This window comes from Scyliorhinus canicula, chromosome 6, assembly GCF_902713615.1.
Source record: "Scyliorhinus canicula chromosome 6, sScyCan1.1, whole genome shotgun sequence".
In the NCBI taxonomy this organism is placed as follows: domain Eukaryota; kingdom Metazoa; phylum Chordata; class Chondrichthyes; order Carcharhiniformes; family Scyliorhinidae; genus Scyliorhinus; species Scyliorhinus canicula.
In genome coordinates this window covers 203,642,230-203,714,318 of record NC_052151.1, presented here as the reverse complement: position 1 = coordinate 203,714,318, position 72,089 = coordinate 203,642,230, and the positions used below count along the sequence as shown (strand labels likewise).

Genomic DNA, 72,089 nt, shown 5'->3' with positions numbered 1-72,089 from the left:
CAATATAGTTAGCTCATCTTGCCCATGATTGGTCCGATACACCGAAGATTGCCACTCTTGGACACGGCTCCACCCTCACCCCCACAACCTTGGGCATTGCGTGAAAGCAGGTTGTCCAAGCACGACAAGTCTAGGGAAGGCCCAAAACATGTGAAAGTGGTTGACTGAACCTCCACCTAGGGGTAGAACCTGCTCATTCCGGTTATTGACAGGTGTGCTCTGTGCACCACTTGCATGAGAGTTTGCCTTGCGTATGAGGAAGTGGAGTTGACCCTGCACAGTGCTTTGCTCCAGACCCCACATCCTATTTCCATCCCTAGTTCTATCTCCCATTTTCCATAAGAGCCTCTGCAAGTATAATGTGGAAAAATTTGAAGTTATACATTTCGGTTGGAAAACCAGAATGCCAGAATATCATTTAAAGAATGATAGATTGGGAAACGTCCATGTACAAATTAACTTGGGTGTCGTTGTACACTGAAAGCAAGCATGCAGGCGCAGCAAACAGTTAAGACGAAAAATGGAATGCTGGCCTTCAAAGCAACTGCTTAACCCATAGTTGTTCCTGTGGTGTAGGTCCATCCAATGTGATGATCAGCGAGATTGCCCGGATTTTGACTCAGCGGCAGTAATGGAATCGCCCAACACAGTACATTGTGCGGCTAGGAGAGAAATGTGTAGCTGCTGCTTTTCAAATGCATTACCGGTCCTTGGTGATAGAGTTCGTGTGTCTGAAAGCTGATGGCAAACGGGATTTGATGAGTCGTTCCCGTCCATCTTGTATATTGTACACACTGTTGTCACTGTGTACCAGTAAAAGGGGGGGGGGGGGGGTGATTATTCAACCTGTCATGGAAAGGGAGGGTCGAGAAGGTAGAGGGAGGCAGGTGGAAATGCTGTGGCAGTGTCAAGCAAGCGGTTTCTTGATACTGGATGAGTATCAATTTATTGTTATAAATTCTCATTGATTGTCGGAACTGCACTTATCGCATATATCAATGTCATATATCGGCAAGGAATACTGTTGCTTCTGAATGTGAACACGTAAATACGTTTAGAGGAAAGTGTCGAATAATTTTGGAACATTTAAGAAAAGTTAGTTCTGTTCGAAAATGTTAATTTGAACGAAACATCCTCTCTTTAACTCTGAAAAAAGATCCTCGGACTCGAAACTTTAACTTTGTTTCCTCTCCAGTTATGGTGTCAGATCTGTAGCCTTTTTCCAGAATTTTTCGTTTTTATTACATAAACCTTTATCCTGGTGTTTGGCTCTGCCCAGATATTTCCTCGCACTGAGGATGTTTCCAGCATTTTCTGCATCATTAGCATCCAAACTTAACTGCAGTTTGCCTTTTATATTCTGTTCGCTGCATCCCTGCCCTGCTTAATAAAGAAAGAAATTGTAGAGAGTGGGCATTTGTGAAATCAATTCAAATCATACATTTGTGGTTCATGAATACTATATATAACTACCACAGGGACAGCCGGATTGGATTCCTGATCCATACATATTCTATTACAACATTACATTTTCCAATTCAACAAAAACTTGCTCTCTGATAGCGTATTTCACGCAGCTATTGTGGCATCTTGTGTTCAGATTACACGTGGCTCTGAATGTTTGAAAATTTCCGATCAAAGCTGTAACACTTGCAATTTGATATTTTGTGTATCTGCCTGCCATTTCTGAATTTTTAAAAGAAGTTGCGCATCAAATCAGACTGAGCTAAAATTAGGGGGATATGCAGATCCTTGTAACCAACAGGGAGGTCAAACACATTTATATTCAAGTCAAAATCACATAAACTGTGAACTGTTTTTTTTTAAGCGACTGTCAATGTAATCGTGGTCGCGTAGTTCAGGTGATGGACCGGGCATCCGATCGGGTCGAATGCTGCTGCTGGGATTTTCCTACTTATCATTAAGTTTGAGGACTGCACGATCAACATGCTTTAGGCAGAACGGTGTCCCACATGTTTCAACAACAGGAGTTTTAAAGCATTGAAATTAAAGTAAAATATTGAGGATGTGGAAACTCTAAAACTGCCGTTATTCTCTTTTCCCATCTTGAGCTAAAAGTGGCGTTTGAAAAGTGACCTGACGTCGGGGTCTCAGGTCAAAAGTCTGATGCGCTAACCAACAGAGGTACCGGGCGCAATATCGTGGCTTGCCCATAATGGCAGTCTGCCCTGTCTAATAAGAGGATTTCGCATTTCCTTCTTTGATAATCTCCAGCTCATTACTCCCACAGACACACCGGCAGCCTGACTCCTCGCTCCTAACCAGTGATGTGTGATGTGACAACTCTTGTTACCCGGGTATTTGCACAGGGCCTTCAAAGCTTTGAAAATTGTATTTATTTCGGGGACAGATTTAACTTGCAGGAATTGGAGTGGGAAGCGACAAGGACTACCTCCCAAGCAATTGACCCGGTTTTGATTCCCGGATGTTGCAGTTTGTTGATTGTAAAATCACCCAATCAGAAACCTCAAGCTCGCAGCTGGATAGTTATCTCCCTTCTCCCTCCACAGATGCTGGCAGTTCTGCTGAGATTGTCCAGTATTTTCTGTTGCTGTTTGAGAAGATTCCAGAATCCGCAGTAATTTGCTTTTATTGTCGCAGCTGAATTTGATTCGCTTTGGTTAGATTTTGCTCATAAAACGTGGCGGGGAATGAGACAATTCGTGATTGCCAAGAGGTTGCTGACCCTCAAAAGACGCACAATACTGGGGTGGCAAACCGCCAAAGATGGCTATTCGGCACCGTTCTTTAAAGCGGCTTTCCACTATACCAGCGGGTTCGAATCTCAGCGGTGTCGGTATTTATTTGGCCAATCAAGGCCTTAAATGTAAGAACTAAGAGCATCGATAAGATGCGCTTGACTTATCAAGTGCAAGTGCTCAATGTTACCTCTTGAGCTGCATGGCCAACCACTATTTTGAATAAAAAAATAAAATGCTAGGCGATCTCAGATGCTGCCATACCTGCTGAGATTGTCCAGTATTTTTTATTTTTGTTCCAGGTTTCAGCATCCGCCGTAATTTGCTTGCATCACTACCTTGAATAATTGTCCCCAACCTCGAAGGTTCATGCGCCTTATGAGATGAAAAAGATGGAGCTTTTTCAAGAAGCTGTTTGGCTGACGGATCTATTTTCACTCCCACAATCTATGATTTGCAAAACGTTGTTCCCAAAGGCTGGCGTTCCCATTATGACCCACCAAACTGAGCCCATCATTGTGCATTTGTACCGTTTTCAGTTTCTACCTCAGTGTAGCCTCTGACCTTTGAAGCCAGCGGATTGAACTTTGCTGTCAGACTGACTATTCCTGACTCTGTCACCGTTACACAATATATATTGAACTGCAATATATACATTGCAGCACGGTAGCATAGTGGTTAGCACAATTGCTTCACAGCTCCAGAGTCCCAGGTTCGATTCCCTGCTTGGGACACTGACTGTGCGGGGTCTGCACGTTCTACCGTGTGTGCGTGGGTTTCCTCCGGGTGCTCCGGTTTCCTCCCACAGTCCAAAGATGTTCAGGTTAGATGGATTGCTCATGCTAAATTGCCCTTAGTGTCCAAAATTGCCCTTAGTGTTGGCTGGGGTTACTGGGTTATGGGGATAGGTTGGAGGTGTGGGCTTGGGTAGGGTGCTCTTTCAAAGAGCCGTGCAGACTCGATGGGGCGAATGTCCTCCTTCTGCACTGTAAATTCTATAACTCTATATATCTGCAGCAAAATATAAAGAAAAGTGCTCGAAAATTGCCCAACATGTTTAGCAGCATCTGTGGAGGGAGAAAGGGTGTTTGCTTTTCGAGTCCGTGTGATTCTTCCGCAGAGCTGGACATGCACTGCCTATCTTCTACGAATAAAGCATTGGTATTCAAAAATCTGCCTTCAATCTTGCGTGTCTCGAAAATAAAATTAAGCTACTTCCCATCGGGGAATTGAACCCTGCCTCTCCCTGTACCGACGAGGAATGCTTGATTTGGTGCTTCTTCTGGTCATGGGACAATTGAATTGCTGCAATTTATCAAATCAGCCGACGTGCGGGTCGATGACACACAAAAACCCAAAATGGAATTGAAATCCAGGGAACCGCTCAGGGAAGAATACTGCCATCGTTACAGTCTCACTCAGAGATAACTGAAGGTATCCCGCAGCCCCTCCAGTTCCACAGTTCGTGTTTTTCTCTTGAAGAGATGGGTTGTTCCCTCAGCCTGATGAGACGCTGTTAACCACTTCAGTAAACCCCGGATTTCTCTACTCTTTTGATCCATTGTCATTCCGCTTTTGCGTTGGAGTAATATCCCCGCCTGTTAGGTGAGAAACTGGGATTCAAATCCAAATGGAGTGATGTTTTATTATTTTGGAATACATCACACAAAATTGTCGTTAGCATTAGAAATGGGGTAAAATATGGGAGAAAGTAAGTATAGATAAACATTGCATATCTACGATAGGCAGAGTCAGGAACAGTGGTTTTTATTCAAAGATCTCTGGATATGAAATTCCTTGAGAGGAAGGGATCATCACAAGAACAGCCAAGTGACATATACGTGTGTGTGAGCACAGAAACTGTCTAAATCACTAGCTTTTAAAACAGAACAAGCAAGCCAGCAGCACGGTTCGATTCCCGTAACAGCCTCCCCGGACAGGCGCCGGAATGTGGCGACTAGGGGGCTTTTCACAGTAACTTCATTGAAGCCTACTCATGACAATAAGCGATTTTCATTTTCATTCCACCTAAACTGGGCTGAATCGGAATTTCGGGAAAATCAGTGAATTGCTAGCTCAAAACCAGGACATCTTGCTGAAACAAGATACTTTAAAACCGAGAGGAACCTTCCAAACTTTGGTAATGAGTAGCGAGGCAGAGTTCATTAACAATAAACGAGCATTTTGTAAACAGCGACGTTTTCGCAGTAGAGTCACGTAAACTCCAGATTATGTCACCACTTTATCTTATTTCCTGTTTTATACTCTCTCATATTTCCCTTTATGTGTTTTCGGATGGCAGCTGTTCAGCATCCTGCCATTCATCCCCATATTTTGTTTATTTCCTGATCCCATCACGTCTCCCTCTGGCCTTGCAACATTTAAAAAAAACTTTTATCATTGAATCTCTCCTATCCTCAACCCCATCACAGAATATCGCTTTTGTTCTTCTTTCCACCCTCCACCTGAGACACAAGGAACAAAACAGGTAGCTCCTTCTCCCACACAGAGGCTACATTATGATTTACAGAGACACATTGAGACTGACAGCTCATCAGTTCCACAGGCTCAGACGGAAGAATTGTTCTGACCCACTCTGATCCCAGCTCCAGAGACATACCTGTTTAATCTAACATTCAACCAGAGCAGGAGAAGAAGAAGATGAAGAATCTACTTACAACTCAGTCTCTCTGACAGGTTTATACAGATATCCCAGCCCCCAAATCACATCTACGATAAGATTGAAAGGGACCCTGCCAATCACACAATAGGAAACCCATAGAACATAGAACATAGAACATTACAACGCAGTACAGGCCCTTTGGCCCTCGATGTTGCGCCGACCTGTGAAACCACTCTAAATCTACTCTATTCCCTTATCATCCATATGTTTATCCAATGACCATTTAAATGCCCCTAATGTTGGCGAGTCCACACTGTCTCTGAGTAAAGAACCTACTTCTAACATCTGTCCTATATCTATCTCCCCTCAATTTAAATCTATGTCCCCTCGTGCTAGACATCACCATCCTAAGGAAAAAGGAAAACGGCTCTCACTGTCCACCCTATCTAATCCTCTGATCATCTTGTATGCCTCAATTAAGTCACCTCTTAACATTCTCTCTAACGAAAACAGCCTCAAGTCCCTCAGCACACCCTCATAAGATCTTCCCTCCATACCAGGCAACATCCTGGCAAATCTCCTCTGCACCCTTTCCAATGCTTCCATATCCTTTCTATAATGCGGTAACCAGAATTGCACTCAATTCTCCAAATGCAGCCGCACCAGAGTTTTGTACAGCTGCAACATGACCTCATAGCTCCGAAATTCAATCCCTCTACCAATAAAAGCTAACACACCGTACACCTTTTTAACAACCCTCTCAACCTGGGTGGCAACTTTGAGGGATCTATGTACATGGACACGGAGATCTCTCTGCTCATCCACACTACCAAGAATCTTACGATTAGCCCAGTACTCTGTCTTCCTGTTACTCCTTCCAAAATGAATCACCTCACACTTTTCTGCATTAAACTCCATTTCCCACCTCTCAGCCCAGCTCTGCAACTTATCTATGTCCCTCTGTAATATGTAACATCCTTCCGCACTGTCCACAACTCCACCGACTTTAGTGTAATCTACAAATTTACTCACCCATCCTTCTACGCCCTCCTCCAGGTCATTTATAAAAATGACAAACAGCAGGGGCCCCAAAACAGATCCTTGTGGTCCACCACTAGTAACTGGACTCCAGCCTGAACATTTCCCATCAACCACCACCCTTTGTCTTCTTCGAGCTAGCCAATTTCTGATCCAAACTGCTAAATCACCCTGAATCCCATGCCTCCGTATTTTCTGCAATAGTCTACAGTGGGGAACCTTATCAAACATTTTGCTGAAATCCATATACACCACATCAACTGCACCAAGCATCTAATTTTATAGCCGATCAAGAGATACAAATTTAATCCAAATCATGTCACAACAGCTGATTAAAAATTGCAATGTTCTTCACAATCCTGTTCAGTTATATAGATTTACTCGTGGCAAAACAGAATACTGCGGATGCTGGAAGAGACAAGCGAGTTGTAGAGGGAAGAAAATGGAAACATTGGCAAGGTAAAGGAGCACAGAACTGAAATCGAGTGAATAACTGAATGATCCTTTTATTCAACTCCATCATAACGCCCCTGATAAAATGATCTGCAACTGGAGCATGGGCCCTGGTAGAAAGAACCTCCCAATGGCATATCCACCAACCACAACTGTAAATAATTTCTGCTTCAAATGTGCAAGTTTTGTAGAATGTAACCGGAATCTTCAGCGTGAGTAGCACCACCGTGTAACCATATGAGCTAAAGTGCCATCACTTTTCCGAAAATGGCGGAGGAGACTCTCGCGCCGGAAACCCGACTCTCTTGTTCCTACCCTAAGTTCTCCTGAGCCTATATATTCCAATATTGCCCGCAACAATTCAAGCAGACGACTCCTTCAGCGACGAGGAAAGTTTGCCTTCAATGCATTGTCGGTGGCATGAAATGTAAGACTAAGCTTTGGTTTAATGTGTGGTATTGAGGGGCAGACGAGTTCCAAAAGGCAGAAAGATGAAATATTGGTGAGGGGAAAGAGAGTGGAACTGAGATCGAAGTCATGTCCCTTTCTGCAAGGAGCCGCTGATCGGAGCAGCGGGTAGAAAAGAAAAGTGGAACACGAACATACAATTTGTGTAACCACTAAAGGAATCCATACTGCGATGGTCCAATGGCCGAATGAATAAGACGTCTGCCCTCGGTGTGATGTATAACATCAGGCGAAGAACGCAGGTTCACTGCGCTCTGTTTAACGATTATTCAGCCCCAACTGAATGAAGCCAAATGCCGTTTGCTATCAAATATATCCCGACTCTTAATTAAAATTCATGTTCAAACTTTTTTCCTGCGTTTGCTATATAAAGGACTCTGAGGAAAGTAGAAAGGAACTTAAGCATGCAGTCAGGAGGGCCAAAAAGGGTTACGAGAAGTCAATGGCAAACAGGATTATGGAAAGTGCTAATGTATTTCTTATATGTATATAAAGAGCAAGAGAGTAGCCACAGAAAGGGTTTGCCCACTCAAGGACAGAGGAGGGTATCTCTGTGAGTAGCCAAAGGAAATTGGCCAGGTACTAAATGAGTACGTGGCAACTGTTTTCACCAAAAAGAATGACTTGGTGAATGCTGAGTCTGGGGAAGGATGTGTAGATAGACTGGGTCACATTGAAATCAAAAAGGAGGAGGTGTTGAGCGTCTTGAAAACATTAAGGTTGATAAGTCCCCTATGGCCAAATGGGATCTACCCCAGCATACAGAGGGAGGCAAGTGAGGAAATTGCTGGGACTTGACATAAATCTTTCTATCCTCACTAGCTACAGGTGTGGTCTCAGAGGACTGGAGAATACCTAATGTTGTTCCTTTGTTCAAGAAGGGTAGCAAGGATAATTCAGGACATAACAAGCCGGTGAGCCTTCCGGCAGTAGTGGGGAAATTATTGGGGAGGGTTCTTCGAGGCTGGATTTACTCCCAATTGGAAATAGGTGGACGTATTAGCGAGAGGCAACTTGGTTTTGTGAAGGGGAAGTCGTGTGGCACTAACTCAATCTAATTTTTTGAGGAAGTGACAAAGACAAAGTTGAAGGTCGGGCACTGGATGTTGTCTACATGGACTTCTCCAAGGCCTTCAGCAAGGTCCTTCATGGCAGAATGGTACAGAGGGTGATGTCATGCGGGTTTAGAAGTGAGCTGGAAATAGGGATGCAGACCTGGCTCTTAGAAGACAGAGGGTTGCAGCGGAGGCTGCTTTTCTAAACGGAGGGCTGTGACTAGTGATTTTCCGGAGGGATCAGTGCTGGGCCCTTTGCTGTTGTAGTATATATAAATGATTTGGATAAAAATGTAACTGGTCTGATTAGTAAGTTACGGGTAACACAAATGTGGGTTGAATTGCGGACAGTAATGAGGACTGTCAGAGGATACAGCAGGATATAGGTCGGTTAGAGACTTGGGTGGGAGATAGCAGATGGAGTTTAATCCGGACAAATGTGAGGTAATGAACTTTGGAAGGTCCAGTAAAGGGGGGAAATATACAGTGAATGGCAGAATCCTTAAGTGTTTTGTCAGGCAGAGCGATCTGGGTGTACAGGTCCACAGGTCACTGAAAGTGGATGAAGAAGGTAGTCAAGAAGGTATACAGCATGATTGCCTTCATTGGCCGAGGCATTGAGTATACAAATTGGCAAATCATGCTGCAGCTGGTTTAGTTAGGTTACACCTGGAATATAGTGGTCGCCACATTACGAGAACGACGTGGAAGCTTTGGAGAGGGAACATACGAAGTTTGCCAAGGTGTTGAGTTATGTAGGGGATTAGCTATGAGGAGAGTTTGGATAAATTTGGTTTGTTCTCACTGGAATGGCAGAGGTTGGGGGGCGACCTGATAGAAGTCTACAAAATTATGAGGGGCATGGGCAGAGTCAACAGCTTTTTCCCAGTGTGGAAGAGTCAATTACTCGGGAACATCGGTTTATGCCGTGCGAGGTAAAGTTTAGAGGAGATGTGTGAGGGAAGATTTTTACTCAGAGGGGTGTATGCTGGAATTCGCAGTTGGGGGAGGTGGTGGAAGCAGGTACGATAGTGATGTTTAAGGGACGTCTTGACAAATAAATGAACAGCATGGGAATAGAGGATGTAGACACCGAAGTATAGAATGTTTTTGGTTAGATGGCCAGTATTCTTGGGGCAGGCCTGGAGGGTAGAATGACCATTTCTTCTGCTGTAGGTTTTTTTATTCTTTGCTGTATTTTGACATTTTATTTAGTTTCTAACAAATCAACACCATCTTATTGACCTGGATGAATTAGAGGGACTGAGTTCAGCAGGAATAAGAGTTTGCATCAATTTTAGAGCAGTTTGGTGGGACTGCGCAAGGAGTGCTGTGTGTGGTTTTGGTCTTCTTCCCTCAGAAAGGATATTATTTTCAGGGAGTCTAACAAAGGTTCACCAGATTTGTTCCGGAGATGGCGGGACTGACTTATGAAGGGAGATTCGGCAAACTGGGCCTATATTCTCCGTAGTGTCGAGGAATTTGAGGTGATCTCATTGAAACTGACAAAATACTTAAAGGAATAGATAGGTTAGATGCAGGTAAGATGATTTCCCCATAGTTTGGGAGTCTAGAACGACACAATTTCGAAGTAAGGGGAATCCCATTTGGAACTGGGATGAAGGGAAACCTCTTTCCACAGAGGGTTGTGAATCTTTGGAATTCTCGACCCAAACAATCTGTGGAAGTTCAGTAACTGAACAAGTATAAGCTCACGATGGATATATTTTTGATTAACAATAATTTAAAAGGTTATGGGGATAGTGGGTGTAAAAGGCACTGTGTCCAATCAGCCATGATGCTATTGAATTGGATAGCAGACTCGGTGGGCTGAATGGCATGCTCCTGTTCTTATGTTCCTATAAAATATTTGCCTTTCCAAGTATTGTGCCAATTTATTACATTTAATGCATTTCCAAATCCAATCAGGGTGGCTGTGAGGAGTGTCGGCCCATCTAAGTTTAACGGCTCTGGGAAAGTGCTGTTCCATCCAGCTTTCCCTATCAGCATAAAAATTAATTCTCTTTCAATCTATATTGAAACTGAGCACAAATAAACATCCTTCCAGATAGAAAGGTAAAATACTGGGGATGTTAGAAATGCTCAGCAGGTTGGGAAGCATCTGTGGAGAGAAATAGTGAACGGTTCAGGCCAATGACTTTTCCTTAGAACTTAATAAAGTTATAAATAGCACAGGTTTTAAACTAATGGGGTGAGGGATGGGCAGCATGTACAAAAGCCAACCTCTGCGAGGGAGGGGGAAGCAGAAAAAATGTTTTAAAATGCAAATTCGAAAGAGAGTTGCAATGTTGATGGTAAAGATACAAAGGGTGTGTCCAGATGAGGTTTTGCATGGTTGCATAGTAACCGTCCCAATGTAACACAGAGGAATAAAGAAAAAAACGAGACAAAACCAAACCAGCAAGAAACAACATGTACACAGATGTTCTGAAGTTTAAATCGACATAACAAAATCAGAATAAAGCATCTAGATTGATGTCCAATATAAGGAAGTCCGATTGGATCGATATTATCTTTGGCAGCGAATGCTTAAGAAAGCGCTTTGAATTATTGCCGGCGGTATCTGAGCAGAAGGGATGGGATTGGTTGACTTGTGTTACTGCACATTACACGGAAAGAGTGGGAAGGGATAAATGGTGAAGAGTTTTAGTGATGCCAGATGTATTTACAACACATGCACTTTGCGATTCACACAATGTAACTGTTATTCCGAATGAGCTTGCTTGCTTTCAAGGAAATGGCATCACACTTTCTCAAAACATTATTCAATGATTTCGCAATTCGCAATCAATATGTGTCTCTGTATATATTCTCAGTGGAATTTCCACAGCTTAATATCGTCCGAAAATAAACGCAATCTTCAAAACTCTGAAAGCAGACGAATGATCTTAATTTACAGTGTCACACATCCCATGACAAATTAGAAATAATATATTGAAACAAAATGTTGGAAAACAATTCAAAACTTTGGATTACAAGCCGTACCATCAAGTTGGCGCTGTGGCTTAGTTGGTTAAAGCGCCTGTCTAGTAAACAGGAGATCCTGAGTTCGAATCTCAGCGGTGCCTTTATCCATTTAGTTAATGCTTCAAGTCAAAACAATTATGTCAAAAAAAATGTTGCGTTTTCATGTTGAAAATAGGAAATTCGGGGGAAATCTCTGGAGACCCCAAATCGGACAGGATCGAATTTACTCCCGTTGTGAATCTAACTGGTTCCAATGCCGCCCCTCCCCCACAGGACCATCTTAAGTTTTGCTTTCACAGAGAGCAGGTGTTTGTTCTGATATTAACACTTTCTGCTACCTTTATGCTACTACCATCAAGATCTTTAGTCTTTAACAATACCATCAAAATCCCATTGTCTTGTGTTCCATGAAATATTTATCACATCTTTATCAGCTCCAAACTATCGCTGAACACCAATATTCCTCAGCCACTCTAGCCCTTCTTGAACCGTACAAAATCTATCACATTCTCTCTCTTTAGTTCTGAAGCAGTCAGGCAGACTGAAGTGGCAAACTGTGGGGAAATATATGTGCAACTACTAGACAGGGCCTGAACATCACGAGAGGGGACCAGACGGAAGTGGGGGGATGAACTGGGGACAGAAGTGGGTTGGGAACTCTGGAACGGAGCACTGAATACGGCCAACTACACCTCCTCTGCACAAAGTTCAGCCTCATACAGCTCATGCACAGAGCATACTTGACCAGAACCAGACTGAGCAGGTTCTTCCCGGAGGTGGAGGACAAATGGAAATGGTGCCAGAGGCCTGACCAACCGCACCCACATGTTCTGGGTTTGTCCAAAGCTTGTTGGGTTCTGGACAGCCTTTTCAGAGGCAACGCCCAAAGTTGTGGATGTCTCAATGTATCATTCAGCATAGATGTGTGTGTATCTGTGTGTTACTTTTCCATTTGCTTCTGTTTTAGGTGTATTGAAATATAGGAGACATTGCAGGTCTCAGCTAAAACTAGTTAATTAGACAACTCGTTAAACTCAGCTTCAGTGAACCTTAAATTAGGGGAAATAAAAGGAGGGCTCCTTCAGTGCTGCCGTGTTGCATCAGGGTACAGCTGGAATTAGGTGAAACAGGGAGTTAGGTAAAAGAGGGAGGAGGTGCTCACTCCCTTCTTTTCTTCGTTTGGTGAGTAGGATTAGTGAATATTTCTGCTCTTTGGAATAAAAGTAATCTCTTTGGGAATTTGGAGAATGTACTCTTACAGTACAGAGAACTGCAGGTCAGAGAGAGAGAAAATCTGGTGAGTAGCTGAGCAGAGCAGCAGGAAAACTTTAAAAGGAGCAGCCTGGCGTACTGTCACTCAAATTCAGAGACGGAGCTCCTGAGGTGACATCAGCAGTCGAAACTGACATTGGGTAATTGCCAGCTGCTGACTGGGTGAGTACTGATGGTGAGTATTTATACTACTTTTATCGTTTATAGTTTTGTAAAGTATTTAATTTGTGCTTCATAGTTTGTCCGTGCTCTATTCTATATTAACAAGGTCAATGGGTCATTCACCTGAGGAAGGAGCAGTGCTCCGAAAGCCAGTGTTTGAAACAAACATGTTGGACTTTAATCTGGTATTGTAAGACTTCCTACTAAGGTCAATGGAAGAAGATCCCTAAAGTACAATATTATTTGATTTTAACAGTCCTTTAAAGGTTTAATCCAAAGGAGTAATTCATGGCAGGAGAGCTAAAAACTGCGGATTGCTCCTCCTGCTCTATGTGGAAAGTTGGGCACATTTCAAGTGCTCGGGGGCAGCATGTGTACAGAAAGTGTCCCCAGTTACAGGACCTGGAGGCTTGGACAATGGAGCTGCTGTGGTGCATCGAAGGGGCAGAGGGTATCGTGGACAGCACATATAGAGAGGTTGTCACACCGCAGCCCCGGCGTGTACAAGCAGGAAGGGAATGGGTGACCAGCAGGCAGAGCAAGTGGACTAGGCAGGCAGTGCAGGAATCTCCTGTGGCTATTGCCCTGCAAAACAGATATAGAGCATTGAATACTGTTGAGGAGATTGGCGTCTCGAGGAAAGCAGCAGCCAATTTCATTGCACCACGGTTATCTCTGCTGCACAGGGGAGGAACAAAAAGTGCGGGAATGCATTAGTTGTAGGGGATTCAGTTGTAAAGGGTATAGATATGTGTTTCTGTTACCGCAAACGGGAGTCTATGGTGGTTATGTTGCCTCCTTGGTGCAAGGGCCAAGGATCCCTCAGAGCGTCTACATAACATTCTGGAGGAAGTAAGGTGAACAGCCAGTCTCGTGGTACACTTCGGTACAAATAGGTAATTAAAAAAGGGATGAGATCCTCAAACCAGAAGACAGGGAGTTAGGAAGTAAGTTGAAATGTAGAACCTCAGAGGTAGTGATCTCAAGGATTACTGCCAGTGCCCCGGGCTTGTCAGAGTAGAGATTGCAGGAGATATTGGATCAATACATGGTTGGAAAGATGGTGCAAGTGGGAGAGTTTCTGATTCCTGGCACATTGGGACCGGGTCTGCGGGAAGCAGGACCAGTATAAACTGGCAGTATCACACCTGGGCAGGAGCAGGACTGATGATCTTGGGCAAGTGTTTGCGAATACTGTTGGTTGAACTAGACAGGCAGGGGGTGGGACCCAGCAGGATGACAAGGGAAAGAGAAACAATGACAGTATAAAGAACACTAAACTGCAAAAATGGTAGATAGGGTTATTGGTGGCGAGAGGTAATTAGGACCACAATACAAAGAAATGTTCGGATGATTAAAATGGCAAAAAGGCAAGATTGGTGGCTTTAGAACATAGAACAGTACAGCACAGAACAAGCCCTTCGGCCCTCGATGTTGTGCCGAGCAATGATCACCCTACTTAAACCCACGTATCTACCCTATACCCGTAACCCAACAACCCCCCCTTAACTTTACTTTTTAGGACACTACGGGCAATTTAGCATGGCCAATCCACCTCACCCGCACATCTTTGGACGGTGGGAGGAAACCGGAGCACCCGGAGGAAACCCACGCACACACAGGGAGGACGTGCAGACTCCGCACAGACAGTGACCCAGCCGGGAATCGAACCTGGGACCCTGGAGCTGTGAAGCATTTATGCTAACCACCATGCTACCGTGCTGCCCCCTAATGTACTCAGCATACAGAATAAGGTAGATGAACTGACGGTGCAAATCGAGGTAAATGGACATGATTGAATCACCATTACGGAAACAAGTTACAAAGAGGTCAAAAGTGGGAACATAATATTCAGGGATATTTGACCTTTCAGAAGGTTCCGAAGGAGGTAGCACTGTAAATCAGAGATAAAATGAGGACAGTGTGAGTGTTGATCTAGGCTGTTATGAAGTTCATTTGGGTGGAGTTAAAAAATTCAAGGAAAAGAAAACATTGTCGGAGTATTGTATAGGCACCAAAGCGTAGCAACACTGTAGGAAAGGGTATAAATTAAAAAATAGTGGCATGTAAAAAAGGGTAGAGCAATAATCATGGGTGACCTAAATTTTCATGTTGATTGGATTAATCAGAAAAGGTAGCTATGACAACTCAGAGAGTGCATTAGGGATAGTTTCCTGGAGCAAGATGTCATGAAGCCAGCAAGGGAACAGGCCATCTTTGAACTGGTAATGGGCAATGAGGCAGATTTAATAAGACCTCAGAATAAAAGAGCCCCTCGGAGTAGTGATCATAACATGATATAATTTAATATCCAGTTTGATATATAAAAATGAAGAGAGAGGTCAAAGTGAACATAGGGCCCTTAGAAAATGAATCCGGGGAGATGGTTATGGAAAACGAGGAAATGGCAGAGGAGTTCTAAATCAGTGTTTACGGTGCAAGACACTTTGAATATCCCATCAATACTAAATAATATGGGGGAAGAATTAAATCACATCACTAGAGAAGTAGTATTTGACAAACTATTGGGACTAAAGGCAGATAAGTCCCCTGGCCCTGATGGCTTGCATCCTAGGACCCTGAAATAAATAGTTATATAGATAGTGGACACGTTGATTGTACGTTTCCAAAAGCCCTTGGCTTCTGGAGAAATACAGGAAGATTAGAAAACTGCCAATGTGACACCCCTGTTCAAAGCGGGAGGGAGGCAAAAACCTATAGGCTGATTATTCCAACATCTGCTCTTGGAAAAATGTTGGAGACAATTATTAAGGAAGTAATAGCAGCACATTTTGGAAATCATAATCTAAACAAGCAGAGTCTTCATGGCTTCATGAAAGGGAAATCATGTCTGATTAATTTATTAGAGTTTTTCGAAGAAGTCTCAAGCAGCGTGAATGGAGGGAAACCAATAGCTGCATTGTATTTGGATGTAAGAGAGCGTTCGACAAGGTATCACACAAAAGATTACATCATAAGATAAGAGCCCATGGTATTGGAGTAGCATATCGACATGGATTGAGAATTGGCGGGCAGGAAACAGCAAGTGGGGATAAGGGATAATTTTTTTCAGGTTGGCGACCTGTAACGAGTGGGGCTGCACAGGGATCAATGCTGGGACCGCAAGTGTTTACAATATATGTTAATGACTTGGAGGAAATAAACAAATGAACGGTAGCCAAATCTGCAGACGACACAAAAAGAGGTGGATAGGCAAGTTGCAAGACTGATATAAATGGTTTGCAAAGAGATATTGATAGGTTAAGTAAGTGGGCAAAAAGTTGACAAATGCAGTATAATGTGCAAAAACGTGCATTTGTTAATTTTGGAAGGGAAAACAAATGAACAGAATATTTTTTAAATGGAGAAAAGCTGCAGAAAGTTGCAACATAAAAGGACTTGGGGTATTTTTACACGAAACACAAAGCTAGTAAACAGATGCAGCAGGAAATCAGGAAGACCAATGGAATTTTGCCCTTATCTCAAGAGGGTTGGGCTATAAGAGTAGGGAAGTCTTGCTCCAACTGTACTGGAGAGACCATATCTGGAGTAATGTGAGCAGTTTTGGTCTCCTTATTTAAGGCAAGATATTAATTCATTGGAAATGATTCCGAGAAGGTTTGGTAGGATGATCCCCAGTGTGGAAGGATTGTCTTATGAGCAAAGGTTAAACAGGTTGGGGCTACTCATTGGAATTTAGAAGAATGAGAGGTGATCTCATTGAAACTTACAGGATTCCTCATGTTTTTGACAGGGTAAATGCGGGCAGGATGTTTCCCCTCATGGGAGAGTCTAGGACCAGAGGGTGTAGTCTCAGAATAAAGGGCTGCCAATTTAAGACTGAGATGAGTGGGAATTTCTTCTCTCAGTAGGTTGAGTAACTTTCGAACTCATTGCAACGGAGAACTGTGGGGGCAGCGTCCTTGTGTGTATTTAAGGCTGAGATAGATAGATTATTGCTCTTATTCCTATTTCTTATGGTCTTAAATGCATAGGCAGAAAAAACAAAACTTTTTTTGAATGCAATCGGATCCAGCCAAATCAATGAAGGGGGAATAGAGATGCCTTAAAATAAACGTGTAAGCAACAGGGGCATGAACTGAATTTGCATCTATCGCACAAAATGAAAAGGATATTAAATTACTTATTTCCAAGGACAGCATGGTGGCACAATAGCTAGCACTGCCACCTTGCGGTGGCAGAACTCTATATTTGGGGGCGAACTCTATATTGGGGGGCGAACTCTATATTTCTTTCTGTCTTAATTACTTCTTGCCAGTTCAAATATATTTATACTGTTCTCTAATCATTCCATGGTGGTCTACTGATTCGGCACTGAATCCTGACTTTGATTCCCAGTCAGGGGATTACATTTACAATATTTGAGATCAATGACAATTATTAGGTGAAACTTGGAGAAACTGTTTCCGGGTGGGAAGAAAGGGTTTGAATGTTATCGCATTTTTGCTGCTGATCCACAGCTAAAATGCCAGCCGCAATATAATCTAATCCCATTTTCCAGCATTTGAACAATAAAATAATCCCGGAATCGATATTCAAAAAAGGAATGGGGAGAAACAGAGGGAAAAGATTAATGGAGCAGTGTATTTCAATGAATCCCAGTAATTCTGTCTCGGCTCCACATTGTTTTCAGGATAAACAATCATTACCAGCAATAAGCAACAGAGCTGAGTTACATTTTAAATGGAAGAGAAGTGGAGGTTGGAAATATTTTTATTGAATTACCCCTGAGTGTGTCTTCGGAGCAACATTTAACCGAAATGGATCAAATTCAGCTCTGACCTTGGGGTTTCTGATTTTAGAAGTTTAAAAATGGACAAATTGCGATGGCTGGGAATTGAAGCCGGTCACCTGCGTGGTAGGCATCTATGCTCGCCGCGAAACCACTATTGCTGAGAAAGTAGCTTGACTGTGGCAAAATAACCCCGGGCAGTTACCAAGCCCGTTATCATTAAAAACAATACAACATTGATGCTGAGTCACAGAAGAAGACACAAAGTCAGGTGACAAAAGCTTGGTCAAAGAGGTAGGTGGGAAACCGGCCAGGGGAACATTGGAATAGCGAAGTCTAAAGTGAACACAGGCATGGATTGTGGTTTCAGCAGCAGATGAGCTGGCAGGAGATGTTTAGGATGTGGATTACAGTGTATTCATCTCATAACATTGTCAGTCCGCTAATAGGCAGTTCAGTCAGCGATATTGAGAGTGAAATGGTTATGGTATCAGTCATTATTAATATTAGGATTGCTACTGTAGGGCAGCACGGTGGCCTAGTGGTTAGCACAACCGGCGCTGAGGTCCCAGGTTCGATCCCGGCTCTGGGTCACTGTCCGTGTGGAGTTTGCACATGTCTGCGTGGGTTTCGCCCCCACAACCCAAAAATGTGCACATTAGGTGGATTGGCCACGCTAAATTGCCCCTTAATTGGAAAAAATAATTGGGTAATCTAAATTTTAAAAAAAGGATTGCTACTGTATCTGTATCTCTGGAACATTATATTAGTAGGGGATTTTTCACATTTCACTGTGATTAGAAGCGGCACATAATACATCAATAATTCCTAGAATAATATCGTGATTGAGCACAGAAGGGGATCATTTGACCCATCTGATAGCCGCCTCTTCTCTCAATGGAAACAGATTATACTCATTGACGCCAGCATATCAAACAGCTATTGACAATTGTCCAGCTGGGCTTTGATCAGTGATTTAGAAATGTTCAGCATAACTTTCATTGCTCGTTTCTAACTCATACAAGTTCTGAACATTGAAGCCAGCATATTAACCATTCCTATTCAGTTGATGTGCTCAGTGGGTTTCTGACCTTTATGTCGCTGATACACAACCTTTGGACCGGTTTGATTCCCGGCATGTGTCACTATCTGTGCATGTCTGCACATTCTCCTATTGTCTGCGTGGGTTTCCTCCGGATGGTCAGGGTTCCTCCACAAGTCCCAAAAGATGTGCTGTTAGGTGAATTGGTCATTCTGAAATTTCAGTGACTGGAGGATTTTCATAGTCACTTCATTGCAGTGATACTTGTGGCACTAATAAAGATTATTATTTATCTGCACTCATTCTTTCTTGAATCACCGATTTGCAGTTGGAAAGTCTACTTCCCATTCACTCTGCTCTTTTAATGAAAAAGCAGCTTCTGAAGACCGGTCTTCTGCATGGCAGACTGGGATACTAACCATATACTAATGAGGAACGCTTAAGCACTGGCTCGGCCTGATCATCAGGCAAGACAATTTCTGAAACTCAACCAAGCTGACAATTTGTGGATTAATGACTCTAAGAAGGGAACAATAAATATGTTTTAATTACAATTATTAGGGCATACAATATTATAGTCTATTAAAGGATCTTAAGAGAGTTCATTTTTTAAAACGTATATAGTGTTTTACAAATGTTAAGGGAAATTCCATACACAGGATAAATACATCACCCAGCATCATGGTAATGTGGCATAGGACACATACACCTGCAGGACCCATATCAGTAACCTTTTTGGTGATCTCTGCATCTTGTTTTTCAACACCATAAAGTAGCAGACACAGCTAGCATTGAAAAGCCAAGCCAGTTATCAACAAGAGAAGGGATTTGAGAGGAGTCATAGAAGGATAAGGGTGAAAAATATTTTATCTGCCTTATGAACACTGGTAACTTGTTCAATGTAAAATTCTGAACCAGACGATGTTTAAATTTAAATAATGCCTTGCCGACGTGAACTACAATGTATTGCTTGATTTCTCAGTCAGGCCTTTCTCTGAAGTTCTGTTCTCCCAATGTTGGCTAATGAACAGTTGTTCTGCACCTGGGTCTCCTGAAATAAGTTTGTGTAACAATCTTCTCCAGGCCATCAGAAACTCCCGATTACATTGAAACACAGTCAGTTCACTTAGAGAAGGTTTCTTGTCATCCTTCTCCTCTCACTCCGAGATAACTGAAGGAATCCCGCCAATCCTCCATTCCCAAAGTTAGTCGTTAATTCCTGAAAGGATTGGACCATCCCTTCATTTTCAAATGATGATGTTAATATCTGAAGTCAACCTGGGATTTCCCTATCCCTTTTATCAATTCAGATATTACTCGTTAGAGATGATCTCTTGTCATTAAAGAGGGCACACAGATTTGAAATAGTCTGTAGAATTTTAATTTTTAAAATCATAAATATCTTACCTAAACTGATCAGAAACTCATGCACCTCGACGAAATCTTCCATAAGTCTCTTTTACCCTGTTGTAAATTATGGTTGCAGGGAGTACAGACCCAGATCATTCAATCTCTCCTTTGCTCCAGTTGCTCCACTACCTCTTAAACAGTATAAACTTCATCAAAACTTTCCCTCCCTTTAGCTTTGAAGAGTTATTCGGACTCAATGTTCACTCTGTTTCTCTCTCAACAGTTGGTACCAGACCTGCTGAATTGTTCCCACATTTTCTGTTTTAGCTGCTGTTTACTAGACAGATGCTTTCACCCACTAAGACACAGGGCTAAACAACAGTTGAACATCCTAATACAAAGTTTTAGATTGTATCCCATTATTTTAATGCAAACATCATTGTTCATCTGTTCTTAAGCTGTATGACACTGCCAATTGAACAGCTTAATTTCAAAGACAGATTGATGACCGACGCAACTCCTCATACATGAGAGCTGACGGTATCATAACAAGTTGAGAAAAATCTAAACATAGAAATATTTGATTGGTCTTGACAGGGTAGACATTAGAAATATGTTTCCTGAGGCTCGAGATTCTAGCACTACTGGTGAGAATCCAACCAATTTGAGATGTGGGAGAGCTGTGGGTGATCAAGACAGAAAGTGATATCTCCTGGGATTCTATGGGAAACATTAGGATATGGAGATAATTCAGGCAAGTCCAATTGAGGCAGATTAGCCAGGACGTTGTTGAATGTTTGAGAAGCTGTGAAGACCAGAATGTGAGCCACCTGCCAGTATCTCTTGTCTTTTACAGACACTACTCAGAGGATCAACCAAGTTTATACCGAAACAAAAGCAAACATATTGTGGATGATGGAAATCTGAAATAAGAACAGAGAATGCTGCATAAACTTAATAGGTCTGGCAGCATCTGTTCAGAGAGTAACAAAGTTCAAATTCTGAGTCCATATGACCCTTCTACAGAATTATTATATTGACCTTGGAGTGGAAGCAGTATCAAGTCCCCAGTAGGATTATGGAGTTTAATGAGTTATCTTGAAAAGACAAGCTCCATACTCACAGAATCAAAGAGTGGTCACAATACCACTGACATTCATCTCATCCTGTCTGTTCTGGCTCTCTGAAGGGACAATTCACCACTCATCCCTCGGCCATCTCCCCGGTACCCTGCACATTCTTCACTGACTTTTATTTCATAAATGTTTTTCATTGGATTTTTGAATACAGGAGATTTGTCGTTGTGTACACAGGATATGATACATAAATATATAAGTATTCACCTATTTGTGCATATCTTTGAATGTGTCTGGTGCCGATGTTGCCCCTCGCTTGTCTTCTTGTGTGTGCTGCCGCTTCAGCTGGCCCTCCTGTCTTCCGCCTGTATTCTCCTTTTTCTCTGTTCCTGTGGATGTCAAGTTGGTTAACGTTTCCCTGCCTCACCCCCCCCCCCCCCAAAACCAACCTCCCTGGCTCCCCTCTATTGTTCCCTGTCTCTTCCCTCCTCCCCAACTTTATGGTTCACCTTTCCTTCCTCTTAGATTGAGTTTTCCTCCCCCCTCTCCCGGTCTATCTCACCCTCCATGCTTTGGCTTCTTTTACCTGGTTCCTAGCTACCTGGCTATTCTTCTGCTTGTTTGTTAGACGCAAACATGTCCCGGAACAATTGGGTGAATGGCTCCCACGTTCTGTGGAAGCGTTGTCTGACCATCGGATGGCAAATTTAATTTTCTCCATTTGTAGAGATTCCGAGAGATCGGACAACCAGTCTGCAGCTTTAGGTGATGCTGCTGACTGACAGCCGAACAGGATTCTCCGGCGGGCGATCAGGGAGGCAAAGGCAAGGGCATCTGCTCTCTTCCCCAGAAGTAGATCTGGCTGGTCTGAAAGCCCGAATACCGCCACTTTCGGGCATGGCTCCACTCTCACCCACAGCACTTTGGAGATTGGCTCGAAGAAGGCTGTCCAATACTGCACAAGTCTGGGGCAAGACCAGAACATGTGAGCGTGGTTGGCTGGGCCTCCTTGGCACCATTCACGTCTATCCTCCACCTCTGGGAAGAGCCTACTCATACGGATTCTTGTTAAGTGGGCTCTATGTACCACTTTTAGTTGCGTCAGGCTGAGACTTGCACACGTGGAGGTGGAGTTGACCCGATGCAGTGCTTCGCTCCAGAGTCCCCACCCTATCCCAATCCCCAGGTCCTCCTCCCATTTCTTTCTTGTTACGTCCAGTACGGTGTCGGCCCTTTCTATCAGTCGGTCATACATGTCACTACAGTTTCCTTTCTCTAGTGTGCTTACGTCCAGTAACTCTTCCAGTAATGTCTGTCTTGGTGGTCATGGGTAAGTCGTTGTCTCCATTCATAGGAAGTTTGTGAGTTGCAGGTACGTTAGCTCGTTCCCCCTGGCTAGTTGGAATTTCTCCGTCAGCTCATCCAGTGTCGCAACACTGCCATTGATGTATAGGTCCCTGACTGTCAGTGTTCCCTCGACCTGTCTCCACCTTTTGAATGTGGCGTCAGTCAGTGCTGGTGTGAATCTATGGTTGTTATAGATGGGAGCTTTGTCCAGCATTTTAGTCAGGCCACATTGCTGCCATAGTTGGTTCCAGGACTGGAGAGTGGCTATCACCACCAGGCTGCTGGAGTCTTTTTTGGGTGGGGATGGGAGTGCTGCCATGGCGAGGGCCCAGAGGGGAGTTCCCTTACAGGAGGTCTCTTCCGCGTGCACCCACTCGGCTTCTGGCTCCTTGATCCATCCCCTTATTCACTTGGCCATCATCGCCCAGTGGTAGAATTGTAGGTTTACGAGGGCTAGCCCTGCCCTTGATTTTTTTTTTGAAAGACCTCCTTTGGGATCCTAGCATTCTTCCCACCTCTCTCCCCCCCCCCCCCCCCCCCCCCCACCCCGCATACGAACACCATGATTAGTTTGTCTAATGCTTTGAAAAAGGCCTTGGGGATGTAGATCAGGATGGATCAGAATAGGAAGAGGTACCTGGGCAGCACGTTCATTTTTATCGTCTGGACTCCCCCCCCCCCCCCCCCCACCCCCACCACCCCTCCGCAAAGGAGAGGGGGAGTGTGTTCCATCTTTGCAGGTCCTTTTACACTTCCTCCGTCAGACTGGTGAGGTTCCATTTGTGGGCTATTTGGATCCCAGGTCGCGAAATTTGTGTTGGGCTTGTTTAAACGGCAGTCCCGTTAGTGCTGCCCACCTACTTATGGGTGTACCGGGAAGATCTCGCTTTTGCTCCTGTTGAGTTTGTAGCACGAGAAGGCGCCAAACTATTTCAGGAGCACAATGATTCCACCCATCCTGCCTTGTGGGTCCGAGATGCAGAGGAGCAGGTGATCTGTATAGAGTGAAACTGTGCTCTATGCCGTCCCTTCGGATCCCCCTCCAGCTTTTTGCTGCTCTGAGCACAATTGCTAGTGGCTTGATCGCTAGAGTGAACAGCAGCAGGGACAGTGGGCATCCTTGTCTGGTACCCCTCTGGATCTGGAAGTATCGGGAGTTGGTGTTGTTTGTCTGTACGCTCACCATTGGAGCGTTGTATAGGAGTTTTACCCAGGAGGTGAATCCTGTTCCAAGCACAAAGCGCTCCAGTACCTCTATGAGGTATTTCCATTCGACTCTGTCAAAGGCTTTTTCTGCGTCTAGAGAGACGATCGCCTCTGGTGTTCTCTCCCCGGAGGGGGTCATTATCATGTTCAGCAGGCGCCTGATGTTGGAGGTAAGCTGACTTCCTTTGACCCAGCCCATCTGGTCTTCTGTGACCACCTCTGGCACGCAGTCTTCTAGCATTTTGGCTGGAATCTTGGCCAGTATTTTGGCATCTGTGTTCAGCAGTGAGATGGGTCTGTATGACCCACATTCTGTTGGGTCTTTATCTTTCTTAGGTTTCAGCGAGATTGAGGCCTGTGCTAGCGTGGGTGGGATTGTGCTCTTGGCCAGCGAGTCTGTGAACATCTCCCGCAGGTGCGGGCCAGTGATGTCGCAAATGTTTTGTAGACGTCCGCCATGAATCCATCTGGTCCCGGTGCCTTTCCCGCCTGCATGGAGCTAATGCTGTCCATGATCTCTCCCAGTGCTAGTGGTGCTTCCAGGTCCCGTTTCCTGCCCTCTCCCACGACTGGTATGTTCAGTCCATCAAGGAACCGTTTCATCCCGGACTCCCCCATTGAGGGCTCTGAGGTGCACAGTCCTTTGTAAAAGGCCCGGAATGCTTTGTTGATCTTTGCTGGCTCTGTTAGTAATGCGCCTGTAGTAACCCTGATTTGTGAATTTTCTCTGGTGGCTGCCTGCTTTCTCAGCTGGTGTGCCAGCAGGCGGTTGGCTTTGTCTCCGTGTTTGTACAGGGTTCGACGTGCTTGGCGGAGTTGAAGCACTGCTTTCCTAGTGGAGATCAGATCAAAGTTCCTTTCTAACTTTTCCCTCTCCGCCAGGAGCTCTACAGTCAGGGCCTTGCATTTACAGTCTACCTCCATTGTGAAGTCGACCAGCTGCTGCCTGGCCACCCTTTCATCCCTATCTCTTCGCGCTTTGAAAGCGATGATTTCCCCTCTTAATACGGCCTTTAGCGCTTCCCAGAACGTGGAGGGGGAGACCTCCCCTTTCTGATTGTTCTCTGTGTATTCTGCAATGGCCCGCGATACCTTTTCATTGAAAGCCTTGTCAGCTAGTAGGGCAATGTCCAACCTCCATGTTGGCGTTGGGCCCTGCCCATTTTCAGCCTCACATCCATGTAGTGTGGAGCGTGGTCTGATATCACAATTGCGGGGTATTCCATTTTGTCTATCCCCGGAAGGACAGTATTCCCCAACACAAAGAAGTCAATTCTAGTGTATACATTGTGTACTGGTGAGAAGAAGGAAAACTTCTCCCCTGGGTGGGTGAACTTCCAGGGGTCCACCACTCCCATCTGTTCCATAAAGTGACCGAGTTCCCTTGCCATGTTTGAGGTTTTCCCCATTTTGGGGTTTGATCTGTCAACCGTTGGGTCCTGTACACAGTTAAACTCACCCCGCCCTCTCCCCAATAATTAGTGGGTGTGTCACTATGTCAGGGACTTTTGATGAAGCTCGGGTCATCCCAGCTTGGCGCAAACACATAACTAGTACTACCGGTGCCCCATCCAGGGTCCCACAAACCATGGCATTCCATCCCCCTGGGTCCGTAACAATCTTTGTCATCCTAAACATCGTCCATTTTCTGATCAGTATTGCCACACCCCCTGGCCCTCGTCCCGTAACAGGAATGGTAGGTCTGTCCCACTCAGCCCTTTCTTACCCGTAGTCGGTCCTGCTCTCTCAGGTGTGTCTCTTGAAGGAAGACTATGTCTGCCTTCATGTTTCTTAGGTGGTTGACGACACCGGATCTTTTCACTGGGCCGTTGAGTCCCCTTACGTTCCAGGTGGCTATCCTGGTGGCGGGCTTCTGTCCCCTCGCTCCTGTGGGATTAACCATATTCACCTGGTGGACACGCCCCTGCTCTCCGGGGTTCCCCCTTGTTAGGGGGCCATCCACGATGGCCGCTGTCACTGCTCTTTCCATGCGGTCACGCCCCTGCGCTCCGGGGTTTCTCTCCGTCCATGGGGCCCCCACCATGGTCACCCGCTGTGCAGCCACAACGTGGGTAGACCCCTTCACTCTGGGGTCTCCCTTTGCCCAGAGGCCGTACTGGGTGGATGCTTGCAGCGATTCCTGGTTCTGAGCCCTTCGTTGTGGCACACTGTAGCCCTATTTCTGTTCCTTTTCTAGCCTTGTTTGTCCCTCTGTCCCTGTGTTCCGCCCTACCTCCCTGTGCCCCCCACCATCTCTCCCTTTCCTCTCCCTGTATCTGCCTCTCCTGTATATCCCTCTTTCCCCTGCTCCTATCCCCTTTTGCTCTCCCGCCTCTGTTGAGTGAGCCCCGTCTACCTGGCGCCATCCCCCTTGTTGGGAGCACGCTGCGGCCCTGCTTTTTTGCATGTCACCGGTGCTAGCTTTCTTTCTAGTGTGGCGACCCCCCTCTAGGGAGTTACTATCTCGCTTCTCCCCTGCACAGATCAGAATTTTTTGCCCGCTCTTCCCCCGCCCTACCCTGCTTGCTCACCCTTCTCAGCTACTCTCGTGCCCTTGTGCTGGGGCCTGGTTTCCCAGCTATAGCGGTTCATTGGGTAGCGGTTTGCTTTTTGTTCAGGGTGCTCACCATGATGCGGGTTGGGGTGTGGGGGTCCTGGCATCGGCTCACCTCTCCCCCCATCAGCGTGTTGTTGCCCCTTGCCAGGGGCCTCGTGTTTCTATCCTCGCTGTTGGTTTTCCAGCCCATGTTTGTCGATAAATTTGTTTGCATTGGCGGGGGCTGTAAAGAACTACTCTCTTTCTTGGTATGGGACCCAGAGTTTTGCTGGGTACAGCATACCAAAGCACACATTGTTCCTGTGAAGTGCTGCTGTCGCTCTGTTGAATTCGGCCGTCTCCTGGCGAGGTCTGCCCCAATGTCCTTGTACACTCTAATGAGGTGTCCTTCCCATTTGCAGGTTCTAGTTTGCCTGGCCCAGCACAGGATTGTTTCCCTGTCTTTGTACCGGTGCAGTTTGGCTATAACTGCCCTCGGGTGTTCCCCCGCCCTGGGTTTCGGTGCGCTCTCTCCATTTCTGGTGGGTTAGGGAAAGTTCCCCTCCCCACTAAGTTGCCCAGCATCTCGGTCACGTAGGCCGTGGGGTTTATCCCCTCATCCCCTCTGGTAGGCCCACTATCCTGACATTTTGTCTTCTTGAATGGTTTTCCTGGTCGTCCACCCGGCCCTTCAGGCTCCCCTGCGTTGTGCCCAGTCTCGCCATCTCTTTCTCCAGGGCCGTGATCCGGTCACTCATGTCAGCCGCGGCCCACTCCAGCTGCTTAATGGTCACCTTTTGGGTTTCCAGTTTCTCCTCTTGGGCTTCCAGTTTCTTCTCTGCTCTGCCCAGGGCGGGCTGCACCTCTGCCCGGGGCTTGGCCATTGCTGCCTGTACTGCGGTCTCTCTGTCTGCTTTGGTGCCTGCCTTGCTTTCTTGCTGGTGTTCCCTCAGCACCTCGGCAAAGGCTGCCTTCCAGTTCCCCCTGGCCCAGGGGGAAAACGCTCCTGTCTGCCCAGTTCTTTTTGTTGCGGCGATGCTTCTGTTCTGCCACTTCGTCCACTGATTCGCTCGTCTGAATGGGCTTTTAGTACCCTTTTACAGTCTTCTTTTTCTAAGTCTTTCTTTTCTCTCTCCCCCCCCCCTTCCCCCCCCCCCCCACCTCTCCCACACCACCCCCCAAAGAGGGAGTTCCTGTTTTATTTTTCTCCTCCTCACGCACCCTGAGAGAGAGAGAGAGAGAGAAAAGGGACGTCGGGTCGGGAGCCTCCTTTTTTCCGCCGCCTGCCTCATGGTGTTTGCCACTGGGGGATGGGGAGGAGGAAGGGTTGGGCCTCGTTGTAGGCTCGGACCCCACATTGGCTCAGGCCGCCGCTCCTCCTGCCCCGCCTTTCTGTCCCGTGGCCTGCTGCCACGCGTGGGGGTGAGGGGGTGGCTCGGTCCTCGCTCCTGTGCTGCATCTCCTCGGCCGCCCACGTTCTATTGTGTGGGGTGGGGGGGGGGGGGGTAGCTTGGTCGGCACCACAGATTCACACCAAGGGGAGGCCATTCACTTATTCCATGTGGGGGAAGAAATACAGTCATTCATCCTACCTGCAGAGCCAACAGCAAATTCACAAGGGATGAAGCAATTAACCTGGTGTGGGAAGGAATTCACACAGTAATTCCATCTGTGAAGACACCAGCAAGTTTACAAGTGAATTCTGAGGTTGGATTCTGCCTTTCTTGCTGCTGTTACTCAAATCAAGGACTGAAGCATGTTCATCCTGACAGAATTCTGACTTCCTGGACTTGGTGTTTAGTGTCCAAAGCAACACCTTTGTTGTTAATATCCTGAGCCAACTCTTCTTTTTATAAATTTAAAGTACCTAATTATTTTTTCCCCAACTGAGGGGCAATATGGTGCGGCCAATTCACCTACCCTGCACATCTTTGGGTTGTGGGGGGTGAGACCCACGCAGACAAGGAGAATGTGCAAACTTCACATGGACAGTGACCCGGGGCCGGGTTGAACCCAGGTCCTCAGCACCGTGAGGCAGCAGTGCTAACCACTGCGTCACTGTGCCAACTGTTTCATTTATTCAAGGGGAGATCCTTGCTCTCCTGATACTAATTGCTGCATTTTGGGAGTAGAAAGGTGACAAATCCGATGGATCTCACTACTTATATTCCAGGATTCTGGAATAGTTGGCTGACATTAGGTGTACTGATTGTGATTTTCCAAAAGTTACAAGATCTTGAATGGTACAAATGGATTGAAGAGTAAAAGGTATAAAGGCAAGGAGCGGCACGCTGGCGCAGTGGTTAGCATTGCTGCCTCATGGCACCAATGACCCAGGTTTGATCCCGCTTCTGGGTCACTGTCGATGTGGAGTTTGCACATTCTCCCCGTGTCTGCGTGGGTCTCACCCGCACAAACTAAAAAGGTGTGCTGGATAGGTGAATTGGCCATGCTAAATTGCCCTTTAATTGGAAAATTAGTTGGGTACTCTAACTTATTTTTAAAGTGTAAAAGCAGGAGAGAGGAAACAGGACTTCAGTAAGCAAACAGGTCTGACATCAGTCACCGGTAAAGTACTGAATCAATTGTTAAGGACGTGTTAATAATACACTTGGAAAAGCATAATATGATCGGACAAAGTCAGCATAGATTTATTGATGGGAAATTATGTCTGATCAATGCAGTAGAATTTGATGAGGATATTACTTGATAAGGTGCTGAACAAAAGATATTCTCATGCGATTGATAGTAAATATTATCATAGATAAAGAAAGCAGAGTAGTGATAAACATGTCACTTTTGAATTGAAAAGCTTTTATTGCAGAACACTGCAATGTGCAGGACTGGTGTTCAGACATTTCCGAACTACATTCATGACTTGTTTGACGGAAGCAAGTCCCATATATCTAAGGATGCCGATGATAAAAAGTTTGTTTGAAAAGTGAGCTGTGAGCAGGAGACAATGAGTCTCCAAAGGGACATGAACTGAGTTGGCAAGAAGTTTACAGATAGAGTGTAAAATTTTGAAAATGAGGGTATTCACCTTGGTAGGAAGCATAGAACAACTGACTATTGTTCGAATGGCGAGAAAATAAATGTTCAGAGGGATTTGGGATTTCTTGTACATGAAACAAGGCAAGTTAAAATACAAATCAAGCAAGCAATTCGGAATTAGATGATATGTTGATGTTTGTTCCAAGAGCATTGGAATAAAATGAAGTTAATGGAAATAAAGCAGGGCACACATGGACATGAGCAATAGTGTTGTAAATTATGATGATGAATAATGTCAGCCGTACCTGCTGGGTATGGTGCAACACATGAACACGGACATTGGAACAGCAATGGCCAAAGCCAGGGGAATATTAGAATACTGCCGCAAGGGCAGAACGGTAGCACAGTGGTTAGCAGTGTAGAGTCTAAACGTTCTCCTGGTGTCTGCGTGGGTTTCCTCCGCTTGCTCTGGTTTCCCTCCACAGTGCAAGCTGTTGTTGTCTCTGTATAGATTTAAAGTTCAGAGAAAGATTGGATGGGCAAACATGCCATCATCTTTGAGGGTAACATTTTGTTGATTTTTTCACATATTGTGGCCTGATAGGCATAATTACTTCATTCCCAATATCAATCAGATTTATGTCTTCATCCAAGAGAATGAGCAGGTTGATATAGAATTCGGGGAGAGAAACTGAGGTTCTTGAACAAATTGTCATAGGGAGCGACAATTTGTCGTGGACAGCATATTGGTTAGCACAATTGCTTCAGAGCTCCAGGGTACCAGGTTCGATTCCCGGCTTTGGTCACTGTCTGTGTGGAATCTTTATTTTCTCCCCATGTCTGTGTGGGTTTCCTCCAGGTGCTCCGGTTTCCTCCCACAGTCCAAAGATGTGCAGGTTAGGTGGATTGACCATACTAAATTGCCCTTGGAGTCCAAAACTAACTAATGTGGCAGGGGGATGGGAACCAATGCAGGAAGTCAGAATGTAGCAAAACAGGGACAGAAACAAAAGGCAGTAAGGGGGAAAGTGTAAGGCAGAGAAGCAATGGTCAAAAATTAAAAAGAGCGACAGTACAAGGTACAGTGACTGAGTGGAGCTCACTGAATAGGCTCACTGATGGCGCCGGAGCGAGGCGACTCTCTGCAGGCTCTCCCCAACAGATCCACTTTTAACTTTATTTATACTCGTTCTAACCTTTTCTCATGTATTTTCTTGAATTCTGTTCAATTCCCTTTTCTTCCCATGTACTGAATGATCTGTTGAGCTGCTTGCAAAAAAATACTTTTCACTGTACCTCGGTACACGTGACAATAAACAAATCCAATCCAATCCAATCCAATCCAGTAATATTAAAAGGAATAAAACAGGAAGTAAAAACGTAAATGGTAAGCGATGCGGCAGGTAATTACAGAAAGATATGGGTTCAATGACAAGGAAAACTAGGAGAAAGGTTCGAGGAAATATAACTTAGGTTACTGATCGAGGAGTTAAGGTTCAAAACAGAGTTATAAAAGCCAAAATAAGTGTACTTTACCTGAATGCTCGTAGTATTTGGAATAAGGTAAATGACTTGATGCCGCAAATCATCGTGAATGACTATGATTTAGTGGCCATTACTGAAAATGGTTAAAGGATGGTCAAGACTGGGAGGTAAATATACGAGGGTATCAAACTATTCGGAAGGACAGAGTGGATGATAAGGGACGTGGTGTAGCTCAGTTATTTAAGGATGACATCCGGGCAATAGTAAGGGATGACGTTGGTGCTATGGAGGATAAGGTTGAATCTATTTGGGTGGAAATCAGGAATAGTAAGGCGAAAAAGTCACTGATAGGAGTAGTCTATATGTCACCAAATAGTAACATTATGGTGGGGCAGGCAATAAACAAAGAAATAACTGATGCATGTAGAAATAGTACAGCAGTTATCATGGGGGATTTTAATCTACATGTCCATTGGTCTAACCAGGTCGGTCAAGGCAGCCTTGAGGAGGAGTTCATAGAATGTATCCGCAATAGTTTCCTAGAACAGTATGTAATGGAACCTACGAGGGAACAAGCGGTCCTAGATCTGATCCTGTGTAATGAGTCAGGATTGATTAATGATCTCATAGTTAGGGATCCTCGCGGAAGGAGCGATCACAATCTGGTGGAATTTAAAATACAGATTTGAGACGGTAAAACCAAACACTAGTGTTTTGTGCTGACACAAAGGAGATTACAATGGGATGAGAGAAGAGCTAGCTAAGGTAGACTGGGAGCAAAGACTTTCTGGTGAAACAGTTGAGGAACAGTGGAGAACCTGCCAAGCGATTTTGCACAGTGCTCAGCAAAGGATTATTCCAAAATAAAGGATGGACGGTAGAAAGAGGGGAAATTGACCGTGGATATCTAAGGAAATAAGGGAGAGTATCAAATTGAAGGAAAAACATACAAAGTGGCAAAGATTAGTGGGAGACGAGGACTGGGAAATCTTTAGGGGGCAACAGAAAGCTACTAGAAAAGCTATAAAGAAGAGTAAGATAGATTATGAGAGTAAACTTGCTCAGAATATAAAAACAGATAGTAAAAGTTTCTGCAAATATACAAAACAAAAAAGAGTGGCTAAGGTAAATATCGGTCCTTTAGAGGATGAGAAGGGAGATTTAATAATGGGAGATGAGGAAATGGCTGAGGAACTGAACAGGTTTGTTGGGTCGGTCTTCACAGTGGAAGACACAAATAACATGCCAGTGACTGACAGAAATGAGGCTATGACTGGTGAGGACCTTGAGAGGATTGCTATCACTAAGGAGGTAGTGATTGGCATGCTAATGGGGCTAAAGGTAGACAAGTCTCCGGGCCCTGATGGAATGCATCCCAGAATGCTAAAAGAGATGGCTAGGGAAATTGCAAATGCACTAGTGATAATTTATCAAAAGTCACTAGTTTCTGGGATGGTCCCGGCGGATTGGAAATTGGCAAACGTGACACCACTATTTAAAAAAGGAGGTCGGCAGAAAGCGGGTAATTATAGGCAGGTGAGCTTAACTTCGGTAGGGAAGGTGCTGGAATCTATCATCAAGGAAGAAATAGCGAGGCATCTGGATGGAAATTTTCCCATTGGGCAGACACAGCATGGTTCATAAAGGGCAGGTCGTGCCTAACTAATTTAGTGGAATTTTTTTGGGACATTACCAGTGCAGTAGATAATGGGGAATGTGGTATATCTGGATTTCCAGAGAGCCTTTGACAAGGTGCCACACAAAAGGTTGCTGCATAAGATAAAGATGCATGGCATTAAGGGTAAAGTAGTAGCATGGATAGAGGATTGGTTAATTAATAGAAAGTAAAGAGTGGGGATTAATGGGTGTTTCTCTGGTTGGCAATTAGTAGCGTCCCTCAGTGCCCAGAGAGTGCCCAATCAGTGGTGTCCCTCAGGAATCAGTGTTGGGCCCACAATTGTTCACAATTTACATAGATGATTTGGAGTTGGGGACCAAGGGCTATGTGTCCAAGTTTGCAGATGACACGAAGACGAGCGGTTAAGCAAAATGTGCAGAGGGTACCGGATGTCTGCAGAGGGATTTGGATAGGTTGAGTGAATGGGCTAGGGTCTGGCAGATGGAATACAATGTTGACAAATGTGAGTTTATCCATTTTGGTAGGAATAACAGCAAAAGGGGTTATTATTTAAATTATAAAATATTAAAACATGCTGCTGTGCAGAGAGACCTGGGTGTGCTAGTGCAGGAGTCGCAAAAAGTTGGTTTACAGGTGCAACAGGTGATTAAGAAGGCAAATGGAATGTTGTTCTTCATTGCTAGTGGATGGAGTTTAAGACGAGGGAGGTTATGCTGCAATTGTATAAGGTGTTAGTGAGGCCACACCTGGAGTATTGTGTTCAGGTTTGGTCTCCTTACCTGAGAAAGGACATACTGGCGCTGGAGGGTGTGCAGAAGAGATTCACTAGGTTAATCCCAGAGAAGGAGGGGTTGGATTACGAGTAGAGGTTGAGTAGACTGGGACTGTGCGTGTTGGAACTCAGAAGGATGAATGGGGATCTTATAGAAATGTATAAAGTTATGAAGGGAATAGATAGGATAGATGCAGGCAGGTTGTTTCCACTGGCGAGTGAAAGCAGAACCAGGCGGCATAGCCTCAAACTAAGGAGAAGTCGATTTAGGACTGAGTTTAGGAGGGACTTCTTCACCCAAAGGGTTGTGAATCTATGGAATTTCTTGCCCAATAAAGCACTTGAGGCGCCTTCATTACACTTTTTAAGAGAGAGATAGATAGTTTTTGAAGAATAAAGGGATTAAGGGTTATGGTGTTCGGGTGCACATAAGTCCAGAAAAGATCAGCTGTGATCTAATTGAATGGCGGAGCAGGCCGAGGGGCCAGATGATCTACTCCTACTCCTAGTTCTTATGTAAAATTGCCCCTAGTGTTGCGTGGGGTTACTGGGTTATGGGGATCGGGTGGGGGTGTGGGCTTGCGTAGGGTGCTCTTTCCATGAGCCGGTGCAGACTGGATGGGCCGAATGGCCTCCTTCTGCACTGTAAATTCTAAATCAATATCTACAAGGTATTGGAGATGTTGGCGGGCTTAAATGTGGACAAATCTCTAGATGAATTGTGTCACAGGATGCTGTGGGGAGCGAGAGAGGAGATTCCCAGGGCTCTGACCCAAATTTATCATTCCTCTCTGGGCACGGGGGAGGTGCCAGAGGATTGGAGAATAACTAAGTGGTCTCAGTATTTAAGAAAGAATGTAAAGATAAGCCTGGGAACTACAGACCAATGAGTCTCATGTCAGTGATAGGGAAACTATTGGAGAAAATTCTGAAGGAGAGAATCAGCAAGGTTTGATCAGCAATACTCAGCAAGGCTTTGTCAGATGGAGGTCAAGCCTAACAAATTGGATTTAATTTTTTGTGCATGTGACAGGGTGTGTTGATGAGCTCTGTGCATTTGAGGTAATTTACATGGATTTCAGCAAAGCCTTTAATAAGGTCCCACACAAGGGACTTATAATAAATGTAAATGCACGTGGTATACAGGGTAACTTGAAAGGATGGATTCAAAATTGATTAGCTCTGGGAGACATACGGTGATGACAGATGGCTGTTTTAGTGACAGGAAGTCAGTGTCCAACAGTATACCATAGGGATCTGTGCTGGGTCCCCTATTGTTTGTCATTAATATAAACAACATAGATGTCTATGTGAAGGGTAGGATGAATACGGTCTGAGGATGACACAAAGATTGGCCGGTGGTTAACAGTGAGGTTGAGTGTCTTGGGTTATAGAAAAATATGGACGGGATGGTCAAATGAGCAGTAAAGTGGCAGGTGCTGTGAGGTGATAGTTTGGAAGGAGTAATGTGATAAGGAAGTATTTAATGAATGGCCTGACACAGTGAAGTTCCAAAGAATAAAGGGACCTTGGTGTGTTTGTCCGTAGATGTCTGAAGGCAGAAGGGCAGATTAATAGATGATGAAAAAATCATATGGGACACTCGAAGCATAGATTGTAAAAGCAGGTAGGTCTTATTGGAGCTGTATAGAACTTTGGTGAGACCACAGCTGTGGTACTGCGTGTAATTCTGGTCACCACATTGTAGGAAGGATGTGATTGCACTGGAGCGGGTGCAGAGGTGATTCACCAGGATGTTGCCTGGATGGAACATTTAAGTTATGAAGAGAGGTTAGATAGGCTTGAGTTGATTTCGCTGGAGCAGAGAAGAATAAGGGGCAACCTGTTCGAGGTGTACAAGATTATGAGGGCATGAACAGGGTGCATAGGGACCAGCTGTTCCCCTTAGTTGAAGGGTCAGTTACGAGGGGACTCCAGTTCAAGGTGAGTGAGAAGGGGTTTAGCTCTGTTCCCTGTAAGAACACTACTCACGATGCCCTTTGCTCCGCACTGTAACCAATCACTGTTTGTCAGTGTACTATTTGTCAATGTACTCTCTTGATTAGTCTTTCTTAATACTATGTACTTACTGTGTACGTTTCCTTGGCCGCAGAAAACTAATTTTCACTGTACTTTGGTGCATGTGACAATAAATCAAATCCTCATCATTTGAGGATTTTTGTTTTACCCAGGGAGTGGTGACAGTCTGGAATGCACTGCCTGGGAGGGTGATAGAAGCACCTTTAAGAAGTACCTGGATGAGCAGTTGACATGCCTGACAATTCAAGGCTATGGGCCAAACGCTGGAAAATGGGATTAGGTGGGCAGATCAGGTGTGTTTCATGCATTGGTGCAAACTTGATGGGCCGAACAGCCTCTTCTGTGCTGTATTATTCTGTGATTCTGTGGGTGTTGTCCACCCGATATGGCTGAAAGTGTGCTCTGTCTGTCTGGGTGTTGGTGTGGCCATGTGTGTGTACATCTGTTTGTATGGGTGTATATATGTGTGTGAGGATGGCTGTCTGTGTGCAAGACAGAGTTTGTTCGTGTGCATCTATGTGTGGATGTCTGTATGCTGTTTCCCATTAGCTACACCACAAACCTTCATCTCCAATTAAATGATCGAATGTTACAATTGGGACATTCTTCAATCAGGGTGATATCACCGGCTCACTGTGTGCTGTGCAAAACTTGACAACTACAAAACCTGTCTCACTTCTCCTGGAGTAACATGAAACGTGCTGTTTTCAGATCCCCTCCTTTCCCTTCACTACTATCCTCAGCTATTTCACAAATTCCTTGTGTACAGCATCCGCCAACATACCTCCACTTTAAGTATTTCTGTTGCTCTTACTAATAGATGGCAATGGATTTTCTGCCATCAGAGGACTCAGCTCTGAAATTAGCAGTCTGATTTAAAGCTTCCTGATACAGATCTTTCCAGCTAGCACTAATCCATATCCCTATCCAAGTTCTAGATTTTAATCAGATTGTCTAATCTGGAAAACATAAATGTTTTAAGCCCTTTGAAACTGAGTCGGCAAACACCCTTCACACAAACTACAATATTATCATTAAGATCAGTTGTTCCTTTATGTTGTTCTGTTGGTTCATGTTGCTCTGAAAGAGAACAGTATGAACATTCTCTCGGCCATCTCTGTCGATTCAGTTATTGGTCTAATTATTCCTTTAAAACAGGCCTTAATTTCGCCATTATTTAATCATGTTGCTATGCTATCGTCCTGTAACAAATGTTGAAAATTGCTTCACATCTAGAGTGTTTCCATACATTCCCGACTATGCACCGCCCCACGAAAGGAGCACTCTATCTCGGCTCACTCCCCAGACCTTCTGTCCCCGCAACTCCTGCATTGACCATGACCAATCCACTTAAGCTACACATCTTTGGAATGAGGAAACGGCCGCACCTGAAGAAAACCCACTCAAACTCCACATAAGTCAACCAAGGTCGGAATGAAACTGGGATCCTGGCGGTGTGAGACACCAGTGCTGCCACTGTGAATCTGTTGCTGAGAGAGATCCGGAAACAGCCCCGCCCCTCATTCACTCCGATTGGTTGGAGGACCGGCCCACCGCTCCATGTATCCAGCTATCTATTGGTCATTAGCTGCCGTCAATCACCCGAGAGTTGTGAGCTAGAGCATGCGCAGTGCACATATGAAACTGGACTCTGACGGCTGCGTGCTGACTCGGATTGCGTGAAAAGGGGCGGGAGGGATGGACCGAGCCGGCCGATTGCAGGGTCCGGAGTCTTCGTAAATACCCTGCATTTTATTTACTTTGTTTTTACTTTTATTTAACCAGGGACCTCAATTGAGAAGCAACTTAAGAAGCTGTAGTCCTCAAACCCCGAAAGACGAGCTTGAAGTCCGGGACTGAATGTGCAGACTGAGGATGCGGAGGTAAAATATTACCATGGATAGGAGATTGGACAGTTAACAGGAAACAGAGTAGGTATAATGGGTTATGGTGTAGGGGGTAAAATATTAATATGGAGAGGAGATTGGATAGTTAACAGGAAACAGAGTAGGTTTAGATGGCTCATGGTCTAGGGATAAAATATTACCATGGATAGGAGATTGGATAGTTAACAGGAAACAGACTAGGTTTAAATGGCTCATGGTATAGGGATAAAATAGTGACATGGATACGAGATTTGACAGTTTACAATCAGATCAACCCCAATCCTATTGAATGGCGGGTAGGCTCAAGGGGCCAAGTGCCCCACTCCTATTTCATAGAAATGGTGGTGATTTTGCGATCTATTCAGATTTCACCACAAGACGGAGTGTCAGACAGGAATTTAAATCTTTGAGGAGCTTGAGGAAAAAATGTTCCATCAAATCTTGTTCTGTATTTCTGTCCTGTATTTACAGTGATGACCTTTGCACACTCTTATACCTGGTAATGGAAGGGAAGAATTCTCAGATGCGAAACTGAAATCAAACATTATGGTTCAGTCACCTGATTATTCAGGTCTGAATATCATCAGACTTTGAATGTAGAGGACAAAATGTTTATCTGTTCTGTCTGTGGGAGAATATTTCAAACATCATTGTGACTGGAAAAAAAACCCAGACACATTTGACCGAGTGAGTGTTCCTGTGTCTTACTGTGGAAAGAGCTTTAACCAGTTACACAGCCTGAAAAACAACATAACCATCACAGTGAGAAATCGTACATTTTTGTGTGTGGACGCGGCATCAACTGATCACCCAACCTCGAGACAAGAGCACACCCACAGCATGGAGAAACCATGGAAATGTGAGGACTGTGGAAAGGGATTCAATTATCCATCCCTGCTGGAGATCCATCGACATGTTCGCTCTGCAGAAATCATGGAAATATGAGGATTGAATTATCCAGAGCAGCTGGAAAACCACAGATGAAGTCACGCTGGATAGAAGTCATGTAAACGTGAGGACTGTGGTAAAAGACTTAATTATCAACATGTGCTGGAAGTCCATTGACACAGCCACACTGGGGAGAAGCCATTCATCTGCTCTGTGTGTGGGAAACACATCTTGCGTCATGATACACCAGCGAATTCACTTGGAAAGTCCTTCAGCTGCATGCCCTGTGGAAAGAGTTTCATGCAGTCATCGAAGTTCAATGCACATCTGCAAGTTCATATTGGGGTGTGGGAAGGGATTCAGTCAGTCAGCCTACCTCCTAATACATGAGCAATTTCACACATAGAAGCCCTTCAGCGGCACTTCCTGTGGAAGACGTTGAGGCAGTCAGCCAACCTGGTTACACACCAGCAAATTCACACTGGGGAGAAACTGTTCAACTGCACTTACTGTCGAAAGGGCTTCAGGAGGGCTTCCAACCTGAAAACACACCAACGTATTCACACTGGGGAGAGGCCATTCCCCGTCTCCATGTGTGCTAAGGGATTCACTCAGTCACGATGTCTGCTGAAATGCCGTTCACACGTGACTGCAGGGCTTGGATTCTACTGTTAAACACATCCAGCACTGGTAGTCTGACAATATTAGGTTTGTTTCTGCTCATGTTACCAAATTATGAACTTTCAGTTCAATTCTGAATTTGGTGCAAAATTTAAAATTCAATTTCTGAAAGGTTCCATTTATTAACATCTCCAATGAGAAAGTTCTGATTAATCCTTGTTGACAATTCTTACTGACTTATGCATGTTTCACACTGGCATCATCATTATGGAATTAACTTATCAAGAATCATGAAACAAATTTGCACAAAATTGTTCAGGCACATCAATAAAAGCTTGATCAGTTGACATTGTTGAAGTTTGGAATCTACTGAGTTCAATCATTTCTGAACAGGAACATTTTGCTAACAGTGGAACCCACAACAAAAACTGGTTTAAGACCCACTCAGCAAAGATGACATCTGAAAAACTTCCAACACGGATGGAATTCCAACTGAATTACTCAAGCATGGAAAGACCCAGCCACTGCCACACCTTCAGGCCATCCTCCTCCTCTGTTGGGCGGCAGGATCCATTTCATCGGACATGTGCGATGCAAAGATCATCAGCATATATAAAACCGAAGTTGACACAGGAGATTGCAAAAACTACATGGCATTTCAGTCCCTGGTGTCACAGGGAAAACATTACGAGAGTCATTCTAAGTTTGTCTACTTGTAGACCGAGTGTATCCACAAGCACAGTGGGGTATCCGTGCTTGCAAATCGACAGTGGGCATGATTATCTGCATATATCAGCTACAAGAAAATTGTACAATTGGTATTTCATCAAAAATGCTGCCAGCTTCACCTGAGAAAAGAATAATTACTGGATGGAAAGTAAACCTTCAATTATGAATTACAATGTACTTGTACAATTGTGAAAGGAAGTGAAAAGTTTGATTCCCTGAAGATAAGCTTCAGCCTTGAAGTTCTGATCCAGTGATCACAGCCTGTGGGGAAGTTGCTCCCTCTTTTACTCTTTTTCTAGAAAAAGCTATTTTTTTGTTCTATTAGTCATTTGGAAAGGAACCTGAAGGAAAGTTAAAAAAAAACCAACAACAATTGGACAAAGCTGAGAAAATACCTTAAGTATTGGAAAAACAAAGTTTAAAATGGTGTTTGAGAACTGGGGGATCTAAAGTCCAGGCATGAACCTTTGTTTGAACCACGTGCATTGACAACATGTTGAGAATTACAAATTGTGAGAGATATTCCTTGGTGGGGAAGGTGGTCTGCGGTTTGAGGGGGAGGAATGAATCTTAGTCAACAGTTACCATATTTTACTGGAAACGTTTTTACATTTAATTATGGGCAGCTCAAAGGTGTATTTTGCTGATTCTGATAATTGTGGTAGCTTCAATATATTAGCTACCGAATGTGATCATGATATTAGGAAAACAAGCTCATAGCTGGGTTAGCCAGAGATCAATTTTTCAGAAGTCATTAAGGATACTGCCTCCTTACGGTTGAGTGATCTGTAAGAAATAAAGTCCAATAATCTTATAAAATCTTCAGACGTTTATTGAATATTATAGAAATAACTCTCTCTAGGTTGACAAACATCTCTGCCAAGGACATGTCTATAATACAGACTTTGAAACAAGACAATCTGATAGGGTGGGAGATCGCAACTGCCTGTTTGAGTAAAAGTTAAACAGGATGTCCCAGCAAGCAATAAACCAGGAAATCAATTCATAGATTTCCAATGCAAATAGGTATTACCTTGAATATCTGTCCCTTGCACAGTTTAATAAGTGATTGATGCAAGAATCCCCAAAATAAGAGTACATAAAAGAGCCTTTGAGAGGGAAAATCATTTCAGACGAAGAATTTCTGTGATCCATGCCAGCTTCAACCAAACTCATTGGCTCAGGAGACTGAGAAAAGATGAAGCTGCCAGGTCCAGACTTCAGCTTCATCTGCTCCATTCTTCATCTGTCCCAACAGGGACCACTAAACCATCCTGCAAAGGCTACCATCTCCATCCAAGATCAGCATTCCCCTCCCTCCACTTGTCTAATCAGCATCCGTTCTGGGCTGTCTGTCTTTACTCCCTCTTTCTCTGATGTCTGATATCAAAACTGCAGCTTCTTAGTAAAAATGCTTTCAAATTACCTATGAATTCGAACCTCTATGGCAACCACACTAAAATCTTGCACTTGTCCATGGACTAACCAAAATAGTCCAAAGTAACAACAATGTGTTCGCTGTCGCTCACAGGTCACATTCCTATCTGTGTCAGAGGGTTGTGGGTTCAAATCCACATCCACAAACGTGGAAAATCCAGGTTTTTTAATTTGATGCAGTATTGTGGGAGCCCTGCACTGTCAGAAGCGCCGTCTTCCAGATGAGATCTTCAATATGGCCACATCTAATAATAATAATCTTCATTATTGTCACAAGTAGGCTTATATTAACACTGCAATGAAGTTACTGTGAAAATCCCCTCATCGCCACACTCCGGCACCTGTTCAGGTACAGAGGGGAATTCAGAATGTCTCAATTACCTAACAACACATCTTTCGGGACTTGTGGGAGGAACCCAGAGCACCCGGAGGAAACCCATGCAGACACGGGGAGAACGTGCAGACTCCTCCCAGACAGTGACCCAAGCAGGGAATCGAATCAGAGACTCTGGCACTGCAAAGCAAGTGCTAGCCACTGTGCTACCGTGCCACCTCAGTTGGGTGTAAAAGTTCACTTGAGGTTAGTGTAAAGAGCAGGGGAGTTCTCCCTGGTGTCCTGCTCAATATTTATCCTTCAACAAACATCACTGAACAGATTCTCTGATCACAATCACATTTGTATTGGTGGGAACGTGTTGCACAATTTGACAACTACATTTCCCACATTACAACAGGGACTCAAAGAAACCTCATTGGCTGTGAAGCACTTTGGGACATTCTGAAGTTGTGAAAGGCTCCATATAAATACAAATCTTCCATTAACAAAGGAGAAAAGAACCAAAAATGGAACAGTCAGTAGCAGGACATCAATCAGTCTCCTCTTAGAAACAAACTGATTTCATCAACATGGTTCAGTCCTGGATGTGTGACAGCAGGAAAGAAAACAGCAGAATCAAAACGTGCAGTCCTTTGTGCATTCACTGATGTCTCAGCAGGGTAGACATTAGGTTAAATCACTTTCCACACACTGACTAGGTAACCAGCCTCTCCAGCGTAAGTTCACTGGTATCTCAGCAGATTACTTGTACTTTGAAAGTTCCTCTCATAGTCTAAACATTTAAATAGTCTCTTATCAACTCAAATCAGTTGATTACTGGGTTGTAATGAATCCCTTGCCACACACGCAGTAACTGAACAGCCTTATTTTATTTATTCTAGGGATGTGGGGTTTGCTGGCTAAGCCAGCATTTATTGCCTATCCCTAATTGCCCTTGAGATGGTGGTAAACTGCCTTCATGATCCACTGCAGTTCATGAGGTGTAGGTACACCCAACGTGCTGTTTAGGAAGGGAGTTCAGGATGTTGACCTAGTGACAGTGAAGGAACGGTGATATATTTCCAAATCAGGCTGGTGAGTCTCTTGGAGGAAAATTCCAGGCAGTGTTTTTCCCATGTATCTGCCACTCTTGTCCTTCTAGATGAGCATGGGTTAGGAAGATGTTGTGAAGAAGCCTTGGTGAGTTCCTGCTGTGCATCTTGTAGATGGTGTACTCTGCTGCTACTGTGCATTGATAGTGGATGGAGTGAATAGTTGTGGAAGGGGTGCCAATCAAGCAGGCTACTTTGTCCTGGACAGTGTCAAGCTTCTTGGCTGCTTTTGGATCTGCTCTCAACCAGTCAAGGGGACAGTATTCGATCATACTCCTGACTTGGGATTTGTAGATGGACAATGGGCTTTGGGGAGTAAGGAGATGAGTTACTCAATGCGGGTTTCCAATTCACTGGCTGCTCCTTTGTCAGGAAACGGGTAGTTTTAAGTGATTAATATTTGTTTTGTTAAGTACTGTATTAGAAATAAGGTCGAGATTTAAGTGGGTTTAAATTTAATGTGTATAGAGTAAAACTCTAGTTAGATTCATGTTAGACATAGGTGTTTGTGGAGGTTTGGGCAGTTCAAACTGTTTCTACTGTGCTTAGAGAAGGATACAGTATGGGAAGTGAAATAACATTGCTCAGTAACCAAGGGCCCCTTTAGTGTAGGAAGGTTTTTGGGATTGTGTTTTTAACGGAATTCATTGCAGTTGATTACAGGAAACTCAAGAAGGAACATCCCCCTCGGCATTTCTCGCTGAAATGGAGTAATGGTTAAAGCCAATGCCAGAAATCTAAAGGACAACTAGTTAAGGAAACTCAAGAAATGGAGAGAAGTTTCCAATAAGTCTTAAGTTGAAGGAACAAAGATGAATCGGAACTACTCCAGAGGTCTGTTAGTGGAGACAAGTAGAAGTTGGCAAGTGAGAAGCAAAGAAGATATCTGAATTGGTTCTCACGTTTGTGATATATTACTGCAGCATGTAGAACGCAAGTTGAAATACTTGTGGAAATCGGTGGCTGAATCTTGGAGTTAGCGTGAAAGCATTTAAGCAAAGGGAACCTGAAAGAAGGTGGACAATCTGGAGCTGGATTCTTAATCTAAACAGCTAATGGAAATTGTTCGATAGAAGATTTTGGGCAGTGGAGTTTGGAAGCACTTGTGACAATCATCTGGGCAGATTTTGAGAAGGAATCCATGGAAGAACGGTTGCGTGGCATCGGCCATTTGGTTTGAGTGGTGTGTTATCTTTGAAAACTATGCACATGTGAAGCTAATGGGAGAGTAAAGGAGTATTGTATTATAATCAAACTCTTCATGTTTAATAAATGTGGTTTTATTAGTAAAAATGAGTTGGCAATCCTGTGACTCTTCCTTCACATTTTCTAAAAAAAGTTAAAGTTATGATCTTTTGAGCGAGGGTTGGTTTCTAGAATATTTCGGTCCTGTAGTAACACCAACTAGTATCATAACATCTTGTAGACATAGTGTTTATATGACTTCAGTTTCTGGCTAATGGCAACCCTCAGGATGTTGATATACTGGGGAGAGGTTAAGTTGGTTTGTCTTATCAGATTTCCTGTGTTTTTCAAACTCTTCCCACAGTCAGAGCATTTAAAATGTCTCTTCTCAGTGTGCACAAATTGATGTTTACTGAGCTGCAATGACTTGAGCGAATCCTTTTCATGCGCACGTCGCTGGTGAATGGCCACTCCCCAGTGACAACAGTGATGTTTCATCAGTTTGTTTCCGTTTGTAAGTTTTTTCCCGCAGTTTGAACATTTACATGATCTATCATCGGAGTGAACAGTTTTGTGTCTTCTGAGATCGGATGCGCATGTGAATCCCTTCTCACACACTGAGCAGTTGGACGGTTTATCTCCAGTGTGAATAACTTTGTGTTCACTGATGTGAGATGAAGCAGTGATTCCCCTCTCCCCAGTGTGAACATGCTTGTGTTCAATGAGGATGGAATACAGTCTGAACTTCTTGCCACACTGAGAGCAGATGAATGATCTCACCAGTGTGAACACGTAGATGTTCAGTGAGGTGGGAAGCATAAGTGAATCCTTTGCCACACATGGAACAGGTGAAGGGCCTTTCCCCAGTGTGAACACGGAGATGTTCAGTGAGATGGAAGGCACAAGTGAATCCCCTCCCACATATGGGGCAAGTGAAAGGTCTCTCTCCAGTGTGGACACGCTTGTGTTCAATGAGGTGGGAATCACAAGTGAATCCCCTCCCACACATGGAGCAAGTGAAGGGCCTTTCCCCAGTGTGAAGACGGAGATGTTCAGTAAGGTGGGAAGCACAAGTGAATCCCTTCCCACAGACGGGGCAAGTAAGGGACCTCTCCCCAGTGTGAACACGTAAATGTTCAGTGAGGTGAGACAATTGCCTGAAATTCTTCTCGCACTGAGAGCAACTGAACGGTCTCTCCTCATTGTGAACTTGTTGATGTTGAATTAAACCTTCGTTGCTCTTCAAACCTTTCCCACAGACAGAGCATTTAAAAGGTCGTTCCTCAGAGTGAACTTGTTGATGTTGAATTAAACCCTCACAGGTCTTAAAGCTCTTCACGCAATGAGAGCAACTGAACGGTCTCTCCTCACTGTGAACTTGTTGATGTTGAATTAAACCCTCGTTGCTTTTAAAACCCTTCCCACACACTGAGCATGGAAAAGGTCTCTCCTCAGAGTGAACTTGTTGGTGTTGAATTAAACCCCCAGAACTCTTAAAACTCTGTCTACAGACAGAGCATTGAAAAGGTCTCTCCTCACTGTGAACTTGCTGGTGTTGAATCAAACCCTCGTTGCTCTTAAAACTCTGTCTACAAACAGAGCATTTGAATGGTCTCTCTTCAGAATGAACTTGTTGATGTTGAATCAAACCCCCAGAAGTCTTAAAACTCTGTCTACAGACAGAGCATTGAAAAGGCCTCTCCTCTGTGTGAACCTGCTGGTGTTGAATTAACCCCACATTGCTCTTAAAGCTTTTCTCACAGTCGGCACATTTGAAAGGTCTCTCCTCTGTGTGGACCTGCTGGTGTTGAATTAACCCCACATTGCTCTTAAAGCTTTTCTCACAGTCGGCACATTTGAAAGGTCTCTCCTCGGTGTGAACTTGCTGGTGTGACACTAAATTAAATGACTGAGCAAATCCTTTACCACACACAGAGCAGGTGAATGGTTTCTCACCAGTGTGAGTGTGTCGATGAAGTTTCAGCTGAGATGGGGATCTGAATCCCTTTCCACAGTCCCAACATTTCCACGGTTTCTCCATGGTGCATTTGTCCTTGTGTCTCTACCAGATTGGACAATCAGTTGAATCCTTCTCCACACACACACCCAACACGTGTATGGTTTCTGCAGGCTGTGTAACTGGTTAAAGCTCTTTCCACAGTCACTGCACAGAAACAGTCTCTCTCAGGTATGTGTCTCGGGGCTTTTCCATCAACACTGATGTTGGAACACTTTTCTCAGACAGAACAGACAAAACATCTTCCAAGGTTCTGATGAACCAAGAGACTGTCAGATCTTGACATATTTGATTTGGGTTTCCTGGCTGGAATTCCTCTCCTTCCAAGTCCCTGGAAAGGAAGTTTACAGAAGTTATCACTCAGTACAGGATAGAAATCCAGAACAGACAATTCTAGTTTCTATGGAACATTGTTCCCTTCCTGTTTACTCAAACATGTAGTGCAATCAAACACAAAAAGAGCAAAACTGAGCAACAATTCAAAACAGAAGCAAAGGGAACTTCAAACTGAATGTGATTCCCTGTGGCAAAGGGACACACTGCACCCGGAGGTACCCAATGGCCATGGAGCATAACTGTACTGCTGAACATCCCATATTCCTTCTCCAGAGCCTCTCAAACACAGGCACAGTCACAAAAGAGAGCTCACTTTAGCTCACTCGGCTAAATCGCTGGCTTTTAAAGCAGGCCAGCAGCACGGTTCGATTCCCGTACCAGCCTCCCCGGACAGGCGCCAAAATGTGGCGACTAGGGGCTTTTCACAGTAACTTCATTGAAGCCTACTCGTGACAATAAGGGATTTTCATTTTTCATTTCATTTCATATTATCCACGCATCCTGAATCAACTAATTCCTTTTTTAACCAGAGCCAGGAACAGGCTCTGGAGATCCTCCAACTTCGATTCAGGTATCTATACTAGGGCGGCAACCTCCCACACTGAATATACACATAGCCCACAGACTCCTGTCGGTTGCAAATATCACCGGCCGCCTGGGAGTGGATGAAGCTGGTTTAAAACACGTTGTCCAGGATACCCGTGGGGAATTGGAGAATTGAAAAAAAGCAGGAACAAGGGAGTCATGGCCTGGGGCAATATTGGGTAAAAATAAGCAGAGTGGGACAGGGAGAGACTGCGAGTGACAAAGGGAATGGAGCATTAGAACAAAAGTAAGCGACAATTAGAAAAGTCTGAAAGATCTGAATGTATAAATAAGAAACAGCGCAGATATCAATGAATAGGTTTGATTGAATAGCTGTTGAGGACGTAGCTGGAAAATGGCCAATGTTCAGAAATCAATATTGCAGGATGTTTAACTTTTCGAAAAGACAGGAAGAATGAAAGAGGGAGCAGCCCTGATAAGAAAGGATGTAATAAAGAGAAGAGAGACAGGAACTTAGGTCAGAAAATCAATTGGTTTGGGTGCAGCAAGAAACAAATTATTTCGGGAAATGTTTATAGGCCCCTTAAAAGAGGGTATAATCATACAGAAACAAATAGGTCTGACGAAAATGAGGAACTTAAATAAACCAAGATGAGTACTGCAGAAATTAAGGGGCTAAATTGAAGCCGCTGACCTTGCATCCTCGGATTTTTAGAGGGAGCTGCAGACAGTGGATCATATCATCCAGAATTGTAAAATGGCCGTCCGTGTGTCCCGCCCCACTGAATCCGCTCAACCTTCCTCTCCCAAAATGGCGGCCGGTTGCCTGGGTAACCCCGCCATGTCAGGGAGAAGGAAGCCCCGCCTCCGATTCGCCCTGATTCCCACTCGCAAAATGGCGGCCAGTGAACTCGCTCCCAGGGGGGTCCGTCACCGCAGGTTAAATGCGGGCCTGTAACTTCTCATTCGGGACCTCAGGCCTACCGTGAAAGTTTGTAAAGTTCCCAGGCCACCCGAGGTTTGCATTCCTACCCTGGGCTCACAATCCGCTCCCGCCTCCCGAACCGCCCGCTCTCCTCCAGTTTTTCGACATCACTACCACTGAGCATGCTCAGAGCACACACCGTGTTAGCAGCTGCGCACTAGGCACCTAAAGTTATTGATGGGGAACTTTCTGCATCTCATGGTGTTCTGGGTAAATAATCTACCATTGGTGACATAAACGTGATTGGCATCGGGATCGGGTCATCCCGATGTATATAAATGACGTGACCTTCCACAGTGGTGTACGGTCTGTGCTCGGACCCCCTCTATTCACAATATATACGAATGGTTTAGATGAGGGAAGCAAACGTGATATCTCCAAATTTGTAGATGACACAAAGGATGGGAGGGGGAGTTCAATAAAATTGTCAAAATACAGAAAACCAAGGACACCAAACACATGGCACCCGAAAACACATCCCCCCTCCCCCCCCCCCCCCCCCAACCCTCCACCCACAGCAGCAGAAAGGTACACCAACCCAACCCAATGGAGTTTGCCACTCCAGCACGGATGTGGAGATGCCGGCGCTGGACTGGGGTGAGCACAGTAAGAAGTCGTACAACACCAGGTTAAAGTCCAACAGGTTTGTTTCAAACACGAGCGTTCGGAGCACTGCTCCCTCCTCAGGTGGATAGAGAACTCAGCACGGAGCACGGCAGCAGAGAGAGAGAAAGAATAATCATCCCCCTCAAGGGGTATTCAGCCCAGAATAACCCTGGCACATCATAAAACAAACTACACAGAGCATATCAGAAGACAAGGAACGCCACCAGCTGCCGAGGCAGTGCCCCCCCTCCCCCTCCTCCCCCCTCCTTCCCCCCTTCACGCCTCTCCCCCTCCCCCGCCCCCTCCTCCCTCCTCCCCTCTCCCCCTCCCCTTCCCCCTCGTCCCCCCCACCCTCCCTCCCCCTCCCCTCCCCTCCCCCCTCCCCTCCTCCTCCCTGCCCCCTCCCCCCCCCCTCCTTCCCCCCTCCCCCCCACCCTCGCCCCCCCCCCTCCCACCGACAGTAAAGACCCACATCGGTGGAAGGACACTCAGTACATGTACGGGAAAGTATGCAATACAAGCGGTGCATGCATAAAGAGTATATGCTGAATGACTGCGCATGTGTGTCTGTCAGAGTGGAGCTGTGAGGAGGATGCAGAGATGCTTCAGAGTGATTTCTTCAAGCTGAGTGAGTGGGCAAATGGATGTCTGGTGCAGTACATGTGATGCTATCCACTTTAGTAGCAAAAACGGAAGGCAGATTCTTACCTAAATGGTGATAAATTGAGAAAGGGGAATGTGCAATGAAACTTCAGTGTCCTTGTACACCAGTTGCTGAAGTTAAGCAGGCGGTAAAGAAGGCAAATGCTATATTGGCTATCATAGCAAGAGGATTTAAGTACAGGAGCAGGATGTCGCTGCAATTATGCGGGGCCTTGGTGAGACCACACCAGTAGTGTTTTGTGAAGTTTTGGCTTCCTTATCTGAGGAAGAATGTTCATAGAATCCCTACAGTGCAGCAGGAGGCCATTCTGCCCATCAAGTCTGCACTGACCCTTTGAGTATCCTACCTAGGCCCAACCTTCCGCCCTATCCCGTAACACTACCCAACCTTTGGACACTTGGGGGCAATTTATCATGGCCAATCCACCTAACCTGCACATCTTTGGACTGTGGGAACAAACTGGAGCACCCAGAGGAAACCCACGCAGATACAATGAAAATGTGCAAACTCCACTCAGTCACCCGATGTGAGAATCGAACTTGGGTTCCTAGCATTATGAGGCAGCAGCGCTAACTACTGTGCCACCATATCGCCCAGAGGGAGTACAGCAACATTTTACGACTGATTTCTGGGATGGCAGTGGCAGTACTGACATACGGGGAGAGATTGAGTCATTTAGGATTATATTCAGTGGAGTTAAGAAGAACGAGTGGATGGGGGGCAGGGGTGGGAGGGGGATCTCATACAAACCTGTGAAATTCTAACAGGACTAGACAGGATAGATGCAGGAAGGATGTTCTCGATGGCAGGGGAGTCTAGAACCAAGAGTCACAGTCTAAGGATACAGGTTAGATAATTTAGGACAGAGATGAAGATAATTTATGTTTTAATTAATTGATGGGATGCAGGCGTCACTGGTTAGGCCGGCATTTATTGCCCATCCTGAGTTGCCCTTCAGAAGGTGGTGATGATTTCCCTGCTTGAACCACTGCAATCTTTGAAGTGTAGGTATTGTCATGGAAGTGTGCCTTTAAAAAGGATTTTGTGGGTAAAGTTTACTCATCTCTACCAGGAGAAGTAGGTAAAGAAGTCAGAATTTTAAGCATAAGGGAGCTAGTCAGCCTTTGATGGTAAGAGATGAGGAGTTATGTAGTTTGGGAGGAATATTGCCAGAAAAGTTGGTAATATGTGGAATTCAGGGTGAGAAGAAGAGTGTTCCATTATATAAGGTGAAGTTGGAGAGTCCATTGAAGAGTGGTGACATGGTAGTAGGAGTAATAAAGAAACTATCTTGTCCAGGAATAAAGGTTATCTTGGGTAATAATATAGCTGGATCACAGGTGGAAGTGATGCCTACTGTGGTGGAGGATGATGTGGATATGTTTAGTTCAGGAAAATTGGCAGTTACAACCGAAAGAGAGAGAAATAAAATGGATGTATCAGAAAACATACATGGAAGAGTAATTTGAGTGTATTGTCAAGTGAGAGTACCTATAAGAACTGGATGTTTAAGAAATGTACCTTTAAGAAATGGGTGTTTATCAGTGATGGCAGTGTGGGTGGAGCAGGGCTGTCTGTCAGCTTTTTCCTTTCGTTTTAGGCTGTTTGCTGCAGGGTGTATTTTAGTTTCGTTTTCAGAGCGGGATAGCTGCAGTCACAGCCAGAAGTTGTACTAGTATTTCTCTCTGTAATCTAAAGACTGTAAATCGATCCTTTGGTGATTTAAAACTAATAACTGCTCTCAATAGTGAATGTAAACCTTATCTTTGTGTTTAAAAACCAACTGCGGCAGCAATTTGGCCTAACCAAAATGTCGGACAAGGCTCCCATCTGCAACAACCATAGGTTCACACCAGCACTGACTGACGCCACCTTCAAAAGGTGGAGGCAGGACGGGGGGGGCCACTGACAGTCAGGGACCTATACACGGACGACAGGATCGCAACACTGGACGAACTGACAGAGAAATTTTGGCTAGCCGGGGGGAACAAGCTACGGTACCTGCAGCTCAAAAACTTCTTACGAAAGGAGACAAGGACGTACCCACAACCGCCACGACAGACACTACTGGAAGACCTACTAGACGCAAGTATCCTAGAGAAAGGGAACTGTAGCGACATGTATGACCGACTGGTAGAAAGGGACGATACCGTACTGGATGCAACAAGAATGAAATGAGAGGACGACCTGGGGATTGAGATAGGGTGGGGACTCTGGAGCGAAGCACTGCATAGGGTCAACTCCACCTCCACGTGCGCAAGGCTCAGCCTGACGCAACTAAAAGTGGTACATAGAGCCCACTTAACAAGAAACCGTATGAGTAGGTTCTTCCCGGAGGTGGAGGACAGATGTGAACGGTGCCAAAGAGGCCTGGCCAACCACGCCCACATATTCTGGTCTTGCCCCAGACTTGTGGAGGACTGGACAGCCTTCTTCGAGGCTATGTCCAAAGTGGTGGGGGTGAGGGTGGAGCCATGCCCGATAGTGGCGGTCTTCGGGGTTTCCGACCAGCCAGATCTATTCCTGGGGAGGAGGGCGGACGCCCTTGCCTTTGCCTCCCTGATCACCCGCTGTAGAATCCTTTTTGGCTGGTGGTCAGCAGCACCACCCAGAGCTGAAGACTGGCTGTCCGACCTCTCGGAATCTCTCCAAATGGAGAAAATCAAATTCGCCATCCGAGGGTCAGACGACGGCTTCCACAGAACGTGGGCGCCATTCATGCAATTGTTCCGCGACCTGTTTGTGGCCAACGAACGAGAGGAAGAATAGTTGGGTGGCCAAGAATCAGGGGAAAATGGATGGGAACCGGGGAAGGTGGGGGGGGAGGGGGGGGGGGGGGCTACGGGTTCGTTATGGGGGTTTGATGGCAAGCTAAGGCCCAAAACCAAACTGTAAATAATTGCCTATAAACATGTGCCTCGGCCATATTGGGGAATGTAAAATATCTATGCCGGCTAAAGGGGGCGGCCACAGTTGTTATTATGAAGATGCTTACCTGTAAATATACAAGTTAATTTTTGCGTGTTTTTATTTTTTTCTAATAATTCGTAATTTGTTGGATATAAAATATGAAAACTCAATAAAAACATTTTTTTTTAAATCTTTTTGTTTAAAGGTTTTTTTAAAGTCTTATGGATGTTAAAAGGACAGTTTAAGGATTACTTAGTGTTGTATTCTTGGGGGGTTATATTTTAATTGATGGTTGCTAAGATGCTCACTGGATGTTTTAAAAAGGTTAACTTGAGTTCATAGAATAAATATTGTTTTGCTTTAAAAACTGTAATCGTTTCTGCTGTACCACACCTGTAGAGTGGGTCGCGTGCTCCCCATACCACAATCTATTAAACGTTGTGGGTCAGGTGAACTGCATGATACACTTTGGGGTATTCTAAACCCTGGCCCATAACAGTATACCTGAATGTTATTACCTTAAAAATGGTGTCTTTATGGGAAAATGGAGAACCTTTATATATGCAGGCGGATGAAAAATGGACAGAGGTTCAAGTGGCATTGCCGGTAAGGAGGTGTTGCGAGTAGCACATGAGGTTTCATTTGGGAGTAAGGAAAACTCAAGCTCGAATACAAAAACATTTTATTGGCCTGGACTACATAAAGATGTGTTACATTTTGTCGATCATGTCACACGTGTCAAATGCTGGAATGGGTAGTAAAGGCGCCAGTTTTATCACTGCTTGAGGTTTCCTTATCACTTGACATGTGTGACATGATCGACAAAATTTAACTACATCTTTATGTAGTCCAGGAACTAAAAATGCTTTTGGATTTTACCATGAGTTTCCTTACTCCCAAATTACCTCCCACTGGTACCTCATGTGTAACTCGCAACACCTCCTTTCTATATCCTACCGGCAATACTACTTGATGCCCACTTTTCATCCGTCTGCATATGTAAAGGACTCCATTTCTCATCAAGACATCATTTTTACGGTAATAACACTCCGGTATACACTCAGATTCCTCTTCTGTGTATGCTTTCTGATACATCCGTTTTATTTCTATATCTTTCTGTTGTTACTCCGCCAATTTTCCTGAAATAAAATTATACGTCTCATCCTCCACCTGTTCTTGTTCCTTTTCAACCATCTGATCAAAAATCGTTTCTAATAATTGCACTTCAACTTTATCTTCACTCTTTGATTTCTCCTCTTGTCTTAACCTGTGACTTTGCAACCTTGTTACTACACAATCCAGAAAAATCCCAGGATACTCCTCCTTCAACACTTTAGTTGTCTGATTTTCCACTGGCTTATCAACTACAGTAGGCATCACCCCCATCTGCGATCCAGCTATATCATTACTCAAGATAAACTGTATTCCTGGACAAGATAGTTTCTCTAGTACTCCTACTATCACTTCACCACTCTTCACTGGACTTTCCAAACTTACCTTGTATAATGGAACACTACTCTTTTCACCTTGCATTCCACATATTACCACCTTTTCTGGCACTATTCCTCCCAAACTACATAACAGCTCATCTCTTACCATCAAAGATTGATTAGCTCCCATATCACTTTACCTGCTCCTCCTGATACACATGAGTAAACTTTACCCAAAGAGATCTGGCACCTTCTTATCAATCACCTCTTGATCAGGCCGTACAATCTATTGCACCTCCTTAGCTATACTTGTGGTTTCATTTACCATTTTAACAAACTACACTGTCTTCTCCTGTTTTACCACATCAGACTTCCCAGTGCTTTTCTTCAACCACCAACACAGTGACTTTACATGGCCTAGTTTATTACAGTGAAAACATTTTAAACTTTTCATGTCTCCTCCACCCTCCTGGATTCCTTTTTTAATCTGAGGTACACTCTCCTATTATCTCCCATCAGATCACCTTTGCCTCGAGCACTTGAGTATTTCTCATGTCTCCAGTTTCTATCCCTCACATGCCGAAACTGATGTCGGAAACCAAGCTTTTATTTATGAACTAATTCATAATCATCTGCCACTTCTGCTGCTAACCTCACAGTTTTAACCCTCTGCTCTTCCATACGAGTTCTCGCTACATCAGAAATTGAATTTTTAAACTTGTCCAAAAGTATAATTTCTCTGAGAGATGCAGTAAATTCTATGATTCTATGAATCATGCTTTTGGTCTATTTTCAAAGCCCTTATCCACCTATCAAAATTACTCTGTTTGATCCTTTCAAACTCCATGTGTGTTTGACCAAATTCTTTCCTTGAATTTCTAAATTTTTGTCTGTCGGCTTCAGGCCTACTAGTTCATATGCATCTAAGATGGATTTTTTCACCTGCTCATACGTCTCAGATACCTCCTCTGACAGTGATGCAAACATATCACTAGCTCTACCTACCAACTTTGTTTGAATCAGTAATACCCACATTTCCGGTGGCCATTTCATTTGTTTAGCTACCTTCGCAAATGAAATGAAAAATGCTTCTACCTCCTTCTCAACAAACCTTAGCGCAGCGTGGAAATATTTAAATACAGCCTGTAGCCACCTCGGGTGGCCACGTCGCGATTCCAAAATGGATGCCCGAAAAGAATACAGGGAAAATTGGCCAGCCACAGGAAAAGCAAGCAGGTGCAAGGTTTCCTGTGTATTAAGATTTGCAGAACCCAGGCAGAACCGAAACCTATAGCCATCTACATACTAATGAGCGATCCCCAGGAACAATTAGAAACATTGAATCAATTGGGACCAAGACAGACTCCCCGGTGCCAGCGGGAGCTAGGACAAAGACAGGCCAACGGACACATAGGGCCCGCCCAACGATCAGGGAACACCTCCGGTATTGGAGAATTCGATTAGAACAATTGGGACATGGTCGAATTAAGTGGGGCGAAGTCTGGGGTCCGCCCACAAGGGAGCGAAACCCCTGGGGATTATAAAGTAAAGTGCCCAAATTCAGGTCGCTCTCTTGGCAGCTCTCAAAGAACTCTTGACCGCGACTCTCAACAAGGAGAGACATGTCTAGCAGCTGCACCAACCAAGTAAGTCTCCAGTCAATGCACGCTACGAGATAGGCGCTCCTAGCTACTATTCCATACCAGCTTGAAGCCTGCAGACTCAGAACAAAGGCCATTTGAAAGCTAAGTATAGGCTTTTAGTTTTAGTGATAGTCTAGTAAGTAGAGTTTTATGCATGAGTAGTGATTGACTGTGTGTATAATAAATGTGGTTTGATTTGAAACTTACTAACTGGTGTATCGAGTTATTAATCAGCACTTGGCTTTGAACCTCGTGAGGTGGTATCAGAAAGATACCTGGCCATTCTAGAGCAAAGGTTATTAAACAGAGTAATTAAAGAGAAAGCACACTTAGCAACAAGCCCCACAAAGCCTTCGACTATGACGCTGTTTCAGACTATCCTCATCACTATCCTCCAACTGTATGTTTCCCTTTACGTCCGCCAATTTTACCTGACTGTCATGCTTCATGGCGATTTTATGATGTTCAAACTCTCTCTCTTTATCTTTTTCCCTGATATGTATATCCCTTTCTCTTTCTGTTTGTACTGCCAGGGCCCTTTGTCTTTTCTCTTTCTTCTCTCTCCTTTGTTTCTCCGTGATCATGATCTCCCTTTCTCTTTCTTTTTGTTCTGCTAGGGCTATTCTTTCTTTTTCTCTTTTTTCTCTCTCCTTTCTTCTCTATCTCTTTCGTATTCAAGATGCATTAATTCTTTCTCATGTTCCATTTGTTTAATGTGTAACTGAATTTTTGCCATTTGCAATGAGTCAGACTGCATCTCAGGCAATTTTAAATGCTTAGCCACCGCCAAACTTACCTCATCTTTTCGCATTTTGTCAGGTAATGTTAACTTCAATGTTTTTGTCAACACTAAAAGCTTGTCTCTGCCTTTGTCCATAAGGTACTGCGTGTGACCATCTCCACCCCCAAAATCTTCAGGGCATCTGAAAGAGCCATTGTCCACAACACTTTCCCTACTTTCACTGAAATATCACACCTGAAAAGCAACCACAATATGCTCACCCTTCACTGTCTTTACGTTCACAAGGCTAATCCAATAGATAGACTTTGATCCCGGACAAGTCCCCAATTTGTTATGGGCCAGGGTTTCGAGAACCCCAAAGTGTATCATGGAGTTCACCTGACCCACAACTTGGAATAGATTGTGGTTACGAGGAACACACGGGCTTACTCTGCAGGTGTAATACAACAGAAATCTACAGTACTTTTAAATTGAAGCAGTGTTTATTTATGAAACCAGTGAACACTTTATACGCCGACAGTAAACATCTTAACAACTAGCAACACCAATAAATCCCTAAAGAATACAGTCATCTATAAATAACCCTTAATAAATTCCCAAACAACATCCGGAAGACAAAGAACACTTTTTAAAACAGAGAGCAGGTTTAAATTCTCTATTGTGAATAGTTATCACTTAAAGTGACATTCCCATGACACAAGGATCAAATTTTACCTCTAGATTATTCAAGGGGGTTACGGATAGATGAAGAATAAAATAATTTAAATCAACTGTGTACTATCCAGAATCGCAGGAAGTTTTAGAATGGTGGCATCAGACGTTAAGTACAATGTTGAGGGCTTATTGAGAACATAAGAACTTAAAAACTAGGAGCAGGAGTAGGCCATCTTGCCCCTCGAGCCTGCTCCGCCATTCAATGAGATCATGGCTGATCATTTGTGGACTCAGCTCCACTTTATGGCCTTAACACCATAACCCTTAATCCCTTTATTCTTCAAAAAACTATCTATCATTACCTTAAAAACATTTAATGAAGGACCCTCAACTGCTTCACTGGGCAAGGAATTCCATAGATTCACAACCCTTTGGGTGAAGAAGTTCCTCCTAAACTCAGTCCTAAATCTACTTCCCCTTATTTTGAGGCTATGTCCCCTAGTTCTGCTTTCACCCGCCAGAGGAAACAACCTGCCCGCATCTATCCTATCTATTCCCTTCATAATTTTAAATGTTTCTATAAGATCCCCCCTCATCCTTCTAAATTCCAACGAGTACAGTCCCAGTCTACTCAACCTCTCCTCATAATCCAACCCCTTCAGCTCTGGGATTAACCTAGTGAATCTCCTCTGCACACCCTCCAGTGCCAGTATGTCCTTTCTCAAGTAAGGAGACCACAACTGAACACAATACTCCAGGTGTGGCTCACTAACACCTTATACAATTGCAACATAACCTCCCTAGTCTTAAACTCCATCCCTCTAGCAATGAAGGACAAAATTCCGTTTGCCTTCTTAATCACCTGTTGCACCTGTAAACAAAACTTTCTGTGACTCATGCACTAGCACACCCAAGTCTCTCTGCACTGTGGCATGCTTTAATATTTTATCGTTTAAATAATAATCCCATTTGCTGTTATTCCTACCAAAATGGATAACCTCACATTTGTCAACATTGTATTCCATCTGCCAGACCCTAGCCCATTCACTCAACCTATCCAAATCAATCTGCAGACTTCCGGTATCCTCTGCACGTTTTGCTGAACCACTCATCTTCGTGTTGTCTGCAAACTTGGACACATTGCCCTTGGTCCCCAACTCCAAATCATCTATGTAAATTGTGAACAATTGTGGGCCCAACACGGATCCCTGAGGGACACCACTAGCTACTGATTACCAACCAGAGAAACACCTATTAATCCCCACTCTTTGCTTTCTATTAATTAATCAATCATCTATCCATGCTACTACTTTACCCTTAATGCCATGCATCTTTATCTTATGCAGCAACCTTTTCTGTGGCACTTTGTCAAAGGCTTTCTGGAAATCCAGATATACCACATCCATTGGCTCCCCGTTATCTACTGCACTGGTAATGTCCTCAAAAACTTCCACTAAATTAGTTAGGCACGACCTGCCCTTTATGAACCCATGCTGCGTCTGCCCAATGAGACAATTTCTATCCAGATGCCTCGATATCTCCTTGATGATAGATTCCAACATCTTCCCTACTACCGAAGTTAAGCTCACTGGCCTATAATTTCCTGCTCTCTACCTACCTCTTTTTTTAAACAGTGGTGTCACGTTTGCTAATTTCCAATCCACCGGGACCACGCCAGAGTCTAGTGAATTTTGGTAAATCATCATTAGTGCATCTGCAATTTCCCTAGCCATCTCTTTTAGCACTCTGGGATGCATTCCATCAGGGCCAGGAGACTTGTCTACCTTTAGCCCCATTAGCTTGCCCATCACTACCTCCTTAGTGATAACAATCCTCTCAAGGTCCTCACCAGTCATAGCCTAATTTATATCAGTCGCTGGCATGTTATTTGTGTCTTCCACTGTGAAGACCGACTCAAAAAACCTGTTCAGTTCCTCAGCCATTTCCACATCTCCCATTATTAAAACTCCCTTCTCATCCTCTAAAGGACCAATATTTACCTTAGCCACTCTTTTTTGTTTTATATATTTGTAAAAGCTTTTACTGTCTGTTTTTATATTCTGAGCAAGTTTACTCTCATACTCTATCTTACTCTCATTGTCAAGATTATCCAGAGGATTAGGATAAAGGAATTCCATTCGAATTGTTCGCAATTATGGACGTATCTAATAGTCAACCAAATGCAGTCCTTTTGAACTAATGTTTGGTCATGGGGTTAGAGGACCATTTAAATTGATTAAGGAGAAATTGTTGAGTGAGCAGTCTGAAACTACATTGTTGGATTATGTGTAAAATTTTAGGGAATGATTAAATAGAGCATTGGCTACACAACAATTAAAAGTTGCACAATATGTGATGAAACAGGTAGCAGACAAGAAAGCAAAAGTTCGTAGTTTTGCCCGTGGAGATAAAGTTTTACTGTTGTTACCAGTGGTAGGGAAAATTTAAAAGCAATGTTTTGTGGACCTGATCAGATTGAATGGAAATTGAGTGAGGTGAATTATTTGGTCAGAACGCCAGATAGAAGGAAAACACGCAGTGTGTCATGTGAATATGCTTAAAGGGTATTTGGAAAGAGAAGGAGAGCAAAAGGAGGTTTTACTGATTCTAACTCAAAGTGAAGAACCGAATCCATATGACTGTGAATTTGACATTCGTCAAATATATTGGATACCGAGGATGTTCTTAAACATTGGGATACATTATTGCATTACCTTCCAGAGGCAAAACGAACTGACCTGAAAGAGTTATTAATACCACATGGACATATTTGTGGAAATAAGTTGGGAAGTTGTAAAATGGTTAAACATGATGTAGATGTGGGAAATGCTGTTCCAAATAAACAACATCCATACCGAATTAACCCTCTAAAATTGGCACAGGTTCAAAACAAATTGAATGTACGCTGAAAAATGGCATTATTGAAGTGGGTTGCTGCCAATGGAGCTCACCCATAGTGATGGTACTGAAACCGGACAGTACCCAACGATTATGTGTGGACTATAAAAAGGTAGTTACAAGAACAGACTCTTATCCTATCCCATGGTTGGAGGACTGCATTGAGAACGTGGGATAATAAGCGTTTATCTCCAAACTGGATTTGCTTAAAGGTTACTGGCAGATAACTTTATCCAAAAGGCCGAAGGAAATTTCAGCTTTTATGATTCTAAATGCAACGTTATGCCATTTGGCATGAAAAATGCCCCAGCTTCATTTCAATGGTTAACTAACAAAGTCATTTCAGGATTACCCAATTGTGTGGTGTACATAGACGATCTGGTGATTTTTAGTCAGACATGGAAAGAACATTTGAAGCATTTGATGGAGTTATTCGATCGACTTCAGGAGGCGGGCTTGGTGTTAAACCTCACCAAAAGTGACTTTGGAAAAGCCCACGTCACGATCCTTGGCCATACAATTGGACAGGGTCGAATGGTCCCACGGGATGTGAAAACAAAAGTTATTAAGCAGTTTCCAATACCCTCGACACAAAGGGAAACAATGAGAATTCTTGGCATGAGTGTTTTTTTACCGTAAATGTGTGCCAAATGTTAGCAGCGTGGTTCCTCCACTTGCTGAAGTGTAGGAAATTTCAGTGTATGGCGGAGTGTCGACAGACATTTGACGGCCTGAAGGCTGTTTTAACTCCTGCTCCTGTGTTGGCCACCCCAAATTACACAAAACCATTCAAGGTGGGTATTGGTGCGAGTGATCTGGGCGTAGGTGCTGTGCAAGATGACAAAAGCATAAAAGAGCCTATTGGGTATTTTCCAAAAAATTAAATTGAAAATGAGACTTTGAGCTTGGTGCTGGCTTTGCAATACTTTTACATTTATGTTACCAGCAATTCGTCTGAAACAATTATATTTACTGATCATGATCCATTGAGGTTTTTGGAGAAATTCAAGAATGAAAATGCCAGACTGCTTCGATGGAGTTTATTATTACAACCATTTAATTTAAAACTTGTCTGAGAAACCATGATAGCCGATGCTTTGTCACAAATGTGATAAGGAGAAGCAGGTTCGATGGTGGAAAACAAAAAACTAAAATGGACTGTATTATTGTAAATGTTTGCCTGTTTTGGTGTTTTAACATGCATGTTTATTGTCAATTGTTAGGAATGGGCAGGTGACAAGGTGAAAAATGAAACCATCTTTGAAGTTGATGTTTTATTTTATCTTGGGGGATGTGTCATGGGCGTGTCCCTTTTAGATTTTTTTTTGTCTTATCAAATGGCTTTAGCGATGTCATTTTGTGGGTGGAGCAGAGCTGTGGTTTTGTGGTTCTTTACTTGCACTTTTGTTTTGACTGCTGTGGACTACAGAGAGATAAAATAATTGATTGGCCTCGTCTCTCTCTATTTTCGTTTTAAATATCTGTTCCAGAAAAAAATAAACATTGAATGTAGCCATCTGCTTTGGTAACTTCATATATATAGTTTCCTTTCTGGAAGGGTTTAAACCTGTTTGTGGGACGGAGTAAGAATCTCATGAAAAGCCAGTCTTATTCAAGGGAGAATGCAGAGTATTGCCACGCCCTTGAAAAGGTTTTTTTGTTTCATGGTATTTTGTTTCATAATTGGAACAGTTAAAGGGAAATTTATTAAGTGTTTTCATAGATTACTGTAGCTGTGTGGTGTCTTTAATGTTTGTAATTGATAACAATTCATGCTGCGTGTTTATATAAATGTTAACTAAGTTCTTAGAATGAAGCTTATTTTGATTCAAGTGTCCAGGGAGACTGTTGAATGACACCTGAAGGGAAAGCTCTTGTGCTCATCCTAGCCAAATTCAACATAAAGGTTGTCGGTCAGGTGGACTTCATAATATACTTTCGAGTTTTTAAGCCCTGGCCCATAACAGTATACCCAATGTGCCATTAGGGAGGGAGTTCCTGGATGTTGCCCGATCGATAGTGAAGGAATAGCGATATATTTCCAAGTCAGGGTGGTGAGAGACTTGGAGGACAACCTCCAGGTGATGTGGTTCCCAGGTATCTGCTGCTCTTACCCTTCTAGATTGTAGTGGTCATCGGGTTGGAAGGTGTTGTCGAAGGAACCTTGGTGAATTACTGCTGTGCATCTTGCAGTTGGCACACACAGCTGCCACTGTTCATCGGTGCTGGAGGATTTGAATGATTGTGGAAGGGGGAGTAATCAATGGGTTGCTTTGTTCTGGATGGTGTCAAGCTTCTTGAGTGTTGTTGGAGCTGCATTCATCCAAGCAATTTGAGAGCATTCCATTACATTCCTGACTTGTGCCTTGTTGATGGTGGACGGTCTTTGGGAGGTCAGGAGGTGAGTTCCTCACGATAGGATTCCTTGTCTTTGGCCAGCCCTGGTAGCCACAGTATTAATGTGACTAGTCCAGTTCAGTTTCTGGTCAATGGCAGCCCTCCAGGATGTTGATTGTGGGGGATTCAGTGATGGTAATGCCATTGAATGTCAAGGGGCGGTGGTTAGATGCTTTCTTGTGGAGAAGATCATTGCCTGGCACTTGTGTGGCGCAAATGTAACTTGCCACCTGTCAGCCCAGATATTGTCTAGGTCTTGTTGCATTTGTACATGGACTGTTTCATTATCTGAGGAGTCGAGAATGGTGCTGAACATTGTGCAGTCATCTGTAAATATCGCCACTTCTGATCTTATGATGGAAGGGAGGTCATTGATTAAGCAGCTGAAGGTGGTTGGGCTTTGGATACTACCCTGATGAAATCCTACAGTGATGTCCTCGAGTTGAGATTATTGGCCTCCAACCACCACAACCAACTTCCTTTGTTCCAGGTATGACTCCAACCAGCTGAGAGTTTTCTCCCTGATTCCCATTGGCTCATTTTAGCTCGGGCCCCTTGATGCCATACTTGGTCAAATGCTGCCTTGATGTCAATGACAATCACTCTCAACTCACCTCTGGCATTGAGCTTTTTGTCTATGTTTGAACCAATGCTGGAATGAGATCAGGAGCTGACTGACCCTGGCGGAACCAAAACTGAGAGCCCGTGAGCAGGTTATTGCTAACTAAGTGCCTCTTGATCGCACCGTTGATGATTCCTTCCATCACTTTGCTGATGATGAAGAGTAAACTGATTGGGTGGTAATTGGCTGGGTTGGATTTATCCTGTTTCTTGTGTACAGGCCAAACCTGGGCAACTTTCAACATTGCTGGGTCGACACCAGTGTTGTAGCTGTACTGGAATAGCTTCTTCACCCAGAGAGTGGTGAACCTGTGAATTTCTCTACCATGAGTAAGCAGTTGAGGTTAAACATTATATGTTTCCAAAAAGGAGTTGGATATAGATCTTGGGGTCAAATGAACTAAAGGATATGAGGGAAGTGGGGGGAAGCAGGGACATGCTATTGAGTTGGATGATCAATCCTGATAATAATAAATAGCAGAGCAGGCTCGAATAGGCCAAATTGCCTGTTCCTATTTTCTATGTTCCTATGTTTCATCTTAGATGGAATCTGTGCAATTCGCTGTCCCTCCCCAATATCAGATGAACAAAGGCCTGTGTCATGATCCACAAGGATCAGTGTTTGTACTACTGTTATTGATTATTTAGATTAATGGTTTGGATTTGGGAATAAGTAACTCAATATCAAAATTTGCAGCTGATACCACAATTGTGGTGTACAACTAATCAATAGAGGATGCGTTGGGAAGGCTGTGACGTATGGCATTATCCATAGAATTCCTCCAGTCCAGAAGGAGGCCATTCAGTCCATCGGCTCTGCAGCGAACCTCCAAAAGAGTATCCTACCCACTCCCCATAAACCTATACATATTTGGACACCATGGGGCAATTTAGCATGGCTAACCTATCGATGCTCCACAATTTTGGACAGTGGGAGAAAACGGAGTGCCTGGAGGAAACCCACACAGACCGGAGAACATACAAATTCCATATAGACAGTCACTCAAGGTCGGAAATGAACGCGGGTCTCAGGTGCAGTGAGGCAGCTGTGCGAACCACTGAGCCACATCCCCGCCCTTGTCATTTCCCTAGAAATCCAGAGAACAAGCGTAATGTTCTGGGGATGGGGATTTGAATCCCATTGCGGCACTTGGTAAAGGTTTGATTCAATAAAAATCTACTGATGACTATGTTGTCATGAATGTCACAAAATCATAAATGATTTTTTAAAAAAATACAAGACAGTCTGCCTGGCCAGTGAAGTAACAAATGATAATACATGATGCCCTTTGGTTGGAAAATTACAAACAATAATAAAGTTAAGAAGAAATCAGAAATAGTACATTTATTCAATCTGTATAGTTCAGGTGTATATGATATAAAGGACAACGATGACCAGGTGAATGGGCGAGAAGGATGTGCAATGATGACTTCAGAATTAAGAGTCACAGTGAAAGATTGGAATTTGGTTTGAGGGGTTTTGATGAGATAGATGAAATGGAGCATGTCTAGCACACTAGATGAACAAAATGGTCTGTTGTTGAGCTCTATGTTCTTTGTAATTCAATGTAATCTCTTCCTGATCAGCGTGGTCCACATCTGGACTGCCTAATGAAGAGACATTGGGAAAACAGAGACTGTAATCTCTCGAGTTTCGAAGACTGAGCGGTAATCTCATTCAATCCAACAAAATACTTCAATAAATAGACTGGGTAGAGGCAGGTATTATGAGAGGGAGATATTAGGAAATTTGGTCCAGAAATGAGATCGAAGATGTAGTAGGAAATATAGGGGTTAAACAGACAAGAGAGAACAATCGCTAACATGGAGTTAGAGGAATATGCCCACACCTGGACTGAGTTACATTGTCTCATTCGGACTTTAACTCTTTAGTGGGAATGCACAGGATGTATCTGATCAGTGAGGGTAATTCACTCGAGGTCCATTGGCCTTCGATACACTCTTTTTTGACCAGCTATTAGCCCATTACAGAGGCTGATGGTCCCTTTTGTCCGATAGTTACATATCAGTAGCATTGTTCTGTTCTTTTGGGGAGTGGGAAATCGAACAGCCAAGATAACAATAACGGATTCAAGTTTGGACACCCCAGGAGGGAACCTTTACGTGAGGGGTTGGGCAGAGCTCAGAGAGAGAGAGAGAGAAAGAGAGATGGAGAGAAAGAAGGATGTCTGAACAGGTAGGGGACAAGGATTTGTAAAGCCACCAAAATGGGGAATGGAAAGCTGCACCAGAGACAAGCTTTAGAAAAAGGGGTTCTGAAGGAACTTCACTAACAGCAGAATTTTTTTTGGTAAATGCAAGTATCACCTTTGCCGACTCTGGAAGTGGAATGAGCGCTGTATGTTTAGCTGAAGTGCTGTTTATTGGGAACTCCTATGTTAGGGTTCAAACATTTTGCAAACATTTATTACTTCCACCACCCATGCACAGTAGCAGCAGGGTATACCTTCCACAAGTAGGACTTCAGGGACTGACCAAAGCTCCTTCGAGAGCACCTTCCAAACTATGACCTCAAGCATTGGAAGGAAAAAGGGCGGCACGGTGGTGCAGTAGTCAGCACTTCTGCCTCACGGCACTGAAGACCTGGGTTCGATCCTGGCCCCGAGTCACTGTCCATGTAGAGTTTGCATATTCCCCCTGTGTCTGCGTGGGTCCCACCGCCAGAACCCAAAGATGTGCAGGGTTGGTTGATTGTCCTTTAATTTGATTTTTTTAAACATCTGAAGGAAAAGAGCAGTATATGGGAACACTATCAGCTGAAGGTTCCTGTTCAAGCCACACATCATCATGACTTGGAAATATATAGCTGTTCCTTCATGTCGCCGGGCCATAATCCTGAAACTCTTTCCCTACAACACATGAACTGCAGCAGTGGAAGAAGGCAGCTCACCTTTCTAACAACAATTGGGTATAATGAATAAATGTTGGCTAGCCAGTGACGCCCACAGCCCGTGAATAAATTTTAAAAAGGATTGAAAACAAAAGAAGACTAATTACGCAGCCTCAAAAGTGGCAAATGTGACCGAAGGGAAAACATTTTATCGCGCGAGTGGTTAGGATCTGGAATGCACGATCTGAGAAGTGGATTCAAATTCAATCAAGATTTTTAAAGGAGAATTGAGAGAGGACGAATATGACTAAGTAGCTCTCGCAAGAGCGGCATTCTGGCACAGCAAGAATTATATGGCTCTGCGAAATCTCTCTCTGCATTGTTGAATCATTGATGGATAATATAATTAATGGTGGCGTCCTCCCCACAATCCCCCGCGCCCCAGAAACCTCTCTATCAATCAAGCTAAATTCCCCAGGGGGTGTGCATGCGCATGCTCCCTAGGCCACCCGCCGGGCATTCTGGGTGGCTCCTTTGTTTTGAGTCGGACTCGGTGGGAACGGTAGAAGAAACCGGGAACCGGCGGCGAGAATGGGGGCGGGGGCTCCAGCATCGCTTTAATGGTCACCCCCTGTCCCCGACCCTGGTCATGTTTAAGAGGGGCCATTGATTGTCCTGGCAAGAGGAGTTCAGGGGCCGGAGGAGCAAAAGCAGCGGCGAGTTCTGCCTCCAATCTTGCCGGGGGGGGGGGGGGGGGCGATTGAGGACAGGAATCTGAGTCAGTGTGAACCGCTGGGAAATCATTCATCTCTTCGAAATTAATTAAGTATTTATTTTATCAACAAAACAATTTGACATTTGTCCATTTTTATTTTTCTAACCTACCCTATCATTTCAATCCCAGGATATCGCTGGGGTAATACCTCAAGGCAGTATCCTTGGCCCAACCATTTTCAGCTGCTTCATCAAGCGCCTTTCTTCCATCATAAATCAGAGTTGGAAATATATCAGCGTTCCTTCACTGTCACTGGGACAAAATCCTGGAAATCCACCCAAACAGCACCTACACACTGAGTATTGCAGCAGTTTAAGAAAATGGTTCGCCCCCACCTTCACCATAGCAGTTGTGAATACGCAACAGATACTGGGCCTTGGCAGTGACACCCACGTCCAGTAAAAAAATTATGAAAAATTGAGAAACTGGAATTGTCTGTTCGGAATTTCCAACCTGCACTGACTTTTGTTAGCTACTTTGACAGGATATTCAAACAGTTGGATTTGCAGACCGGAAATTCAAACCAGACGTAACATCAAGATCTGGCAGATCTGTTCAATGCACCAGAGCTACATATCAATCAACATTTATGCGGAAGTCAAAATGTTTTCACCAATTGCACAGCCTATAAAAGCATTCCACTATGCAAAGTAGGGCTAAACAATGTGTGAACGAAGCTTGAACTGATCATCCAACTGGAGAGACACAAGGACATCAGCATCATGGAAAAACCGTGGAAATGTGGGGAATGTGGGAAGGGATTTGATTCCCCATCAAAGCTGGAAATTCATCGACGCAGTCACACTGGGGAGAGGCCATTCACCTGCACCATGTGTGGGAAGGGGTTCACTAGTTCATCCAACCTTTTGCGACACCAGCATATTCACACTGAGCAGAGTCCAGTCATCTGCTCTGTGTGTGGTAAGGCAATCAGTCATTCGTCAAACTTTATGAGACACCAACAAACTCACAGTGAAGAGAGGCCATTCACCTGCTCGGTGTGTGGGAAGGGATTCACTCAGTCATCTTACCTGCTTTCGCATCAGCGCATTCACACAAGGGAGAGTCTGTTCAGATGTTCCTTGTGTGGGGAGGGATTTAATCGATTACCCAGCTTCCTGAAACATCAGCGCCTTCACACTGGTGAGAGTCCGTACACCTGCTTTATCTGTGGGAAGGGATTTAATCGGCCATCCAAACTATTCACACATGAGCGAATTCACACTGGGGAAAGGCCATTCTGCTGCTCTATGTGTGGGAAGGGTTTCACTAATTCATCTGACCTGCTGACACACCAGCGGGTTCACACTGGGGAAAGGCCTTTCATCTGCTCTGTGTGTGGGAAGGGATTCACGCGATCATCCCACCTTCAGACACATCAGCTCGTTCATTCTGATCAGAGACCGTTTAAATGTTCTGACTGTGAAAAGACATTTAAAGATAAAAATGATTTACAGACACACCAGCAAGTTCATACTGGGGAGAGCTCATTCCCCTGCTCTGTGTGAGGGTAAGGAATCACTCGATCATATTCCTGGCTGACACACCAGCGAATGCACAAGTGACTGAAAGGTTTGGATTCTGGTGGCACTGTTGCTGTTCATCATCTTCAGGATTGAATTATTTAATTCTGACAGTTCAAGATTGTTTTTGCTGATGTTAATCAAGCAGATACATGGGCTGCTGTTTACTATTCTAGATAAAAGTCAAATAACATCTCAAGCTTTGTGTTAAACACATTGTTGTCTTTCCCGGGTGAGTTTTTAACATTACCGGGCTGGAGCTCCTAAAGGAAAATCTGGGGAGAGAATCATACAACAGGAACAGAACCTCAACCTGAACACATTCCTTCAGGGCCACACAGAGGAACAAACGGCACTTTGGTCTTTCTCATCTCTCTTCACTGATAGAAAAGTCCCTGTTTGGGTTAACCTTCAGGTGTGTAAGAAATGTGTCTCAGCTGCTTCTGTGCGGCATGTACCGTCTCAAGATGATCAAGATCAGGCTGTGTGGATTCCATGGCCACAGAGAGATATGGACTGAAAAATACCAACTCCCTGGAACTCTAACCCTCTGATTTCTGTTTTGTAACCATCTTGTTTCAAAGCTCTCAGGCACAGAGCCTAAGCTCTTTTACAACTGTGGTTGTGTAACCTGAGTCAGACAGACTGGAAACATTCTGTTAAATCAAAGATTGGTGTAAAACTGTGCTCTCTGCCGACTGAAACTGAAATGGCAGGATTCAGTTGCCAGTTTAAAATGACCATGGTGATTATTCTCTGTAGGATTGAAGGTATTTTTGTGACAGTTCTGAAGCAACAACTTTAATTCAACATCAACAATTTGTATTGATATCGCACCAATAACAGAGGAAACATAGCAGCTAAAAATAGTTTAAAGTCTGTATTAAAATAACACTTGGAGGTGTTCAGAAGACACTTTTGCTGCTGGAACAATTATACAACAATCATTTAATCTCCAGCTAAAGGACATGTAACGAGTTTCCAGGAATTCCCTTTTTTATAGTCGTAAGTGTCTTAGATCCCAGGGTTTTGTTGCAGTTTTCCTCGTTATTTACTGTACCTCCCAATTTATTCATGAGCTGATTGATAAATGAGACAGCTTATCACTTCCCTGTGTCATTATTTAGTCAATTAATGAATTAAAGATTTAATGAGTCGAGTAAAAAAGTTTTGTGAATTGGAAATTCTTATCTGTGATTTGCTGTCATTCTGCTCCAAAATTTTAAAATTGAACTTCTGATTTCTGAGTCCAAATGGTTGATGTACAAAGAAAGGTTACAGCACAGGAACAGGCCCTTCGGCTCTCCAAGTCTGCGCCGACCATGCTGCTCGTCTAAACTAAAATCTTCCAAACTTTCGGGGTCCATATCCCTCTCCTCCCATCCTATTCATGTATTTGTCAAGATGCCCCTTAAACGTCACTATCGTCTCTGCTTCCACCACCTACTCCGGCAGCGAGTTTGAGGCACCCACTACCCTCTGTGTAAAAAAACTTGCCTCGTACATCTCCTCTAAACCTTGCCCCTCGCACCTTAAACCTATGCCCCCAAGTAATTGACCCCTCCACCCTGGGAAAAAGTCTCTGACTATCCACTCTGTCTATGTCCCTCATAATGAAGATTGTGAATAACTGTGATCCCAGCATTGCTCTTGTGGAATCCCACTTCCCACCACTTACCAGACCGAGTAGCTGGTCTCAACCTCTTCTCTGTGCTTTGTAACCAACTTGTTATCCACAACAATATGTACAATCCACAAGGTGAACAAGATCAGGCCATGTGGAGTGAAGAACCAGGCAGCAGAATGGATGGAAAGTTGGCTACAAAACAGATAACAGAGGGTTAGATTTACAGTGAGTTTGCAGTCATCTTTCCAGCCATTCTGCTGCGTTGTCTAACCTTCGAAAAGACAATCAATATAAGATGTATCAGCATAATCTCTAATACCACAAGGAAGGTAGAAGCTGTAATTATCCTGGGGTGCTAACTGTATTTTACACTATCTCCCACGGGGGCTGATTATCCGGGGTGCCATTAGACTGCTCATTGTTAATGCTTTGTTGTTGCTTCTCTCCCAGATGTTGTTCAATCTGAATTTAAGCTTCAGTAAAAGTGGTAGAATTGGATGGTCAAAACTGCTTGCAGTCCCTGCAGGGTAAGGTTGAGTCATAACAGTTTTTACAACACAGATAGGGTCCATGGCAGCCATCAAGCACCGATGTATTCAAATCCCATTTTCCAGCTCTTGGTCCATAGCCTTATATGCTCTGGCATTTCAAGTGCTCATCTAAATATTTGTTAAATATTTAGTATCTTGGGTTACAGGAAGATATAGATGGGATGGTCCAATGGGTAGAAAAGTGGCAGATGGAATTTAACCCTGAAAAGTGTGAGCTAAAACACTTTGGAAGGAATAATTTGACAAGGAAGTATTCAATGAATGGCCTGACACTACGAAGGTCTGAGAACAAAGGGACCTTGCCATGCTTCTCCATAGATCTCTGAAGGCAGAAGGGCATGTTAATAGGGTGGTGAGAAAGGCATATGGGACGCTTGCCGTCAACAATCGAGGCATAGATTACTAAAGCAGGGAGGTCATGTTGAAGTTCTGTAGAACTTTGGTGAGGCCACAGCCGGAGTACTCTATACAATTCTGTGTGCCACATTATAGGAAAGATGTGATTGCACTGGAGGGGGTGCAGAGATGATTCACCAGGTTGTTGGTGGGATGGAACATTTAAGTTATGAAGAGAGGTTGGATAGGCTTGGATTGTTTTCACTGGAGCAAAGAAGACTGAGGGGAGACTTGATTGAGGTATAGAAGATTATGAGGGGTATGGACAGGGTGTATAGGAGACAGCTGTTCTCCTTTGTTGAAGGGTCAGTTATGAGGGTGACACAAGTTCAAGCTGAGGGGCAGGAGGTTTAGGGGGGATTAAAGGAAAAGGCTTTTTACAAGAAGGTGGTGATGATCTGGAATGCACTGCGTGGGAGGGTGATAGAGGGGACCCGGGTTTGAATCCCATCCTAGCAGATGATGAAATTTGAATTCAATGAAAATCTTGAATTAAATATAGTTATTACAGGTGGCACAATGGTCACAGCACCAGGGACCCGGGTTCAATTCTGGCCTCAGGTGATTGTGTGGCGTTTGCAATTTCTCCCCATGTCTGCGTGGGTTTCCTCCAGGTGCTCTGGTTTCCTCCCACTGTCCAAAGATCTGCAGCTTGGGTGAATTGGCCATGACAAATTGCCTCCCAGTATCAAAATGGTTAGGTTGGATTACTGGGTTTCATGGATAGGTTGGAGCGTGGACCTAGTAGGGTGCTCTTTCCGAGGATCAGTGCAGACTCAATGGGCCAAATGCCCTCCTTCTAAACTGTTGATATTTTAAGTGCTGGAAAATTGGATAAGGTAGACAGATCGGTTTTGTTTCATGCATCGATGCAAACTTCATAGGCTGAGGGCCTCTTCTGCACTGTGATTCTGTGATTCTGTGAAATGTTATAAGGGTACCATCCTCTCATGCAGAGAGTTCCAGATTTCACCCTCTGGATGAAAATATTTTCCTCAAATCCTGTCTCAATCTCCTGCTCCTTACATTAAATCTATGCTGGCTGATTATTGATCCGTTCACTAAGGGGAAAAGTTCTTTCTTATCCATCCCATCTATGCCCTTCATAATTTTATACACCATAATCAGGTTCCCCCCTCAGCCTCTCTGCTGTACGGAAAATAATTCCAGAGTCTCTCCATAGCCGAAACGCTTCAGCCCAGGCAACATTCTGGTGAAGCTCCTTCGCACCCTTTCTCGTAAAATCACATGCTACCTATAGTGTTTCCACCAGAACTGCTTAAAGGACTCTATCTGTGGTCCAATCAGTGTTTTATACAGTTGCATCATACCCTCCCTGCTATTATATTCTATGCCTCTGCTAATAAAGGCAAGTATCCCATCTGGCTTCTTAACCATCATATTTAGCTCTCTGGCTGTCTTCAGGGATCTATGGACATGCACACCAAAGTTCCTCTGATCCTCTACTTCCTCGGATCCTACCATTCATTGTATAGTCGCTTACCTTTTTAGTTCTGCAAAATGCATTATGGCACACTTTTCAGCATTAAATTCCATTTGACAATGTTCAGCCCATCTAACCAGCCTAGTTTATTTTGTCCTGTAATCTAAGTCTTTCCATCTCATAATTTACCACCACCAATATTTTATTTAAAAAAAAATAAATTTAGAGTACCCAATTATATTTTTCCAATTAAGGGGCAACTTTAGCATGGTCAATCCACCTAGCCTGCACATCTTTGGGTTGTGGGGGTTGTTGGAACCAACACTTCTACGGACACGTGCTTGTAGGATTAGAATAGCGGTTTTAATATACTCACAACAGAGCCAGCCTATTAGCCATTGAACATTCGGTGAACTGGCCGGCTGACCATGTGGCACTGATCTTTATACAGCAGCTCCCGGGGGAGGAGTCCTGGGCAGAGCCAAGGGAGAAGCCCATGCAACTCGAGCATTCCCAGAGCTACTCCCCCTGGAGGACAGGTAGTGCAACTGCACTTACAATGTAGACACATGTATATACAGATTATAATCCGGTGTGAATCACATTCACCACATTCACCCCCTGTGAAAAAAATCAGGTCCAGCGGGGGTGGTGGCTCACAGAGTTAGTCTGTCTGGTGGATGAATTGTTCTTTTCGATCTGTGGAGCACCGGGGTTGCAGCCTCTTGCGGTGGCTGGATGGGTGTTGAGAGCTGGGGTACGATGGCAGACTCCGGGGCGGGTCTCATCCGAACATTATACACCTCTGGCTTGACCGGAGACTGGGGGCGCTGGGGGCGGGCTGGTTCTGCCGCGTGGAACCGGTGGGGTGAGCTTGCGGAATTGGGGGCGTGAGGGGGCGGCAGCATAGGGAACGGGGTAAGGGGTTCCTCAGCGGGTGTAGGGGCGGGCTGGATCCAGTGGGTGCCAGGTCCCGAAGGGATACTGTGTCCAGGCAACCGTCCGGGAACTCCATGAATGCGTACTGGGGGTTGGAATGGAGGAGGCGCACCTTTTCAACAAGGGGGTCGGTTTTGTGCCCCCTGACGTGCTTCCTCAGGAGGACCGGGCCTGGTGTCCTCAGCCACGCCGGAAGTGAGACTCCCGTGGTAGTGCCCCTAGAGAAAATGAAGAGTCGCTCGTGAGGGGTTTGATTTGTAGCTGTACAGGGGAGGGATCTGATTGCGTTGAGTGCGTCTGGGAGGACTTCTTGCCATTGGGAGACTTGGAGTTTTCTAGAC

General features: G+C 44.3%; 1 protein-coding gene, 1 long non-coding RNA gene and 1 other non-coding gene across 6 annotated transcripts; 2 read left to right on the top strand and 1 right to left on the bottom strand.

The window, feature by feature from the left end:
- Nucleotides 1-11,372: 11,372 nt before the first annotated feature.
- On the top strand, nt 11,373-11,446 carry trnat-agu. Its single transcript has one exon. It is a non-coding gene; the product is annotated as a tRNA-Thr (tRNA).
- Nucleotides 11,447-36,655: 25,209 nt separating this feature from the next.
- Nucleotides 36,656-43,304, top strand: LOC119967812. The gene is made up of 2 exons (XR_005461074.1): nt 36,656-36,902; nt 37,377-43,304. It is a non-coding gene; the product is annotated as an uncharacterized LOC119967812 (long non-coding RNA).
- LOC119967811 (zinc finger protein 229-like) lies at nt 37,503-47,214 on the bottom strand. Of its 4 annotated transcripts, none has more exons than XR_005461073.1 (2): nt 46,787-47,208; nt 37,503-38,077 (listed from the first exon to the last, which is right to left on the bottom strand). XR_005461073.1 is itself a non-coding variant. In XM_038800818.1 (2 exons), exon 2 carries the CDS (start codon nt 45,232-45,234, stop codon nt 43,912-43,914), a length of 1,323 nt encoding a protein of 440 aa, XP_038656746.1. In that variant the 5' UTR covers nt 45,235-45,541; nt 47,125-47,214; the 3' UTR covers nt 43,267-43,911. The 4 variants fall into 4 exon arrangements, 3 of the variants coding, with proteins under 3 accessions (XP_038656746.1, XP_038656745.1, XP_038656744.1); XM_038800818.1 differs by lacking the exon at nt 37,503-38,077 and adding an exon at nt 43,267-45,541 and having other exon boundaries at nt 47,125-47,214; XM_038800817.1 differs by lacking the exon at nt 37,503-38,077 and adding an exon at nt 43,267-45,541 and having other exon boundaries at nt 47,077-47,208.
- Nucleotides 47,215-72,089: the final 24,875 nt, after the last annotated feature.

What these genes read in the sequence shown, in the direction of transcription:
- LOC119967811 (XM_038800818.1), bottom strand. Translation starts at nt 45,234, where the DNA reads ATGGAGAAACCGTGGAAATGTTGGGACTGTGGAAAGGGATTCAGATCC.